This window comes from Pelmatolapia mariae, linkage group LG3_W (genome assembly GCF_036321145.2).
Source record: "Pelmatolapia mariae isolate MD_Pm_ZW linkage group LG3_W, Pm_UMD_F_2, whole genome shotgun sequence".
Classification (NCBI taxonomy): Eukaryota; Metazoa; Chordata; class Actinopteri; order Cichliformes; family Cichlidae; genus Pelmatolapia; species Pelmatolapia mariae.
Window position 1 is genome coordinate 8592632 of NC_086229.1, and position 60797 is coordinate 8653428.

General features: G+C 40.8%; 1 protein-coding gene across 1 annotated transcript; it reads left to right on the forward strand.

The window, feature by feature from the left end:
- The first annotated feature begins 22465 nt into the window (after positions 1–22465).
- LOC134620360 (protein NLRC3-like) lies at positions 22466–52065 on the forward strand. The gene is made up of 5 exons (XM_065470100.1): positions 22466–22502; positions 22627–24427; positions 38051–38224; positions 45802–45975; positions 51993–52065. The coding sequence occupies exons 1-5, from the start codon at positions 22466–22468 to the stop codon at positions 51997–51999; spliced, it is 2193 nt and encodes a 730-aa protein (XP_065326172.1). The 3' UTR covers positions 52000–52065.
- Positions 52066–60797: the final 8732 nt, after the last annotated feature.

A 60797-nucleotide genomic window follows, 5' to 3' on the forward strand; every position in this document is an offset into this window, starting at 1 on the left:
TTATCTCCACTTTCATGTCTGATCTTCTGCTGTATCGTCCAAAATAAACATCTGAATCATTTCCAACACTTCAGCAGATCTTTAGTTTGGGCAGCACAGTACAAAATAACACATATTGTACTATACTGCCCACTTCCTGATCTTATTGGATCTGTGTGTGAGGTTGGTGAAGGAAACACATGTTTACTGAGTGAATCGCTGCCATTAGGAACTAGTTTTTATATCACAGCCTACAAATCACACAGGACCATTTCTGCAAGTGAAAAGTCCTAATTGGAGGAAAATAATTGTGTAGTTTGTGTGACTGTTGTTTGTAAATGAAGAATTGTCCCAACTACATGTGCTGCTGACCTTTGACCTTTTCTTCAGGTGCACAGAGGAGTCTGTGGAAACATCCTGAGGCAGTGCTACAGATGTCTTCAAATAAAGTGGTGTATTATCCATGTTTTCTATGAATCACATCAATATCCTGATCTAACAAGCCCCCTTTTTGTGGATTTTAGAGCCTCTGACTTTTGCTGCGTCTGCGTCTCATTTCAAGCACAAGAGCCTATATTTCATGTGGACTCCAATCTGCCACCTGCCATCACGTTTTCAGGGTTCATTCAGTGTTGAAATGTAGGACAAACAGCAGCACATGTTCTCTAAATGTTTGCAGTCATTTTAAATGAAGCTGATACTACATGAGACATTTTGCACATTTATTGTCTTTGAACAGAGAATAATAAAGCCATCAAACATATACAGGCTGTGCAAATACAAACTTCTGTGGTGCATTTGATGACCTGCAGAGGAGAACAAGTTGGGCTTTTCAGCCCTAACACAACCTCTTTGTTCTCAATACTACAAAACCTTCAAAGGCTGATATGCAAGTTTGCATGAATCACCAACACAGTTGTGTTTGTTTCTAGTATAGTTATAAATAAGCTGATCAAATATCTGCTGACTGATTAGATCCAGTATCTATTACAGATGAACTGGATATCACAGCATGTTGTTAATCCGTCATATCAAACTAAACAGTGTTGCTGGTGTAAATATCCTCCAATAAAGTCAGATGAGGGCTGCTGTTGCCAGGTAACGATGATGTCACACTGGATCTTCTGATCTTTAGCATCGTAGCGCTCGGAGTCTGATGTTGGCTCATGTGTTGTCATACACCAACATGACGTTCTACTAGTCAAGGCCTCACCTTAACCCACTGATGCTGATCACACAGACCCACTAATAGAACTGTTTGATCAGGTTTATGTAGCGTCACCATTAATGTCACATTTAATCACATTTACATTACAAGCCCACTACAACCATTATCAACATTTTAAATTACATTATACATCTTCCCTAATTAAATCACCACTATTTTAACCTGATTCTTTTTTCCACCTTAACAGTTCATCCTCACATCAAACGAGATATTTACCCTCAAAAAATGTACCAACAAAAAAATGTACAAATAAAATATTTATTTTTCAACTTTTCCAAGTGAAATCAAACAAGTGTATTTAACAGTGAAACCAGAGTGGAAGCTGCTCATATAGAGTCCAACTCAGGCTAAAGTAAGCTGAGTAGAGCAGCATCATCAAAGTGTCGGCTCTCTGAACACAGTGCAAGATCGCCATCTGCAGGACAAAACTAGTTTTTCTCCTCGTCAACATCAAGATGACGTCATCGTACAGCAAAACATGCAGATCAGGTGACATGACTGTCTGAGAGGCGGAGTTAAACTCTGGCAGGTAAGCATGTGGAGGAGGAGCAACAACATCATTGCATTATACAGGGCGTTTATCAATATGTGTACTTGTGCGTACTTGCGTTCTCGTGTACTCGTGATACGTCATCAGTCGGAGACCAAGTACTGTTCCAATTCGAAGTACGCATCACGCCGAGAACGCGAAAAAGTCCCGGATGTGTTCTCGATCCGCCCATTTTATCAAGCATGCATCGGTGTAGACTTGGGACAGCTATATATCCCAGAATGCATTTCGTCCAAAACTCAACAGCGGACTCCCGGCACATCGCCCCCCCCCCCCCGCTCGCGGTCTTCTCACTACTCAGGTTAAAGAAACCCCAGCAGCTGTCTATAGTATTGAGTGTCCACTAGAATAGAAATAAAAGCGTTCTAACATCTCACCTGCTTGTTTTTATTAAGGTATGTACACGTATGTACATGTACACTATTTTTATTAATAGAGGTTTCACTACTGAGGTTAAAAATGATATATAAGTCACTTAGATCACTTCTAAATGTTAATGTTTGGTTTATTTCAGTGTTTTATTTGTTCCTGAGTAAACCGGTTTGGCTGTGATTAAAGTTAAGCTTCATAACATGTTACTCACAGTTACATTAAGAGGGGACGGCAGTAGAAACCCCGGACCTGTGACATCATCACGTACGCTGGTGTTCCGACTGTACAAATCACGAGTCCGTGCTCGCGTTCTTGAGAATTGAAAAACGGCCCACGAGTCCGTGCTCGCGTTCTCGCCGGGTACGTACTCCCGTGCGTTCTCGGCGAGTACGTACTCACCGAGAACGCGAGTACGTACTCGCCGAGAACGCGAGTACGTACTCGCGTACTTGGGCATTGATAAACGGCCACAGTTTCCTTTCTAACTGGATGCAGCTGTGAACAAGAACAGCTGTGGAACCAGAGTCCTGAGTGTCATCTATGGATGAATGCAGGTCAGTGTGTTGCTGGTGGAGGTGATGAGTCACAGTGTCCATCTGAAGTTGGAGTCACAGCTTTTCTTCAGCTGCTCACCGGACACCTCCTGACCTTATTTCCTCGACTCAGCTGCAAAGTGCTTACGGGGTCAGTTTCCTTTTCCTCATCATTATCTGCTGTCATTCAGACATAAGTTGAGCAATGGTTTAACCAATTTTCCATCGAAGGAATTAAACCGAACATAGGATGTAAGTTAAGGAAATATAAACTTTGACTATGGAGCACATCTCCTTCAGCGTTCACAATAATGGATTGCATTTCAAAGCCGCTGGGGCAGAGGGGGAAATGTCATTAACAATGACGAGTGATGAGCCAAAGAGGGGAGACACCCACTGTCTTTCAGGGTGAATTGTTCCCTGAACCTGAAAATCAAGCTCTAACTTCTGGCTGAGGACAAGGAATGTTGTTATTTAAGGAGGGAGATCAAATTTGGGAAAGAGAAAAACTGACTGTTTAAGTGGAACCTTGTGAGGGAGTCTGAAAAAACCACGAAAAGAAACATATACACAATCACACACACAAATAGAAAATGTGTTAACCTTAGAATACAAAAGAGCTCATGAAGATCAGATAGCAGGTTTAGCATAGGAGTCTGGTTATCATGTTGTCCAACTCGCTTAGTGTGTAGTAGTTTTCAGAAGAGAAAATTTAGAATTTAGTGATGATGGTGTGCAAGTTGTGTGGTGTTTAACGAGATTTTCTGTGTATTGAGCAGGTGAGGTGATGTTAGTTGACCTGAGAGTGTCAGGACCCTGAAGAACTTGTGGCAAAATGTTCTGTGTTTAAGATTGTTGAGGTTGTTGTTGTAGTGATGGGTTACTTCTATCGGTTAGATTTGTGTTGTTTTCTTATTTTAATAGAGGGAGTTTTATTGAACATGCACATGTCTAAGGGGGTCCATCATTTTTGTAACAGTGCACTTAGAAAAACCTGTCAGGTGATTTTGTTTTGTGTTTGGATGAGCCAATAATCAGCTCTCTTTTTTCTCATTTTTGTTCTAAGCAGGCCTGCAAAAGAATGAATAACAGCGCTGACAAAAGTCTCAGGACAACAAAGATAAGGTGACCTTTTCCAGATTACAATGGGCAGAGGAGAAGGCTAAGTCTCTGTCTAAAAGGATTGCCGCGAGCCAATCCAGTCCAAAAGCAGAAAGAACTATTTTCCTAAAAACAAAATAAAACAAATGAATGAGCTCATGTTGCTGAGAGTGAAGACTGATTATTTGCGAGGGAGTCTCCACTATCAGCAAGACCTGATGTTAATGCATGTGAGTGAATGTGTGTAAATGGATGGTGACTGGACGGACGAGGCAGACCATAGGTTGGACCGACTGGACACTGAGATAAAGACTGGACTAAGGTTAGACACATGACTGATAACTGTTCTGTTTTAAGTTTCCTTTTATAACACAAGTTGGATCATAAGTGGGAAAAAACTGAGTATGAAATGTGAAGTTCTGGTTAACACACAGGTTTTGTTTCTAGGAAGTTCCAAGGATGCAGGCTGTGGATGGAGCCAAGAGAAGATTTGACATAATGATTAATTTGATTTCATTCCTTAAACACAGGTTTGAAGGGCCGGAGCATGTATACCTAATATGATATGACTAACCTTTTTCTTTTAATCTCCTAAGCTCGAGTGAAGGATTTTGAGTTTGTAACACATGAGATGTGTCACAAAAGGGGGGAGTTATAGGATTTAAGGTTTAATTTGAAATGGGTTTTAGGATCGTTTTATGACGTTTGGGGTTTTTGATAATTTAGATATGGTAAAAATTGAGGCAGAAATTGTTATTTTCATGTTCTTTTTTATCTGTTTTTATGCTCAGATGGTGATGGTTTATATCTTACCCTGGGCGTGTTTAATAAAACTGAAAGTGTTGCTCACACACATGAAGGGCATGGAGATTAAGTAAAGTTAATATGAAGGACAGAGCCCAGAACATGATATGGTGAAACAACTTTGAATGATTAAAAGAACCTTAGATGAACACAGTAGATTATTGAGGTGTAGCAGAGAGAGGCTTTTTGTTTTCTATCCTTTACAGGAGAAGATTTCAGGACCACAGCAACCACAGGGGGGCGAGAATCCTGGAAGCCCCAGACCGAACGGAACCAACCAGAGAAAGGAGAAGAACAGAGCACAAATACACCTAGTTGTTTATATTATAAAGAAGATCAAAAGCTTGTTAGACACAGGTTATAATGGAAGCATAAAAGGGATGAGAGGAACTTTACATAACATAGAAATCCTGCAACAATTCGTAAATTGCCCAAACACAGTGTTCAGACCGGATATGCGCTACCCGTTAAAGGGGGCGAAGAAATCAGGCCTAAGTTTGAAAAATGAAATGGGTTAACTCGATAGAGGATGTTTCCAAAGGTTGAGAAAATAATGTAGGACCTTTTACCAGGGGAAAGCTAATTGTATCTTTTACACTTTACAGTGTGCACTGAGGGAAGTCAGGAATAGTTTAAATTAGGATTGAAAAAATTAAACTAGGTGAAAGGGGGTGTAGGAAGTAGATTTAGGGCAGCTCACAGCCTGGCGTAAACGCAAGGTGCCGTCACACGGCTTAAGTTATTTTTTTTATTTTTTTTTATGAAAAAATAATAAGGAAACATTGAAAACATACAACCCGTTGAGGAGACAGATAGGGTTGGGGAATTGAAAGGTTTTGTTTGTTTAGCATAATCTCTTTTGTTATCTTTTAGCTTTAACAGGGAACATGCCTCTCTGGAGCTTCTCTCCTGATGCTACCCCGACAAAGACCCTTATCCATAGAGACTATGTCAGCTCCCAAACAGACAGCAATAAACAACTTAAACATCAATAATAACAAAGCAAGAACAATACAGAATCCACATCTGAACCGAAGAATAAAACAGTGAAATGTGGATTAGTAAATATTAGGTCTCTCTCCTCAAAGCCTCTGTTAGCTCACGCCAACCGGTCGCAGCAGATGGCTGCCCCTACCTGAGCCTGGTTCTGCCGGAGGTTTCTTCCTGTTAAAAGGGAGTTTTTCCTTCCCACTGTTGCCAAAGTGCTTGCTCAATAGGGGGTCATATGATTGTTGGGTTTTTCTCTGTATGTATGAAGCGCCTGGAGGCAATTTTTGTTGTGATTTGGCGCTATATAAATAAAATTCAATTGGATTGTATTGAAGTAAACTTAAATGTGATAAATTAGGAATTAGTTCATTTCTCAAGGGAGAAATGAAAAAGGGGGACTGGTGTTGGGAATAAAAGAAATATTTTTAATGTGTATCTGCTCATTATCTTGTTTTATGTACTTTAAAAATGAAGGCTTGTAGAGCAAGGCCACCTTTGACTCACAAACAAGTGCTCAGCCAGACTGAAAAACAGGAAGTTTTAGTGCACAAGGCATATTAATAGATATAGACACAAAAAAGAGGAACTCCCCATATAAAACAATGTTCAAGCCTGTGTGACGTGTAAAGCACCGAAATAACACCATATAAGTCACAGCTGATGATTCTAATGTTAGAGAGCTCTTGCAACTGGCGTCTGAGCTGTGCAGAGGTCTCTCACCCCCGGAAGATGATTGAATAAAGAAAGACAGGTACTTATGTATGTCAGCATAAGGTTGAGTCCAACAGAAGCAAGGCACCCTACATGCATACAGCATGCAGCAGGGGTTGCCAAAATAATATAAAAAACAGCACATGTAGTGAGAGAACACTCACTAAAAGTTCTGACTACACATAGTGTGGTGGCATATGTGAACTCGCAGGCGTTCACTATGACATCATTAGCACAACAGAGACTGAGTAAAGTTTTAGATGCTCCAAATCTGACATTTACACATGAAGGAATCAATCAGGAGAACCTCATGATTGTACTAAGAAAGCAGAAGTTGAAGGGAAAGTCAGGGAAGATTTAAAAGCAGAACCTATCCCTGGAGCTGAGGATTGGTTCATAGATGGCTGCTGTCATCGTGATGAAGAAGGATCGAAAGCAGGCTATGCTATAGTCTGCAAACAAGGAACTGAATTTGAGCCCACGAGGAACTCCAGAAGTGGAAGGAGCCACGCTGGACGGGTCCTTACGAGGTCGTTGCCAGAACAACCACAGCAGTTCAACTAAAAGGGAAAGGCGATACCTGGTATCATTGGTCGCAGTGTGCGCCAGCACATGAGAGTTTAGTAGAGGAAAACTCCTCTACATCCAACACAGGTGGTAACGAGCAGAGGCAAAATAAATCCTCTCACCTGTGCAACGGGCCAACCAGTAGTCCACCTGGGAGGCCGAAGAAAGAAGAGGAGCAGCGCAGAAGGTCGCCACGCCAGCAGAAAGGAGCGGTGACAAGTTGAGGACTCCACAAAAGCAGGGGAGTTTCATTCCAGAATACAAAGTTTATATAACATGATGTAAACACACGAGTCAGAGACACGTAATGAGAAAACTGATTAGAATGTTCCTTACAACTACATGTTTATTGTATGCAATGATATTAATTATGGCTGGGTTGTTTATTGTCTATATTTTGCAGGGCACTCCGGACCACTTGTCTGAACACGGAGGCCAGTCCAGCCCAGCACTTCCTGAGACTGTACTTGCCAAAACGGGATCGGTAAAAAAGACAAAAGCGCGAGGTGTCAGGTAAAGGTGATGAGTGTCTCAGCATGAATAATGGCATAGAGTTGAATTATGGTAAAGGGTCTACCAGCTCATTCACATTTGATTTTTGTGACGTCATTAAGTGTACAGGAGCTAGTAGTAGCTGGAGAGCGTATGATGTATGGGTCTGCAATCACCCCATGATATGCTTAGGGTAAATTTAGTTGATGCAAAGTCTAAGCCGCTCGCAGAAAGCTTAATCACCATTCTGACTGATCAGATGGTAACTTCGGGAACAGTAGCTCAAAAGGAACAGGAACCAAAAGGGAGAGTACTTCTGACAACAGATTACTTTAGACTGAAGCCTAAGGATTTGATAAAGCGTGCCACGGGTTTCAAGGACAGTAACCTCTGGCTTGATTGGGTGGCTCAAAATGCTAGAGAACAACATTTATCTGACTGTGTTGCCTGTGCTTCAGCTAGGCAGGTAAAGGCTATTCCACAACACAACACACGTACCTTAGCCGCCAGAGGTAAGAGACATATTTTGACCAAAAGAGGGACCCAGGGTACACATGCATATGACCCTAGGTTAAACTCTCCGACCTGGATAGACTCTATTGGAGTGCCCAGGAGAGTTCCAGATGAGTACAAGCTGGTAAATCCGATAGTGGTAGGATTTGAAAGTATATTTCTTTGGGTAACACCTAATAAGAATGTTGATCGCATTAACTATGTTAATTGCAATCTGCTGAGGCTCTCTAACCTAACCAGGGATGCCATGATGGGGTTCGCAGAACAATTGGGTCTGAGTTGGATGATGGGAAATCGAATGGCCCTTAACATGAGAAGGGAGGCGTGTGCGCCATATTCGGAGACATGTGCTGCACTTTTATCCCTAATAATACTGCCCCAGATGGCTCAGTAACCCGAGCTCTGGAGGGCTTGAAAACTTTGTCTAAAACTATGCATGAACACTCAGGTATCGAAAATCTGCTGGAGTCCTGGATGACATCTGTGTTTGGACAATGGAAAGGTGTGGCTATGTCAGTGATGTTTTCTTTGACTGTACTTTTGGGAATACTGGTCATCGCTAGTTGTTGTATCATTCCTTGTGTCAGAGGATTGTTGGTAAAAGTAATGGCGAGGGTTCCTAACCCTGGCTGGGTTGAGGGCATCTACCAGATGAACTTAGAACCCATAGAGTGGGCCAGGGAGTGATACAACATGAAGTGTGGTGACATTCCTTGTTGGAATGTCAAAAGAGGGAATGTTGGGATTTAGAGATTCTTTTATTGTTATCATATAATCTGTCTTATGATAAATGCATTGATGACATGTTTTACAGTATTATTTTATCAGTAATATTGTTTACAGGGTTCATATTGCATTGAATATGTTTGTCATTACATTGACCTTTCTATTTACAGGTCTAGTTCATTTTATACACATTGCATATCTGTGCTTGTTTAGAGTTGATGTTCTATCCAAGAGGGTCTTAAGCTTCACTGGTGAGAGTAACCAGGTGATACATGTTGAGGGAAGATGAGAACATAGCAGGTTAATTGCATGCATGCTTACAATACACATAAATTTAGTAGCAGGCTTGAGCGAAGGCCCAAGTGTCTTCTGCTTCTTTTTGAGACCTGCGCCAATTCAGTCTACTTAGTGATTGAGGACGAGGGTCCATTATTAGCCCTTAGAGGCCCTGAAGCTTGAAGTTGTTACCTTAAAAGGAAGGTGTTATCAAAAAGAGAAGTTATATGTCTGTTTATAGTTATTAAGATGTACAAGATCTACCCTTGTCTGTAAACAATGACTGTACACAATATATTTTTGACTTGTATTGACGTGTATGTGGGGGTGTGATCCTCTATGCTATAAAACCAGAACCCAGTGTATTTTTGTCAGAGCAAAACAGGCCATATGCTGATGATTGTTCTCCGTTGTCAATAAACTGATGATCTCGCTTCAATTGTTTTACATCTTGTGCACCTGAGTACACTTCAATGAAACTCAAAACGTGGGACACACAATATGGAGATGATGACTTGGCATTTGTTAGGGATGAGTGTAAGTATAGAGAGGAGGAAATCCCATTCATGTACTCTGCAATGTGCATTCTGTCCTTGTAACGTGTTTACTTTTTTCAGATTAAATAGCTGAGAAAAAAACCCATCAAAGTTGAGGTAAGTATTCACCACTGTATCGTGTTTTTTTTATTAGGGTCAAATTTCTCTTTGGGTAAAACTTAAGCCAACATCCAAGTGTCAAAGGTCGGTTCTAAAAAAACAAGTCAGTCCCTGAAGCTTATTTGTGCCACAGATGCTAATTCAGTGACTGCGTGTAAGGAATGTTTTGGGACCTGTCTGGTCTTAAAAAACTAACTTTGTTGTTACGTTACAGCAATATTGAGGAAAGACTTAACGGCTGATCATGGAGCAGGATGAAGGTCAAAGGGAAACTCCCTGCCACGCTTCCGGTTATGCTTCCATCCGGCGTAGTCATCCAGCCGGTCCGTGCTATATCGCCCCTCCTGACCCGGAGTGGTATATCGTTTTGTAGAAAAGTTTGATCGATTCGCTCTCTCTCTCTCTCTCTCCCTCACTCTTACAAAAATAATAAATTCTCTGGAGTTTTTTTCTTATACGCTTATGGTACCCGACGGAGGAAGCATCCCGATCTCTTGGAGGTATTTGACCGGGATGAACCGACGGTCGTCTGATTCCTTCTTGATGTGCATAAAACAAGGCCGTTTTCTTCTAGGAATTCTGTCTATTTTCTGTTAATGAGAAAACCCGTTGTAAAAGGAGCTCAAAAAATGAAGAAAAACTCTTTACTTTCAGTCTGATAAGGAGTGGCTGCACAAAACCAAAATACCTCATTGGGGTGATTTAATAAAATTATTTGGGATAGAGATCTGAATATGTGCTTTTTTTTCTTTTTCCTTTTTTTCCTTTTTTTTTTTACTCGGGGTTATTTTTCACGTACAAGGAGTTGAGGCCTTTATGAAATTCTTTGCTTTCCCGGAGGCATTAAGAAATACTAATAACGATTAGAGGGGTTGTTGACTTCTCCTCGATGTGCTTAGTACAAGACAGTTTTCTTTTAGAGTTTCTGTCACAAAACCAAAATACCTCACGGGGTGTTTTAATTGTTTAAGTAAGAACGATTTCTGAATATGTGCGCGGTGCTCTTTTCACTTAGGGATATTATTGGTTTTAACACATGCAAGCAATGGTGTAGCTCGCCTCCAACCGGCACTATATATAAATGCAATCCGTTACTAGTCGGATAATCTTAGAGGTTTTTATTTTATTGCACCTGTAATGTAAGAAAGCAAAATAAAGCCACTATTGAAAAAAGAAATAGCTCTTTACTGAGAAAATGGTTATCAAGATAACATTGTCATAATATTTAAAACAGAATTCAAACTATGAGTTTGTCTGTGGAAACTGCCACGATCATTCTGTCTCTCTATACAGCATGCGCTCCGATCTCCGCCGACTCATCAGAAATCTGCTGCGTCACCCTCTCTTCCACGTCCAAGTACAGAGGAACGCAGGGCTGCAGAGTGAAAGGCTCCATCTTGTCTGCGCATAGAAAAGTGTGCGCCGGCCCCTCTGTTTTTATTCTCCTCCTCCTTTTTTCCCACCGGATGCAATTAGTCACACATATGGAATCGATTAAACACTTCTGGAGTACTTCCGGTAAGGTCAAAAGGTCAAGGCTGGGGCCATCAATCAAACTCGCATTCTTCAGTGACACCATATGCCATATGGTTATTTTTTTATTGTTTCACTGATGCTGATAATAATGAATGTGTCATATGTGACATATGGTGTGTGGGGGAGCATAGAGGGATGATGGGCACTAAATAACTTCCTGTTCCCTTAAATAATGCACAGATAGTGGCCACTGTGTCTGTACTGTCAGAGCTGATGTCAGAGTGTGTTCACCTGCACAGGTTTGTGTTTCTGGCACTGAAATCACAGTTAGATATCAGTTTGCTCCCACAGACTGTCTTTAACATGAGTGTAATCAGTGTAATCATGCAGACATACTGGATTCATCCACAGTTCAATAAAATCGCTGCATCTTTATAACTCATCCCGTGGACATTTACACATCACTACAGAAGTCCCTGTTTAAACTCGTCTGTTTGAAGCTTCAGACAATCATTGATCGCACTGATGGCTCTTTTCTGTCAGAGCTGGTCTATGATGTTGGAGATGATCTGGATATTTCTTAGACTGATGACTGTGCTGCAGCTGAAACACTTTGAAGTTCACTAAATATAGTTTCTGAGGAGTTTTTGAACACAGCTGCAGACAGTCTGCATGTGTTCTGACAGCATTTCCCACTGAAATATGCACAGACTTAAAAATGTGCTCATTAAATGCTGCTGTCAGTGCACAGCAGCTCACTCCGCACAAACATGTGAACAGCTGTGATAGAAATGTCTGATTATCTCGAGTCTGTTGAAAAGGTGGGAGGAGAAAACAGCTGAAGTATTAAAAACTGCTTCACTGTCTAAAAATATATGAACTGAACTGAATTTGATTCTTTTAAAATCCTCTAAATGTTTCTTTCAGCTCTAAAAACTGTATTGATACTACATTACAGTTACAGAGTATTACTTCAGTTATATTAGTACATACGTGTATTTAATTATGATGAACACATTAAACTCTGAGCTGGATTTAATTCATTTAAAGTTAATGTCAGCCTGTAGTTTTCTATGTGAGTCCATGTGAGGATTTTAAAAGGAGATTCTTTGATTTGAACCAAATTCATGTTGATTTTCAGACTGTAATAATTTTGTTGATAATTTACCTGATAAAAAGTGATTTTATTATTTTAATAACTGCTGAATCTGCTCAGAGAAAGAAATAAAAACTTGGTGAATTGATATCAAGTTACTGATGTTTCTGACAAAGTCACACAGTCAGAAACATCAGTGAGACCTTACATTCATTCAAAAACAAAGTGCTCTTATTGTGAAAATCTGCCTCCTTCCCCCTCCCACCTGTCCTTCAGGTGGAGCCCCGCCTCCTTCCAGGAAGCAGCTTACCTGTGTGTCCGTGTTTAGTGTCCAGGTGTGGAGTGGAGCTTGTTGTTGGTGTGAAGAAACTGTAAGTTTGCTTTGTTTCCTCCTTTAACAGTTTGTCTTTAGGAACTTTACTGTTTGTTCAGCTCATGTTTGAATTCTTCACACAACAAACTGTGTGTGTTTGTATTTCCGGTCTCTCCATTAAAGTCAGTGTGTAATGTTTTCCAACAAGGCCGAGTGTCTCCGCCATTTTCTGGCCTTGTGTGATCAGAGTCTGGGAATCAGACTAAACACACTGAATGGGGCCTGAGCTCCACCGGAGAGCCGCTGAGCTCCGGATGTTTTTATTTACACGGACAGCAGGAGACAGAGAGCGAACTTAGTATAGATGTGTGTTAGATACAGGTTCAACATGTCAGTCTTAAAAATACTGCATCACAAACTGTTGGCTCCTCTCCAACAGGAAGAAGTGTTACAAAACACACAAAACTGAAAGTCAACTTAGAACTACAGCTAGATCTGAAAAAAGTTAAAGTAGAAATAAAAACTGCACACACAAACTAAAACTAAATTATTGAGAATGATCAATGAAATGATTTTGGAAAACTGATTAACATTTTACAGGAAATGGTCTGTTAGTGTCGTTAGTTTGGCTAAAAAAAAAAAAAGTCACTGCTTTCAAAAAGTTCAGCTTTTATCATAAAATCTGCATTAATCCACGTCAGTCCAGCCTCTGACACACTAAATATATAATAAATAAAAAATCAAATATAAGCTGAAACAAGCAAACTCACCGTGGAAACTAACTGAAACTAAACAGAATTAAAAACACAAAGTGAAAAAGAAATACAAATAAAAGCTAATTAGAAATTACAAAACTACAACAACCTTGCTGTCTGTGGATATGTTTTGTGTGGAGGTTTCAGCCACCACAGATGTCTTCCTTCATTTGTCTGTCAGTTTTGTTTTTCTTTTTCTTTTTTTTCTGTTTTGTTTTTCACTTGTTGTCTCTTGCAAGACGTCTGTAAGATTGCTGGTCATTTCTGAGATGTAGCGATAATATCTTATTTAAGTATTAAAAAGTCAGTCAGTGAGATCATTTAAAGATAGTTACATATCTGCCACAGTGTTAAGATAAGTCCTCACCCTTGAGGCAGCAGGTGGAGGGACAGCAGAGGACTTTCTTTTTTTAAAGCAAATTTGATTCAGCAGGTCGGCCTCTGTTAAAAATATCACGAACTGTCCGCTCAGACTGTTCACACCTAAACAAAGATGGAGGATAAAACATGTTTTACATTTCTCAAACTGAACAAAAGTTACTGTATTAAATTTAAAACACTGTTAATAAATCGGAACATTTAAAGATGCTTCAGTCACGGTTTTTATATTAATAGTAAGTCAGATGTTGAGCTTTGATGTGAAAAAAGTTTTGCTTTTTTCCTGGTGAGGAAAAAAGTTTGAAAAAAATCAGTTTTAAGTTTTATATATACATATTTGATTTGTACGGTACTCGTATATTAATACTAAAGTAAACCTTTTGTCTTCTGTCTGTACAAAATACCAGATATTAAAGTGCAGATGTTACAGATGTTTATATCTATATTTTATTGTGAAACAGAACAAATGAACAGTTTAGCACAAACAAACGTTCACATGTAGATATTGTACTAAAGTGCAGTGAATATGAACTCAAACTTTGACTTTTAGAAGATTAAACTTTATAGTGACGTGTAGGAGACAACAGATGAACACTAACTTTGACATTTGAATACAAACGACTGATTCTGAGGATTTTTTTTCTAATATATTTGCTTGTTCTTCATAAACAGTAAAAAAATCAGATCAGTGGATCTATTTTACTGTTTTAATGGCAGCATAGACAGAAGTTTTATACCTCTGTGTTTATTTTTGAGGGGATCACTGTATATCAGTACTGTTATAGTTTAATATTATTTCTGTACAACTGCTTGAGCAAAAAAGCTTAAAGTTTGAAACCAGGACTTTAACTTTGATCAGAGTTTCCATAGTGAGTTAAAAATATTTGCACAGCAGCTCCGAGAACTTTTATCAACATTTCTTTGAATCCTCTAAATTTCATTCATGGGTGTTGGACTGTTCATAGGTCTCAATAAAGTTTGTTTCAAAAGAAAAAGACTGACACAGACACGTCATCCATTTGTGTTCATGTCATATGAAACTTAGAGTGGAAAATTCCTTCTTATGCTGCATTCAGGAGCACCAGTAAAACCTCGGTTCTCCAGAGATTAGAAACACTTTGGGTCACTTTGAATGGCGGCCATGAAAATGAGATTCTTGTATCAGAACCAAGAAATGTTGATTTTTCAGGGAACATTACTGATAATTAAGAATTTAGAGAAACACACAAACATATATTATTTTAATAACAGCTGAACTGCTCAGTGGAAAAACAGAAATGAGACGAGATTAAATCTGACACCACGAGGTTAAACAGTCAGAAACTCTTCTGAAAATCTGCCTCCTCCCCCCTCCCGCTTCCTTCCAGGACGGCTGTAAGTTGGCTTTGTTTCCTCCTATAACGGTTTGTCTTTGGGAACTTTAGGGACTCTTTTTTTCTCCTCATGAACATGATGTGAGACAGAGGACAGAGCTGCTTGTGTTCTGCTTTTTTGGGTTTCCCTCAATAAGCAGCTCCCTTTATGTTCTCAGTTCTTCTGTATCTAATGTCAGCATGTGAGTCATCTTCAAACACAAGCTGAACATGTTTTCATGGTAGCATCTGTAGGATTCATGGAAAAAGCACTGATTCAGGTCACTAACCAGGTTCAGGGAAATTGAGTATTTCCCAAACAGAGACATTCTGCTGGGATCTCTCTTGTAGACTCTGATATTTGTGTTCTTAAAATGTTTTGATGAAATGGGGAAAAAAATGTTTCCAATAACAAAAGAGAAAATCTGTTTGGTTCATTTTTCTTTCTTTCTTCCTTTCTTTCTTTCTTTATTTTATAGATATAGAGATATACCTCTAGATTAGATTTCTTTCTCTGAACCTCCACAGCTGCAGGTGGAGGAGATGGTGTCTCCGTCAGCAGATTCAGTGGAAAGGCCGGACTTAGAGGAGACTTCAAAAGGCTTCCAGACAGGATGAACTGGGCTAAATGAAAGAGAGGATAGAAAGGATTGTTTTGAACTTTAAATCATATAAAATCATTCCTGTAGTCCCAGAATAAAAACATTTTAAAATTTGAATGTCACAGCATATCTGAGTGAAGAATAAGTCAGCGTCTTTAGCATGTATAAAACAGCCTCAATTCACCAAAGACATCTTGTTTAACTATAGCTGAGAGCCAATAAGCAGATTTTTAGCACCCAGATCTAAAAATGTCTAAGAACAGTTGGTTCATAGACCCTTGGTCTGAGGAACAGAATATAACAGGGAGTCCAACACACTACTTAATCTAGTGAGTAACTAAGTAATGTACTGCATTACTTTTAAGAAAAGCAAGACGAAGAACCCGAACAGAGCAAATCAGCATGTGAACTTTACCCTGACTCAGTCTGAGCAGTCAGACACACACACACACACACACACACACACACACACACACACACAGTTAAATCCAATCTGAAGTGAGACTCAAAGTTCAATTTGTACGTAGACAGTAAAAAAACTGCATTTACAGTATTTCACAGAATTGAGTACTCCCCTCACATTTTTGTAAATATTTAATTCTATCTTTCCATGGGGATACACTGTGGAAATGACACTTTGATACAATGTAAAGTCAGTGTACAGCTTGTATAACAGTGTAAAATTGCTGTCACCTTAAAATATGCCAGCATAGAGCCATTAATGCCAAACTCGCAGGCAACAGAAGTGTGTACACCTCTAAGTGAAAATGTCCAAACTGTCAATATTTTGTGTGGCCACCATTATTTTCCAACACTGCCTTAACTCTGTTGGGCATGGAGTTCACTAGAGCTTCACAGGGTTCCACTGGAATCCTCTTCCACTCCTCCATGATAACATCTTGGAGCTGGTGGATGTTAGAGACTTGCACTCCTCCACCTTCCATTTGAGGATGCCCCACAGATGCTCAATAGGGTTTAGGTCATGCTTGGCCAATCAATTATATTTACAATCAGTTTATTTAGCATGGCACTGGTCTTTATGGATGTGTGTTTGGGCTGTTATCATGTTGGAAAACTGTCCTGTGGCCCAGTTTCCGAATGGAGGGGATCCTGCTCTGATTCAGTACGTCACAGTACATATTGCCATTCATGGTTACCTCAGTTAATTGTACCTCCTCAGTGCCAGCAGCACTCATGCAGCCCCAAACAATGACATCCCACCACTATGCTTGACTGTAGGCAAGAGACACCTGTCTTGGTACTCCTCACCCGGTTGCCGCTACACATCCCTGACACCATCTGAACCAAATAAGTTTATCTTGGTCTCATCAGACCAGGTAATTCATGTCCTCAGTCTGCTTGTCCTCAGCAAACTGTTTGTGGGCTTTCTTGTGCATTATCTTTAGAGGAGGCTTCCTTGTGGGACGACAGCCATGTGATGCAGTGTGTGGCATATGGTAACAAGTCCTTTTTAAAAGTCGTGTTTGATTTTATGCTTTTCTGTATAGTTCCTGGGATGTTTAGAACTCAAATTTCACTGCTGGAAAGAGTTTATTTTAATGCACATGCTGTTTTTTTGGCAAATTTGCATTATAACATTTATTGGGCAACCGTGGTTCAGGGGTTTGGGAAGCTCATCTGTAACCGGAAGATTGCCGGTTTGATCCCCAGCTCTCTCTGTCCTGGTCGTTGTGTCCTTGGGTAAGACACTTTACCCTACCTACCGCCTACTGGTGTTGGCCAGAGGGGCCGATGGCGCAATATGGCAGCCTCGCTTCTGTCAGTCTGCCCCAGTGCAGCTGTGGCTACAACTGTGGTTTGCCTGCTCCAGTGAGTGAATGAATAGTGGAATTGTAAAGTGCTTTAGGTGCCTAGAAAAGCACTATATAAATGCAATCCAATCCATTATTATTTACGTTTTTTTCTGCAGTATATAAAAATTGGTGTATTTCAAAAATAAAACTATGAAGACACTCAAAATAAATTTCCTATGCTGGGAAACTATTTTGTGCAACATTTTTGTGTTTACAGTTTAGAGGTATAACCCTCTTAAATGTCTCTAACTAGAAATGTATGTAAAAACAACAAAAACGTTTTTTTGGGTTTTTTTTTTTTTTTTTTGCAATTTATGTAATTACTATGCATTTAATGCATACATATTATTAAAATTTGGGCTATAAAGGTTGTATTGATGTATAGCAACTCGAAATGTTCCCAAAAATGGCTCTACAGCATGTAAAAATATAAAGATAAGCTTTGGCAGACTTGGTTCTATGGTAGGTCTTAAAGGGTTATACTGCTGTATGGCCTTGGCCACTGTGCTGCAGCTCCGTTTTAGGGTGTTGGCAATATTCTCATAGCCCAAGCCTATTCAAATGGCGGCCCGCGGGCCACATGCGGCCCAGAAGCAACCTGCGAGTGGCCCTGCCTGTGGTCCTGGCAGAAACACAGAGAAAACGCAAAAAATTAATTGATTAACTAATTTAAAAAAAATTAAAAATTCCTACAGCGTAGTGTAGACTGTGAATGCAACACTCCTAGTAGCCTAGCAATATTTAACCCACAATGCGCCGTGATGTAAACATATTAAACAATAATCGTAATATATGATGCGACAACAGCATGTCTTTCTCAGTCCAAACGCGTAAATTTGACAATGAAAACCGTCGGTTTAACCCTGCCTGGACTGACAAATACTTATTCATTTTACCGCCAAATGCCAAACCTATGTGTTTAATTTGCAGAGAGTGTGCTGTGGTACTTACGCAGGCACCACAATGACAAACACCAGACTTTCTACACAAACTTTCCAGAGCAATCTCAGGAGAGGGCTGCAAAAGCACAGTTTAATTGCGAGTTTAATAATCTTACAACCGGAGTTGTACTACCGTTGTGAGGGTCCTGTACAGCCCAAGAGAGCTGCAGCAGCTTCCCTTCGTGTTTGCTTCTTGGCGAAGAAGAAAAGGCCTTTCACACACTCTGAAACAGTGAAATACTGCATGCTGGCCGTGGTGGATGCGCTGATAAGTGACGAAAAAATTAAAGTAAGTGTGACATCTGCTATTTAAAAACGTGCCCCTGTCAGACAGTTCAAATATTCGTAGAGTTGAAGTTCTGGCGTCAGACGGGTTTGAAATGCTGTTAGATGACCTGAAGAACACTGATGTCTATAGCAGGAGATGGGTTCACAGCCAGAACTGATAATGCACAGTTGTGCATATATGTCCAATTTTTGGATGGGAAATTGCTCGCTTACTACCGTTAGAGGGACACACAGCTGGCGAAATAATGTTTGAGAAGATTTCAGCTCTTTTTAAGGGAAATGGTCTGGATATGAAGTCTGTATACTTGTGACGGATGGGGCTCCATCCATGGCAGGCAAAATCAGTGGTCAGCAAAATATTTATTTTAATTTGAAAGGGAATTATCAAAATGTTTTTTTAATTATTATTTCAAATATACAAAAAATAGTTTAGTTATAGCTCCCTTTTTTTAAATGGACCTTTTGGTGTGCATTTGTGAGAGGTCACCAGATTTACAGGGGAAAAGGAATAAAAAAATTACTTGTTTTTAAATACAGTTGTGTGAGTTTGAAATTGACCATGATCTGCTGCTTACTGGCTGCAAAAAAATGTCTGGCCCAGATAAATTCCTCGGGTTGAAATCTGGCTCAACTAACTTCTTAGTTGAATAGCCATGTCATAGCCTATAGGCCGTCTTTGTGAAGAGAAACAGGTCTCTGTTTCAGATCCTCAGAGAATTCTTTTCCATGATGTGCCATGTTAAACTTCCAGTGACCACTATGAGAGAGGGTGAGAGCAATAACACCAAAATCAACACACCTGTTTCTAGTGGTGCAACGGATCAAAAATCTCACGGTTCGGATCGGATCACGGTTTTAAAGTCACGGATCGGATCAATTTTCGGATCAGCAAAAATAGAAAAAAAAGACAAAAATTCTACTTGCCGTTTACTTATTTAAGTATTTTTTGTCTATTAAAAAAACATTCAACTGAAGACTCATTTCACACACTTATATAAAAACAAATTAAGGTGCATATGGACATTATGGACCATGCTGGGCAGCCTCTGCATCCTCTGCACACGGCCATAAACAACCAGAGGAGTCTGTTCAGTGACAGGTTGCTTCTCCCAAAGGCAAGGACCAGCAGACTTAAAAAGTCCCACAGGCCAACAAACTGTTTAACTCCTCGCTGGAGGGGAGAGGGAGGGGAAACGGGTACAGAGGAGGGGGGAACAAGTAGCTGTAGTGCCTTTTCACTGTGCAATAGTTTTTGTTAATATCCAACGGTGCAATAGACTCACAATACTTGAAGTGTGCCGTTCCCTTGAATTCTTATTCCTATTTATTCTATTTATCCCTTTTGTATTCTCTGTATTTATAAATGTGTATATTTGGTATATTTCTGCTCACATTCTGCAACTTCTGTCGGTGCTGTGCTACTGGAAACTGAATTTCCCGGAGGAACCCACCCGAGGGATAAATAAAGTTTCATCTAATCTAATGTAATCTATAGGGCAGTGCAGGGCTTTGTATCTACCACTCCGCTGTGATATAACGAGCGGTCACCGTCACGTGGCTTTCCGTTGCCCTGGAGCTCCACCCATTTGTAGTTAGAGCAACAGAAGATGCCTGGGACAGTTCAGCCATAACTTTATGCTTCTCCTGCTCATACATGCTTGGAACGATCTTGTCACACTGAAGTGGACGCGCAACGAGATATCATAGCGTGGCTCAAGCACGTTCATCACAGTTTAAACCCCTTGTTTTTCACAACAGACGACGGCCTCCCGTCTGCAGCTAAACACCCCATTAGCTTTAGTAAAAGCTTTAGCCCGGTCGGACTGGGCAGCAAAGGGCTGCTTAAATGCCGCAAACTCCTCTGCTCCGCTGCTTGGACCGCTAGCGCTGACCATAACTACCGCTTGACAGACTGACGACGCGCACCATACGCATACTTTTTTTTCTTTTTCGAATCTTCGGATCACGTGCGTACCGAACCATAGAGTGGGATCGGTTCGGATTTCGGATAAACCGTGATCCGTTGCACCCCTACCTGTTTCCCATTTGCCCCTGAGACCTTGTAATACTAACGAGTCACATGACCCTAGGGAGGGAAAATTGCTAATTGGGCACAATTTGGACATTTTCACTGAGGGGTGTACTCACTTTTATTGCCAACAGTTCAGATATTAATGGCTGTGTGTTGAGTTATTTAGAGGGGACATCAAATTTACACTGTTATACAAGCTGTACACTGACTCTACATTGTATTAAAGTGTCATATCCTCAATGTATCCCCATGGAAAGATAGGTAGAAAGGTAGAACTGAATTAAACATGCTGATTTATCTGTTTAAAAATCCTTCGTTACAAATACTGGATCTGCTTACATGACAGGTCAGAGGTCAGCAACTGTAACTCAGTGACTCCTGTTAATGTGACTCACTGAGTGTTTGTGGTTTACCTCTCAGACTGACTGAAGTCCACGAAAAGAAGATGATGATGGAGGAAGAGGAGGACAGAGCAGAGTCTGCAGGGTCCAGCTGTATGTGTGGGAGGAGTGACTGGTCCAAAGATCCAAATCCAGACTTCAGTGGTGAACCTGGAGCAACGAGGTCAGAGAGCTGTGATGACTCCTTTACATGTTTGTGTTTCCTGGATAAATCTGACCTGAAACATCCTCAGATTGTTACAAAGATTCATTAAAAAGAAAACAATGAAAGAGAAAAGATCCAAATGTTAGACTTGGTCATTTGCTGTTTGAGGACAGTGATGCTCATATCTGTGGGGAAAGTGTGACCTGAGTGGGTTCATGTTTGTCTTTAAAGAGCTGCTCTGATTCTCTTTGTGTCTGATCTGTGAAACAGTCTGAGAGGTCACACAGAGACCCAGCAGCTAAAGCCTGGATCATACTGGCTGCTGTTACTCCATCAGGACAACACTGAACCACAGTGGTGTGGATGTAGTGGATAAATCCCACCATACTGATGCTCAGAGTTAATCACAGGGAACAAAACCAGATGTGACCTTCAGATTGTGACCTTTGGAGTGGACGATGCAGATTTCAATAGAGAATAAATGTTGTTGTTTTTCAGCTGTGAAAAAAGAATCTAATTTTCTGAACTTAAGAATTTATGATGATGGAAAAAACATGGTGACTATAACACAACATTTCACTGTATTCATAGAATGAATGTAAAACTGTCAGACATTCATTAAATATGCAAAATGTCTACAGAAACATCAGAGGGTCAGATGTGAAGCACTCAGTGATTTTGATAAAATGACTCATCAGTTATTGATCTGTACTACACTGATCTACCACGTTAGTAAAGCTGGTGTTCTGGTGGAGGGAGACCTCGGATCATGTTCTGGTTTTGAAGCAGTGATCTGCTGATGGGTCAGTTTAATGAGCTTCTTCAAAATCATCCCTGACATCACCACTGAACAGACGTCCATGAAAACAGACTGAAAATTACTGATATGTTCACAATCTGAGAGTTTAAAACTTGACAAGCTTGATTCAGATGAAGTTTTTTCAGCAGAAACTCCTGGATCTTTATCCTGTGTTGATCTAATCCTTCATGGTTCCTCCACAGAGTGGACCAGCAGAGCTCAGAGGTTCCCAGTGGTCAGTCTGCCCAGCAGCATCAAACACAGCTGGACTCCATATTTATGGTCTGTACATGTACAACAACTACTGTTACATCTATTCTGTTCACAGTCATCTCCATGCTGCTCTTTGGAGACCAGTGTCAGTGTGTCCAACATGGATCTGATGTTTGATTCTGATTGGCTCATTCATAAATATTCTGTTCCAGCTGCTGGAGGACAACATCATCACTTTTGTGAAGAACGAGCTGAAGAAGATCCAGAAGGTTCTGAGCCCAGATTACCCAGAATGCTTTGAGAGTCAGAAGAGCAGCAGCAGAGAGGCATTTGTGAAAATCACAGTGGACTTCCTGAGGAGAATGAAGCAGGAGGAGCTGGCTGACCGTCTGCAGAGCAGTAAGAGGATTTATCTAAGGATTTAAAATTTTGGATAAATGAACATTTTCCAGAGATGGAAGATGGACATGTTTTAAAGATTAGTTCTTTTTGGAATTGAGTGTTTATTTTTCTTCTCATTCAGAACTTGAAGCTGCAGTTTGTCATCGTAACCTTAAGTCTGCTCTGAAGAAGAAGTTCCAGTGTGTGTTTGAGGGCATCGCTAAAGCAGGAAACCCAACCCTTCTGAATCAGATCTACACAGAGCTCTACATCACAGAGGGAGGGACTGCAGAGGTCAATGATGAACATGAGGTCAGACAGATTGAAACAGCATCCAGGAAACCAGACAGACCAGAAACAACAATCAGACAAGAAGACATCTTTAAAGCCTCACCTGGAAGAGATGAACCAATCAGAACAGTGCTGACAAAGGGAGTGGCTGGCATTGGGAAAACAGTCTTAACACAGAAATACACCCTGGACTGGGCTGAAGACAAAGCCAACCAGGACTTCCAGTTCATATTTCCATTCACTTTCAGAGAGCTGAATGTGCTGAAAGAGGAAAAGTTCAGCTTGGTGGAACTTGTTCATCACTTCTTTACTGAAACCAAAGAAGCAGGAATCTGCAGCTTTGAAGACTTCCAGGTTGTGTTCATCTTTGATGGTCTGGATGAGTGTCGACTTCCTCTGGACTTCCACAAAACTACAATCCTAACTGACCCTAGAAAGTCCACCTCAGTGGATGTGCTGCTGATAAACCTCATCAGGGGGAAACTGCTTCCCTCTGCTCGCCTCTGGATAACCACACGACCTGCAGCAGCCAATCAGATCCCTCCTTACTGTGTTGACATGGTGACAGAGGTCAGAGGGTTCACTGACCCACAGAAGGAGGAGTACTTCAGGAAGAGATTCAGAGATGCGGAGCAGGCCAGCAGGATCATCTCCCACATCAAGACATCACGAAGCCTCCACATCATGTGCCACATCCCAGTCTTCTGCTGGATCACTGCTACAGTTCTGGAGGATGTGCTGGAAACCAGAGAGGGAGGACAGCTGCCCAAGACCCTGACTGAGATGTACATCCACTTCCTGGTGGTTCAGGTCAAAGTGAAGAAGGTCAAGTATGATGGAGGAGCTGAGACAGATCCACACTGGAGTCCAGAGAGCAGGAAGATGATTGAGTCTCTGGGAAAACTGGCTTTTGATCAGCTGCAGAAAGGAAACCTGATCTTCTATGAATCAGACCTGACAGAGTGTGGCATCGATATCAGAGCAGCCTCAGTGTACTCAGGAGTGTTCACACAGATCTTTAAAGAGGAGAGAGGACTGTACCAGGACAAGGTGTTCTGCTTCATCCATCTGAGTGTTCAGGAGTTTCTGGCTGCTCTTTATGTCCATCTGACCTTCATCAACTCTGGACTCAATCTGCTGGAAGAGGAACAAACAACCTCGATGTTGCCTAAATTATTTAACAAACCAAAACTCCAATCTCTCCATCAGAGTGCTGTGAACAAGGCCTTACAGAGTCCAAATGGACACCTGGACTTGTTCCTCCGCTTCCTCCTGGGTCTTTCACTGCAGACCAATCAGACTCTCCTACGAGGTCTGCTGACGCAGACAGGAAGTAGCTCACAGACCAATCAGAAAACAGTCCAGTACATCAAGGAGAAGCTCAGTGAGAATCTGTCTGCAGAGAAAAGCATCAATCTGTTCCACTGCCTGAATGAACTGAATGATCGTTCTCTAGTGGAGGAGATCCAACAGTCCCTGAGATCAGGAAGTCTCTCCACAGATAAACTGTCTCCTGCTCAGTGGTCAGCTCTGGTCTTCATCTTACTGTCATCAGAAAAAGATCTGGATGTGTTTGACCTGAAGAAATACTCTGCTTCAGAGGAGGCTCTTCTGAGGCTGCTGCCAGTGGTCAAAGCCTCCAACAAAGCTCTGTGAGTACATTTGTACTCATGTCTTTACTTTAACATCCAACTGTGTCAGTAATTTATTTCACCAGACTTTCTGTCTTTGCATAAATTATTTCTCGTAAAGTTTTGGAACTGTAAGCTCCTTGATAACTCCAGAACTCAGTACACTCGAAATGCTGAATCCACCATAACTCTGATCATCACTGCTGCTGTTATGTTATCAGTCTTTGTTTAAAAACTTAGGCTGCATGTGCCTAATGTTGTGATACTTTATATTCACATGCATGCTCCTAGATACATTTCTACTGCAGGTCTATTTTTAGTCACAAATGTTGGTGAGACACTTGCTTTTACATGCATTAAAGAAAGCATTTGAATTACTCAGTGAATCATTGCAGCCATAGAAACATCTTTAGTTACACTTTAAACTAAACTATGCCTCGGTCTTCCACAGTGTGTTTTTGTTTCTTTGTTGTTGTTGGCCTGCTCTCTCCCATCACTCCAAACTGCTTGCAGCGGATGGTCATCTCTCCCTTTTCTTCCAGTTTTTCTTTCACACTGTTGTCAAAATGTTGGTGCAGCACCTCAGTTCATCTTCAGTCTGAAACCAGCTGTTTTAGCTATATCCCCTCAAGCACACCTTCCCTGGTCATCTCTGCTGTGGTTGCTATAAAATTTAACCTTGATTAAAAAAACACAAAAAAAAACTCAAGTCAGACTTGATGCCATTTATTGGCAGTATGGTGCCTGTTTGATGATAAACTGCACCACAGTCTAAAGCAAACCTTCTGACTTTATTGACTTTATGCATGTATATGTTCTTCCTGTTCACCTTGGACACACAACAGCTCTCTGTTTGTTGTGATTGGATCTCTACAATTCAGATGAGCCATCATATCCTAATCTAGATGATTTTTAAGGTGGTATCTGGGACGAAAAGTTAAAAATCAGCTTGAATGGCCTGTACTGTATGAAGGCCTTCGTTGCACCACATTGATAGCCATGCAGGGTGGCTCACTCCTTGGGCAAGAAGACCGAGGAGTGAGCCACCCTTGGTCAAAGCTTGGTCATTCAAGCTCACTGTTGTCCCCTTGTTGGTTGATGATAAGTATTTTTTTTTTACCTGACTTATAGTCATCATTGTCTTCAAATTAACTCACACACTGCTGACTGCTGTAGCTTACCTGGCTGAGCAGGTGACCCGTGTACTGAAAGTTAGAGTCGTGACTCCAGGGCCTGGTTTGAGTCTGCCCAAGACCATTTCCTGTGTGTTATTCTCCTCACTTCTCCCTCCCTTCCTGTCTTCTCTGCCCTATACAGTGAAGACAAAAGGCCTCAAGTTGTGAAAACTCTTCCCCTTCATCATCTTCCAAATCATCTCTCTCATCTAAAATCACCAGTATTCTCTGAGTAGAGAATCTTTTCACACTCTTGAATGATAAGGATCCAAGTGGGTAAAGTTATTTATTTGTTGTGTTCCTATTTGCAGCTGGGATAGATTGTGAAAAACTCTCGGCTGCCAAAATTCCATCCAGTTTAGAAGAAAAACATTGAATGAAGTGTTTGTTTCATCATCCTTCACAACTCATCAACCAGGTGTCACAAACTGCAGCAGAACAGTACAAAGCATGCCATACTGGATGGCTGCAACAACCAGAGTTTTACCTACCTTTGGTATTTCTTGACAGCATGAGCGTAATATTTACTGAACAGAGTCGTCTTCTGTAATCTTTTCAGATTCAGAACACTGCATTTATTTTCAAGAGACAATTAGGATACTGACCTTGCCAACCGTACATACAATACACAAACATCACATTGGGGGGACAGGTCAGGCTAGGTAGCTGGCCGGTCAGCCGCTAGAGCAGCGACCCAGAACCGAACAGCAGAAAATGCACAACATCAAGAAAGACAAAGAGAAAAAACAACTCCTCCCAGACTGAGCTCCAACAGGGAGATCAGTTTGAGAACAGAAAAAAATGACCTTAGCACAGAGCACATGAAAACTCTTAATATGCCATAGAAACACATGACAAGCAACAGGGATTGGTAAAAGGTGAGAGACAGCCGGTGTAGACATAGCATCCGGGTCTGCAGCATTTGCGCTGGTCCCCTCGACACACCGTCTGCACCGGGAGGGGATAAGCATGCTTAGGATGGGAAGGAACAGTCTAAACACCGTCTGGTATCAGGGTGAGATTTGTTATGTTCAGCTTCAGCCTTGAGACTACAGCTGGCGCTGGTATGTTAGCCGCATGAAATGATGGTGGTTTTCTTTGGTGCCAACAACTGCATGTCAATTTCACAGCTGATCTAACAGTCCATCACTCGTCTCTCAATCTCCCGTTGGAGAGCCACGAGCTTCTCCGAGAGGTTATCAGTTTTGCACTCAAAGAGCAAAGTCTGACATCTCACGACCGCCATGAGCTTCTTCAAGATCTTATCCGTGCTGCGTTCAATGAGCCCATTTTGAGAAGTCACGACCCGTCCCATTTTTTCAGTCACAGCGGGCAGCCTTGTGGGGTTTTGAACAGCTGATTCCGCTTTCTTTAATCTTCAATAAGCCAGGGCCAAGCCAGCTCAGATCAGCAAGAACCCTTTGCTGCTGTGAATGTCCGTGCTGCTATATTTCAGTATCAGGGTCTAAATGTACAAATGGATCTGAGAAGATTTCCAATCATGTTTCAACTAGATTTACGGTTTGTTTTCATGTCTTCTGACTCAGAAGGTGGAGCAGGTGGAGCTTACAAGGAGTAAGTGCTGATATAGAAGAAGAGTTGTGTTTTAATGAAGCTATTTAGTCAACCAATAATTGTATTGCATGCTGGCATTAAAAATGTTTCATTTGACTGATTTAACCCTCTACTTCATGAATTTTTAATTTTGGGGGAAAAAATATTTCTCCCTATTTTGGGGGAGCTTTAGGGTCACTAATAATATATCAATCATAAAATTTGACACCCTCCCCCCCCCCCCCCCCCCCCAAAAAAAAAAAAAAAAAAAAAAAAAAAAAAGATATTGGTTTGTTGCCTCAAGGCAACACTGTGCGACAAGGGTAGTAAACAAAGTATTCACTCACTGTCTCTTTACTGTTTCGCTAGCTTAGCTTAGCTCGTAGCCGACTCGTTAGCACCATGGCTACTTCACCTGTCCCTCCTGCACTTTCCTGCTCATTGTGTCAGATGTTTAGTTACTCCTCGGCCTCCTTTAGCAGTAATGATACCTGTAACAAATGTAGCATATTTTCCCAGCAGACCCCAAGCAGCTGGGGAACGAGGGCGGTTGGGTGACAGTGAGGAGGAAGCATCGTCCTAAACAGAAGCCCCAGGTACACCACCAACCTGTTCATGTGTCTAACCGTTTTTCCCCACTCGGCGACACACCCGCCGGGGGTCAAACTCTGGTAATTGGTGATTCTGTTCTCAGACATGTGAAGCTAGCGACACCGGCAACCATAGTCAATTGTCTTCCAGGGGCCAGAGCAGGCGACATTGAAGGAAATTTAAAACTGCTGGCTAAGGGTAAACGTAAATACAGTAAGATCATAATTCACGTCGGCAGTAATGACACCCGGTTACGCCAATCGGAGGTCACTAAAATCAATATTGAATCGGTGTGTAACTTTGCCAAAACAATGTCGGACTCTGTAGTTTTCTCTGGTCCCCTCCCCAATCAGACCAGGAGTGACATGTTTAGCCGCATGTTCTCCTTAAATTGCTGGCTGTCTGAGTGGTGTCCCAGAAATGATGTGGGCTTCATAGATAATTGGCAAACCTTCTGGAGGAAACCTGGTCTTGTTAGGAGAGACGGCATCCATCCCACTTTGGATGGAGCAGCTCTCATTTCTAGAAATATGGACCAATTTATTAAACCCCCCAAAATATGACTATCCAGAGTTGGGACCAGGAAGCAGAGTTGCAGTCTTACACGCCTCTCTGCAGCTTCTCTCCTCCTGCTACCCTCCCAAAAACCCATCTCCATTGAGACTGTGTCAGCTCCCAAACAGACAAAAAACAAACTAAAAACCAGCAATAAACAACTTAAACATAAAAAATCACAAAGAAACAACAATACAGTATCCACATCTGAACCAAAGAGTAAAACAGTGAAATGTGGATTATTAAATATTAGGTCTCTCTCCTCCAAGTCTCTGTTAGTACATGACTTAATAATTGCCCAACAAATCGATTTACTCTGCCTTACAGAAACCTGGTTGCAGCAGGATGATTATGTTAGTTTAAATGAATCAACACCCCCGAGTCATTCTAACTACCAGAAACCTCGAAGCACAGGCCGAGGGGGCGGTGTGGCAGCAATTTTTCACACCAGCCTATTAATTAATGAAAGACCAAGACAGACTTTTAATTCATTTGAAAGCCTGATGCTTAGCCTCGTCCACCCCAGCTGTAAAACTCAGAAACCAGTCTTACTTGTTATCATCTATCGTCCACCTGGGCCTTACACAGAGTTTCTCTCTGATCTCTCAGACTTTTTATCTGATTTAGTGCTCAGCTCAGATAAAATAATTATTGTGGGTGATTTTAACATCCATGTAGATGCTAAAAATGACAGCCTCAACATTGCATTTAATCTGTTATTAGACTCAATTGGCTTCTCTCAAAATGTAAAGGAACCCACCCACCACTTTAATCACACTCTAGATCTTGTTTTAACATATGACATAGAAACTGAACATTTAACAGTGTTTCCTGAAAACCCTCTGCTGTCTGATCATTTCCTGATAACATTTACATTTACAATGATTGATTACACAGCAATGGAGAGTAGACTTTATCAAAGTAGATGTCTTTCTGAAAGCGCTGTAACTAAGTTTAAGAATATAATCCACCCACTGTTATCATCTTCAATGCCCTGTACCAGCACAGAGCAGAGCAGCTATCTGAACGCTACTCCAACAGAGGTCGATTATCTTGTTAATAATTTTACCTCCTCACTACGTACGACTCGGGATACTGTAGCTCCTGTGAAAACTAAGGCCTCAAATCCGAAGTCCCTGACTCCGTGGTATAATTCTCAAACACGTAGCCTAAAGCAGATAACTCGTAAGCTGGAGAGGAAATGGCGTGTCACAAATCTAGAGGATCATCATTTAGCCTGGAGAAATAGTTTGTTGCTTTATAAGAAAGCCCTCCGCAAAGCCAGAACATCTTACTATTCGTCACTGATTGAAGAAAATAAGAACAACCCCAGGTTTCTCTTCAGCACTGTAGCCAGGCTGACAAAAAGTCAGAGCACTGTTGAGCCAACAATCCCTTTAACGTTAACCAGTAATGACTTCATGAACTTCTTCACAAATAAAATTTTTATCATTAGAGAAAAAATTACCAATAATCATCCCACAGATGTAATATCGTCTACAGCTACTCTTAGTACCATTGATGTTAAGTTAGACTCTTTTTCTCCAATTGATCTTTCTGAGTTAACTTCAATAATTACTTCCTCCAAACCATCAACGTGTCTTTTAGACCCCATTCCTACAAAACTGCTCAAAGAAGTCCTGCCATTAATTAATTCTTCAATCTTAAATATGATCAACCTATCTCTAATAATCAGCTATGTACCACAGGCCTTCAAGCTGGCTGTAGTTAAACCTTTACTTAAAAAGCCATCTCTTGACCCAGCTGTCTTAGCTAATTATAGGCCAATCTCCAACCTTCCTTTCATATCAAAAATCCTTGAAAGAGTAGTTGTCAAACAGCTAACAGATCATCTGCAGAGGAATGGCTTATTTGAAGAGTTTCAGTCAGGTTTCAGAGCTCATCACAGCACAGAAACAGCTTTAGTGAAGGTTACAAATGATCTTCTTATGGCCTCTGACAGTGGACTCATCTCTGTGCTTGTCCTGCTAGACCTCAGTGCAGCGTTCGATACTGTTGACCATAATATCCTATTAGAGCGATTGGAACATGCTGTAGGTATTACAGGTACTGCACTGCAGTGGTTTGTATCATATCTATCTAATAGACTCCAATTTGTACATGTAAATGGAGAGTCCTCTTCACCCACTACGGTCAATTATGGTGTTCCACAGGGTTCAGTGCTAGGACCAGTTCTGTTTACATTATACATGCTTCCCTTAGGCAGCATCATTAGAAGACACAGCATAAATTTTCACTGCTATGCAGATGACACGCAGCTCTATCTATCCATGAAGCCAGATAACACACACCAATTAGTTAAACTGCAGGAATGTCTTAAAGACATAAAGACCTGGATGGCTGCTAACTTTCTGCTTCTTAATTCAGATAAAACTGAGGTTATTGTACTCGGCCCTGAAAATCTTAGAAATATGGTATCTAACCAGATTCTTACTCTGGATGGCATTACCTTGGCCTCCAGTAATGCTGTGAGGAACCTTGGAGTCATTTTTGACCAGGACATGTCCTTCAAGGCACATATTAAACAAATATGTAAGACTGCTTTCTTCCATTTGTGCAACATCTCTAAAGTTAGAAATATCCTGTCTCAGAGTGACGCTGAAAAACTAGTTCATGCCTTCATTACTTCCAGGCTGGACTACTGTAATTCGTTATTATCAGGATGTCCTAAAAACTCCCTGAAAAGTCTTCAGTTAATCCAAAATGCTGCAGCAAGAGTCCTGACAGGGACTAGAAAGAGAGAGCATATTTCTCCTGTTTTGGCTTCCCTTCATTGGCTTCCTGTTAAATCCAGAATTGAATTCAAAATCCTGCTCCTCACATACAAGGTCTTAAATAATCAGGCCCCATCTTATCTTAATGACCTTGTAGTGCCATATCACCCTATTAGAGCACTTCGCTCTTGCACTGCAGGCCTACTTGTTGTTCCTAGAGTATTTAAAAGTATAATGGGAGGGAGAGCCTTCAGTTTTCAGGCCCCTCTTCTGTGGAACCAGCTTCCAGTTTGGATTCGGGAGACAGACACTATCTCTACTTTCAAGATTAGGCTTAAAACTTTCCTTTTTGCTAAAGCATATAGTTAGGGCTGGACCAGGTGACCCTGAATCCTCCCTTAGTTATGCTGCAATAGACGTAGGCTGCCGGGGGATTCCCATGATGCATTGAGTTTTTCCTTTCCAGTCACCTTTCTCACTCACTATGTGTTAATAGAAAATTGGTATGGCCCGGATCAGGCCCACACAATGTGCTGACACATGGCCCACATGCTGCAAAGAATGACAGCCCTTTAGTGGCCCAGACTTGGTTTGCCAGAGGTGGCCCACACATTGGCCAGCACAAGGCCAGTTTCAGACACACTGGTGGTCCTGTGCTGGCCCATGTGTGGATTACCTCTGGCAAACCTGATCTGGGCTACCAAAGGGCCGTCATTCATTGCGGTATGTGGGCCATCTGTAGGTGGTGTGCAGCCACGGGCCAGTTGTAGACACACTGCTGGCCCTGTGCTGGCCCAGTTTCAGCTCTGGTCCCAAATGTCAGCCAAATGTGTACCTTAATCAAGCAATGCAATAACAACATGTGCCAGGACATGCAAAACAGTGCAAAAGTAACATGCCGAAACTCTGTTCAAACAGTGAATGGACTGATAGCGCTTTTCTACTCTCCCAGATTACTCAAAGTGCTCTATACAACATGCCACATTCACCCACTTTTGCTTAACTGAGTGCTTCCTAACTACATTGATACACATTCACACTCTTGACATGCAGACTTGAGGAGCCAGGGATCGAATCACTAACCTTCCGATCAGTTTGTAACCTGCTCTACAACCTGAGATTTGGCATGCCATCGCCTAAACCAGGGGTGGGCAATCTCAGTCCACGAGGGCTGGTGTCCCTGCAGGTTTTAGATGTGTTCTCGAATCAACACAGCAGATTTAAATGGCTAAATTAGCTCCTCAACATGTCCTGAAGTTCTCCAGAGGCCTGGTAACGAACTAATCATATGATTCAGGTGTGTTGACCCAAGGTGTGATCTAAAACCTGCAGGGACACCGGCCCTTGTGGACTGAGATTGCCCACCCCTGGCCTAAACAGTGGCGTCATTGCCAGAGGTGGCACACATCCGGTTGACATACACTCTGCCAAAACACCAGTCAGTCAGAAGTGCCAGCTTGATGCCAGATCCGGGCCAGACCTGTTTCCTGTAGGCCTGGGCCACATAAACCAAGCCACAATCAAGCCAGATATGGCATGCTATAACATAGACAGCGCCATCTATGCCAGACCTGGCCCACATCTGGATGATATATGTCTTATCATGCCAGAAGTCAGCCAGCAGTGACGACTTGATACCAGATCCTGGCCAGACCTGCTTGCTATGTGGGCACTAACACACACACAGGCACAGTTACTTTACCAACTGACCCCTGACCCCTGAGCTCCTAAGTGTCCCTCAAACCTCATTTAGGGATCGACTCCTCTACTTCACTGTCACTCCCTGAAAGCTCACTGTCCTCACTTTCTGAGGACAGAAAGTTCAGTTCAGTTCAGTTCAGTTCATTTTTATTTCAAACATTTCAAACATGTGTCTTCACAATCATTATAAAATATCATTTCATTATTTGTTTGAAAAGGAGTAGGCAGAAGTATTTACTTATTTGTCCCTACCCCCTCAAGTTTTACCTCTCATTAATTTAATTTTCTTTTAGTCTTAAATTAAACAAACAACATATGAAACAAAAGTCAAAAAAAAAAAAAAAGCAAAACAAAATAAAACGTAAATAAATCAAAAACAAGAAATAAGCAAGCCCCCCCACAGTATAGTTTCTTTCATATGAAAAATACAGAATGAGTATATTTGCAGATACACAAGTTATGGAAAAACAAACAAACCAAAAAAACAAACCAAAAAACCCCCAAAAGAACCACAACACCATTACCAGCAACATTACCGTCCTGGGTTAACCCCGTTTTCTTCATTCTTATAGTTATTTAAAATTAGGTTTTTATATTTTATTTTAAACTGATTTATGTTTTTACTTTCTTTTATTTCTTCTGTTAGACTGTTCCATAATTTAACTCCTGCAATTGAGATAGACATAGTTCTTAAAGTTGTTCTAGCACTTTGTATTTTTAAATTCCATTTCCCTCTTAAGTTATACCCACCTTCTCTTTCTATGAACAATTTACAGATTTCTTTTGGAAGCAATTTATTTCTTACTTTATACATTATTTGCGCTGTTTTAAGCTTCACCAAGTCTTGGAATTTAATAGCTTTCATTTTGACAAAGAGTGCATTTGTATGGTCCCTGTACCCCACATTATTTATTAATCTAATGGCCCTTTTCTGTATTATAGTTATTGTTTGTGTGTTACTTTTGTATGTGTTTCCCCAGACCTCTACACAGTAGCTCATATATGGCAGTAGTAAAGCACAGTATAAAATGTGCAGTGCTTTCTGATCCAACATATGCTTTGCTTTCCCCAGGACGGCAATGCCCCGAGCCATTTTCCCCCGAACATAAGTAATGTGTGGCTTCCAACAGAGCTTGTGGTCAATGATCACACCAAGAAATTTTATTTCATTTACCCTTTCTAAATATACATTGTCAACACATATTTCAATTTTGATGTTTTTCTTTTGGTTTCCAAAAAACATAAATTTGGTTTTATCTAGATTCAATGATAATTTATTTATATCAAACCACTTCTTTAATATTGTTAATTCCTGTGTGATCATCTCCAAAACCTGTGGCAATTCCACACCTGAACACATTATATTTGTGTCATCTGCAAATATTACAAACTTTAAAATCTGCGATACTCTGCAGATATCATTTAAGTACATAATAAACATTTTAGGACCCAGTACTGAACCTTGGGGTACTCCACAAGCTATATCCATCATATTAGATTTATATTCATTTATTTGTACATATTGTTGCCTATTCCCTACATAGCTTTTTAACCATTCCAAAACCACTCCCCTAAACCCGTACCTTTCCAGTTTTTTTAATAGAATTTCATGATTACCAGTATCAAACGCCTTCTTTAGATCTAAGAAAACGCTAAGCGCAAACCTCTTATTATCCATACATTCCGTTATCTTTTCCATTAAATCTATCAATGCCAAAGCTGTTGATCTGTTGCTTCTGAACCCATACTGACTATCTGTCAGTAATTCATATTTTTCCACAAAACTGTCAAATCTTTTTATGAAAAGTTTTTCCAGTATCTTAGAGAACTGGGAGAGTATTGACACTGGTCTATAGTTTGTAAAATGATGCCTTTCACCGGTTTTGTAAATGGGAATAACTTTAGCAACTTTCATTTTTTGTGGAAAAACCCCTTTTTGAAATGACAAGTTAAATATATATTTTAATGGTTTTACAATACCATCAATAACTGTCTTTACTGTTACCATATCAATATCATTCCAATCTGTACTGGTTTTGTTCTTAAGTCCTCTAACTATGTCATAAATTTCTTTCTCTTCCACTGCTCTTAAAAACATTGAGCTTCTATTCCTTTCAATATTTTCACCAGTGTCCCTTTCTATTCCATCAACCTTTATTTCTTCTGCCAGTTTTGGCCCTATGTTTACAAAGAATTTATTAAAGCCATTTACTATCTCTTCCATGTTATTAATACTTCTTGTCCCTTCTATAAAGTACCCAGGGTAATCATTATTCCTTGATTCATTCTTGATTATACTGTTTAATACATTCCATATATCTCTTGTGTTATCTTTATTGTGTTCTAACCTTTTAATGTAATACTCTCTTTTACAGGATCTCATTATATTAGTTAATTTGTTTTTGTAAGTTTTATACTTCCTTTCAGTTTCTATTGTTCTCTTTTTTATGAATTCTCGATATAGGGTATTCTTTTTTTTGCTGGCATTTTGTAGTCCTTTAGTCATCCATGGTCTTTCTGCATAGTTGTGTTTCCTGTTGATTTCAATTACTGGGCAGTTTTTATCAAGTAATGTGTTAAATGTTCTTAAAAATCCTTCATAAGCTTTATTAACTTCTGTTTGTTCATATACACTATTCCAATCTTGCTTTAAAAGCTCATTTCTAAGACAGTTTAATGTCTTCTCTGTTCTTATTCTTTTGTAAATAATTTTATGTCCATCATTCACTTTATATTGGCAATTATAAGATGCAAAGACTGGTAAATGGTCACTTATATCATTGATTAACAGCCCACTTTTTATATTTCCTTCTATTATATTTGTAAATATATTATCTAATAGAGTTGCACAATGAGATGTTATTCTGGTCGGTCTTGTTATCAGTGGAAATAAACCCATGCTGTACATGGAATCAATAAATTCTTCTGTTCTCTTATTATGATTTGGATTCAATAAGTCAATATTAAAGTCCCCACAAATAAAAATTCTTTTCTGATTTATATTTGTATATAAGTCCTCCATATTATCCTTAAATATCTCAATCTTAGATCCTGGTGTTCTATATATACAACTGACAATTAGGTTTTTCCTTTTTTTTCATACTTATTTCCACTGTTAAACATTCCATCACTCCATCAATAACAGTCGTCATTCTTCCCATTCTTTCGTACTTTAGGTTTTTATCAATGTAAAGTGCAACCCCACCTCCTTTCTTGTTGATCCTGTCTACATGAAGGAATTCATATCCGTTTATTTTAAAGTCTTCTTCTTTCCCAGGAGTTATCCAGGTCTCCGATATGGCTATCACCTTGAATGGCTGTTCAAACTGTGTTATGTAGTCTTTGATGGATTGAAAGCTTGCATATAAGCTTCGACTATTAAAGTGAACCATTGTTATACCCTGTTCTACCTTGATTTCCTTTTTAAGTTGCTCATTTGTAAAATAATTGCATTCCTTTGTCTTATTATTAAAGAAATTACAATCAGGATCTATGTTGCTGTCATACACCAATGTCTTATTTTCAATATCTATATGAGTTGTTAGTTGAAAATTGTCAGACATCTGCGTTTGTTGTGCACTTGGACGGTCCCATTGTATTTAGCACTGCTTTGCATTCTGATTTATCAGTTATATTTTTCTAGTTCCATCATTTCTTTGATGACTAGAACCTTAGCCTGCTCTGGTGTTCCATTTAACTTAATGAATATTTTACAGTCTGACGTCCAAGTTGACTGTATTTTCTTCTGTTTTCTTAATATTCTTGCTTGTCTTGCAATGTCTGCATTTTTCTTGATTAGGTGTTCATTTAAATAAACATTTGTACCTTTTAGCTTTCTTCCTTGCTTGAGCAGTTCTTTTTTCTGTTTTCTATTAACAAAACGAATGATAATGGCAGGTATTTGATTTTTGTTTTTCCTCGGAAGAGGATGGCATCCCTCAATATTTTTACTGTCCATTTCGATACCTTTGCTTTTGAAGAAGGCCATTACCTGCTCTTCCAAAGAGCGTAGCTCTTGCTCAGGTGGCTCCCCTCTCTCTGATGCTGCTACCCGTGCATATGTCTGATGCTTGGTTTCCAGTCCTGTCACTATCACATCATTTACTCTTGAATATTGTTCCAGATCTGACACCCGTCCTTCCAGCATGGCAATCTTCTTGTCCTTTTCCTCGCTCTGCCTTCTTAGTTCTTTAATATCATCCATTAAATTAAGTATCAGTTTTTGTTGTTTTGAAATTGTTGTTATTTCTTCTGACATAAAGTTTAGGGATTTCTTTATGTCCTCCAGTTCCTCCTCATTAACGTTGCTCCTCTTAGGCGGCATCTTATCGGCGTTAAGGCCCGCTGGTTGCGAAGCACCCTTGGGGGTTGCCGAAGCCCGGCCTGTCCTGGCAATTAACCTCGCTGGCTGTTGGTGGAGCGAGGCTCGGCCTGCCAGCTAGCCTTGCTGGTTAGTGTTGGTAACCGGCGTGGCCTGGCAGCTAGCCTCGTTAGCTGTTGGTGGAGCCTGGCGTGGTCTGGCAGCTAGCCTCGTTAGCTGGTGGTGGAGCCTGGCGTGGCCTGGCAGCTAGCCTCGTTAGCTGGTGGTGGAGCCTGGCGTGTCCTGGCAGCTAGCCTCGTTAGCTGTTGGTGAAGCCTGGCGTGGTCTGGCAGCTAGCCTCGTTAGCTGGTGGTGGAGCCCTGTGTGGCCTGGCAGATAGCCTTGCTGGCTAGTGTTGGTACCCGGCTTGGCCTGGCGTGGTCTGGCAGCTAGCCTCGTTAGCTGGTCGTGGTGCCCGGCGTGGTCTGGCAGCTAGTCCCGTTAGCTGGCGATGGAGCCCAGCTTGAGCAAAACTTGATTCAGTGACTTGATTTAACAAAGATGACAAAGTGCACATTCCCTTGGTTTCCTTCCATAAAAGGTATTTACATCCATGTCCTGTAATTGTGAGTAGATTGTAAAGTAAAAAACATTGACTATGATCATATAAATGCACACAAACACATCTGTACACACATATGCAAATGCATTATATTGCCTGAAAAAATTGGGCTAACTGCGCAGTGTTGCCTTGAGGCAACGAATGAAAATTAACAGTTTTACTGTATAAATAAATTTTAAAAAGTAGAACAATCAAATATGCATTTTAACATATTCATGCACATACAACCACCTTCAACTCATCATTCCATTGGAAAGAGATGTGTCTGGTAGCATTATTTGAAAAAAAAAAGTGTTTTTTTGTTGTTTTTTTTTGAAGGGCCAGTGTAAGGCATGAAAATGTGGTTTGTTGCCTCAGGGCAACGCTATGCTGTACAGGGTTAATTAATTTGTTTGTTTGTTTTTCTTCCAGACTGAGTGGCTGTAACCTCTCAGAGAGAAGCTGTGATGCTCTGTCCTCAGTTCTCAACTCCCAGTCCTCTAGTCTGAAAGACCTGGACCTGAGTAACAATGACCTACGGGATTCAGGAGTGAAGCTTCTGTCTGCTGCACTGCAGAGTCCACATTGTACACTGGAAACTCTCAGGTCAGGATCCAAACATCCCCACTGCTGATCATTAAATGATATTATTGTACAAACAACCAAGCTTTATAGAATTGGCAGGTGAACTTTTCTTTATCTTTGATTGCTTAGGAGATTCTTAATTACTGTCTGAAGATTTTTTACAGTCACATATTTTGTTTTAATGGTAAAACAGAAGCATTGTTCAGTTCAATGAGCAGGTAGCTGTGAGATTCATAATAATGAGGTATATTTGTATTAAAGATGACTAAACTTGAACAGTAGCTGTGTGGGTTACTTTGTTTACTCATGTGTGCTGATGTTGTGAGTAATTTAAAGCTGAAGTAAACTTGTAATGAGTTTAATAGAGTTTCTGAAGTAAGTGTACTTGGAGATATTTATGTGTTTACTAAAGTCCAGGAGCAGGAGGCTGTGTGTAGCATAGAGGAACCCAGACCTCAGCTTTGTCTCCTGGTTTCTGTTGCTGCTGTTACAGTTTCCCCTCATCGTTCCCTTCAACAGTCTCCTCACTGTAACAAATCAAAGTGTTACTGTATAGATTCACGTCTGAATGTTGCCATGTGCTATTAAAACTAAAAGTGATGTTTCATACACCCACGTGGTTCAGTCACACAGTAACTGATGGTAAATAATGTTTGTGTTGTGCACATCGTACAGGTCAGCTGCTCCACACAGATCTCAGGTTTACATGTTACAGGTGTTACAGGAGTGATACATCTCCTGTTTATAGTTTAGAATGTTTATTTTATAAAATGGCCTTGGCTGCATTTTTAGGTACACAACTGCAACAAACTCTGTTGTTTGCAAAACTCAGTAACTTTTTTGAAGAAGTAACTATATAATTAATAGCCCAACATTGGTCTTTATATACTGTATTTGGCAGACAGAGAGTTACAGACTCTCTCCCAGACCACAGACTCATAATACAAGTCAGAGCTTTATTTAAAAAAAGAAAGAAAGAAAGTTGTGTTTTCAAAATTGGAGCAGTTATTTTTACTTCCAATAGTGTTAACATACTACACAGGTCATGAACAAGATTGTTTTCAATTTTCATTGTAAGTGGGCTAAATCAGTTAATTAAAAGTAGTCTAACATAAATGTAAATGCTGTAATTTGATTATTTTAATAAACCATGTAACTTGCATGGATTCGATGCTGGCGTGACCACAGTGCACACGTCTGCTGTTGCTCACAGTGGTGCAACGGACCGCTCAGGGAGTTTGTGTGTTCAGACACATGAAAAATTAGAGGGAACATTGGCGGTGACTGACAGAGAAAAGGGGACTGATAAGACTTACTGTAAATATAATTATGTATGTATTGAAAAAGGAACAACTAAGATGTTCCAGCTGAAAAAATGAAATCAGTTTCAGTTTTTTTCTCACCAACTTTAATGGAAGTGTGATATTTTCAGCTGGAGTGATGGTCAAGGTGGCCTCCCTCTCCTCTTCTTCTCCTCTTCCTCTTTCATTTGTAAAGTCACTTCTGCTGCTTTCATTCATGTGGAAGTCCTGTAGCTGAGTTTGGGAGAGACTAACAGCCTCGGCAGCAGAGGGGAGAAAGGCTGTAACACCACCACTTTACTCTGTTCTACCTGTCACATCATTTTATCAGAAAACATATGTATGCTCATGTTTTTAGTATGTTTGGCTTGAAAAGCTACAATATAAGAAGATCAAATTGTGGTCGTTATTATTGTGTTGGTTTTGTTGGACTTCAAATATGTCCATTTCTTTCACACTTCACCTTTAAAAGTGAAGCCATGTTGTTCTTTGAAGGAAAAACACGACTTTTTCATGTTTTTATGATAAATGTACGACTTTAATGGGAAATATTCAGAGTTTTTTCTCTTGTTTGTTTGAAGCTGCTTCCTGTTGGCTTCAGCTGTTTGGAGTTTCCATTTTCTAAACTTCTACATTCTGAACCTTCTTCAGCTCTGAACAGATTATGAGACACTGAATGATTTCAAGCTCACACTTTGTCTAATAAACTTACATCTTTTATTCTTTATACAGATTGGACCGCTGTTGTTTGTCAGAGATCAGCTGTGATTATCTGGCAGCAGCGCTGAAGTCCAACCCCTCGTATCCCAGAGTGCTGGACCTGAGTGTAGACTACAACAACCTGCAGGATTCAGGAGTGAAGCAGCTGTGTTTTCTTCTGGAGAATCCACGATGTCGATTTGAAACTCTGAGGTCAGTCACCATGTTTTAGTTGTGCTGAGATGAATATGATGTGAAAATTGGGCTGACACTGTGGATCAGTAAGCCCACAGACCTCTATACAGGAAGTCTTGTTCTACTCTTTGTAGAACTTCTGATCCCTGATCCTCTGAGTCTGACTCAGTAGATAATGCAGAGTTCTGAGCTGATATGGATGAGCGGACTCAGGCAGCCTGACAGAGTTGATGTCCATGTCTTCCCTGCTTGTCCTGATACAAATAAACCTGAGTATCCTTGCAGGTCAGATCTCATCAGTCACACCTGTTAGTGCAGCTCTCCTCTAGATTGTAGTGCTTGTTAAACTAGGATGATTTTAGAAGCCTGGAATGCAGATCCAAGGAAAGATATGACTTGGAAAGGCCAAAGCAACCTATTAGAAGTGTTTGCACTAACATAGAATAATACTCAGTTTCACACCTTTATTGTTTCACAAAGGTTTAAAGGTGAATGTGCACAGAGAGGTTGGTGGTGAGATGGGCACTTCCAGCACTGTAGATGTGTTCCAGCTCAGTGTTCATGGAAATAATCCGGAGAGCAGGATTCCTTGATGAATGTCACATCTTCTTAAAGTTATAATCCACAGGGAAAACAGTGAAACTGTCGATCTGATATCTAGTCAACCAATCAGGTGTTTGATCTCCAGCCCCACCTTATTATCAGTTTCTCTCTTTTACATCTGAATAATCTTTTTTTCACATTTCAGTCAGTTCAGATTTCATTAGCACGTTCACTTTAGCATAATCCATTTTAATCCAAACACCTTTCTCTTTAAACTCTGTTTGTCAGTCACAGTATATCCAGTACAATCCTCTTTTTCACTGAGTCGCACACATTCAGAGATCAAAGTGTCCTGTGTGCGCTCTGTCAGCTGGCCTGAGTTAGGCCTGTCTCTTAAATCATTATTTTATTACTTTTATTCATATTCATCAAAGCCAAACTCAAACATCCTTATATTTACTGATTATGTTCTCATCAATAATTAATAGTCAGTACATTCAGATATGAATCATAATTCAGTCTTTAACATATTATCTCCTTTATGAAGAAACTGTGAAAGTTTGTCCTACATTGGGAAACATTTCAGAGAACATCTAAGAGAATATCTGTGAAGCAGAAACTAAACATAACAATAGAAGAAAAGCCAAATAATGATCCAAATCCTGCTCTGAGACTATCAGACAGTAAAGGCTTCCAAAGACAGGATGTTTGAGGTCTGCAGAAACACAAAAACACAGCAGCTAAAAATAGTTGTTCAAAGAAAACGAGGTGGGAGCTGCTGATTCCTGAGCTTTGATACTGGATTAGCTTCAGTAGTTATTCCCATCACTGCTGTAGGAGCTGCATTTAGTCACAGCTGATTGTCTTCTTTGAACAATCACAATGAGACTGCCGTCTACATGTTATAGTGGTTTACAGTCACCAGGGGGCGCTGTCACAGCCATGCAGTCAGTGGGCTGCTCTGCTTATGCTGTTGTTGGTGAAGCTGAAGTGAAACCGAGCGTTAAAACAATGAAAAGTGTCCACTGCAGCCTCCATCTGAGCTTCTCATGTTCTTCTTCTTTGATCCTCCATGTTTGTGCTGAATGCTGCTGTCGCTCTCTTCCCTGTTCCCGCCCACTTTCTAACCAATCAGCATTGGGGCGTGCACAGCGTCGTCCACACTGAGCTTTGCTGTGAGCGCGTGGACTCGTCTGCAGAACATTTCCAGTACAATAACCAGCTGTGCATGCGCCCCAAGCAGCAGCTTCAAGCTCACCTCAAAGAAGTTTAACAGGAAGGACGACTCTTCCATCACACGTCCAGCTGTGACCATGTCCACAGTGTGTGAGTGAGTGTCACCGAGGCTTAATGCTAACACCCACACATGAAGCTAATACCACCACGAGCAGCTGCTCAGTGGATTTGGAGGAGAAATTTCTCCAGCTTCTCACAGGTAGTATGGAGAATGTGGATCTCCACAAAGACTGTGGAGAGCTCGTACCAGACTCTAAATCCACACTTGTCTGCACAAAACTTCTCACACTTTCCTGTCACAAGTGTCTTCTAAGTGAAGCTACCAGGTTCAGGTCCAGCTCTGTTTATCTGGGGCTGCAGTAGATGATCCATCCTCACAAAGCAACACAGACACCAGACATAAAAACACAGCATCACACAACACAACCAGGAGATCCAAAGAATTTTCTCTGCATTTCTGTGGCTGATGCTGCTGGAACGAAGCTGTTTGAAACCTTGTTGTTCTGCACTTTGGGACCTGAAGATGAAACTGAACCTCTGTGCAGAGGGTTCAACTCTGAGGATTCCTGTTCAGTTTTTTTTTTATTTAACACGGCAAAACTTGACAACTTTATGATAAATGTACAACTTCATTATGAAAAATTAATTTTTTTCTTTCGTTTGTTTGAAGCTGCTTCCTGTTGGCTTCAGCTGTTTGGAGTTTCCATTTTCTAAACTTCTACATTCTGAACCTTCTTCATCTCTGAACAGATGATGAAACACTGAATGATTTCAAGCTCACACTTTGTCTAATAAGCTTACATCTTTCATTTTTTATTCAGATTGAAGGTCTGTGATTTGTCAGAGATCAGCTGTGATTATCTGGCAGCAGCGCTGAAGTCCAACCCCTCGTATCCCAGAGTGCTGGACCTGAGTGTAGACTACAACAACCTGCAGGATTCAGGAGTGAAGCAGCTGTGTTTTCTTCTGGAGAATCCACGATGTCGATTTGAAACTCTGAGGTCAGTCACCATGTTTTAGTTGTGCTGAGATGAATATGATGTGAAAACTGGGCTGACACTGTGGATCAGTAAGCCCACAGACCTCTATACAGGAAGTCTGGTTCTAATCATTGTAGAACTTCTGATCCCTGATCCTCTGAGTCTGACTCAGTAGATAATGCAGAGTTCTGAGCTGATGTGGGTGAGCGGACTCAGACAGCCTGACAGAGTTGATGTCCATGTCTTCCCTGCTTGTCCTGATACAAATAAACCTGAGTATCCTTGCAGGTCAGATCTCATCAGTCACACCTGTTAGTGCAGCTCTCCTCTAGATTTTAGTGCTTGTTAAACTAGGATGATTTTTAAGCCTGGACCGCAGACTCCAAGGAAGTTATGACTTGGAAAGACTAAACCAACCTATTAGAGGTGTTTGAACTAACATAGAATAATACTCAGATTTAAATCTTTATTGTCTCACAAAGGGTTAAAAAGTGAATGTACACAGAGAGGTTGGTGGTGAGATGGGCACTTTCAGCACTGTAGATGTGTTCCAGATCAGTGTTCATGGAAATAATCCGGAGAGCAGGATTCCTTGATAAATGTCACATCTTCTTAAAGTTATAATCCACAGGGAAAACAGTGAAACTGTCGATCTGATATCTACTCAGCCAATCAGGTGTTTGCATGCCCTTCACTGATCTTCAGCCCCACCTTATTATCACCCCCTCTCTCTCTTTTACATCTGAATAATCTTCACTTCACATTTCAGTCAGTTCAGATTTCATTAGCACGTTCACTTTAGCATAATCCATTTTAATCCAAACACCTTTCTCTTTAAACTCTGTCAGTCACAGTATATTCAGTACAATCCTCTTTTTCACTAAGTCACACACATTCACAGATCAGAGAGTCCTCTGTGTGCTCTCATTCACTCACACTCACTCTCATATGGCTGAAGTCTGCTTGTACAGAGGCTAACCTCAAGAAATCACATGATAGGGTGGGGCTAGGTTTCACAATTGCTCTCTGCAACCTTGGCTGATTGTGACCTACACCCATTTTCACACCTTGGCTCGTGTGATTAGGTAGAGGATCAACAGGGGGGTTCATGACCCCCTTGGCGGACTCTCCCACAGGGCTTAAATCTGGGACTCTCTACCATTTGACCCTAGAAATAAAGAAGCTTCTTGGATGAGAGGTGAAACGTCTTCAAGAAACTTAAAGAAGTCCAGATGCCTTTTTTTCTAAGCTCATTAGATGACTGCGAACCTTCACAGACACCTCATCAGTGGGACTCTCAGAGCTACCAGCCCTTTCCTAAAATCACAAAGCTCTTCATTGAAATCAATGATATCAAAGTGTCTGTGAAGGTTCTCAGTCATCCAGGTCATCGTAGTCTGACTACAATGACCTGGATGACTGAGAACCTTCACAGAAATATTGGCGTACATTTTGGGAGGAACACCCTTCAACTGGTACGGGAGTATGAAAGGGAATCAAGGAAACTGGCGGATCATAGGAACCAACTTCGTTTCAACCTAAGATGCAGACAAAGCAGAGTTGTTCCTAAGAGCTTGCGCCTGGGATCCACTGTCAGGGGACACAGAGCAGACTTGATTCTACAGAGAGCACAAAAACACCTTTTAAGTGAAAGGATAAGATAGGTCCATTTCACTATAGATGCCCTCCAGATCAAGATCAGCCAGACTCTGCAGGAACTGGAAACCCTTCTAGACTACGATGACAATGATATCAAAGCTGATTCAGCATCACATTCATCTTTTGTCCTTGCTCTGCATTCCCACCATGGACTTCATTCCTTTCCAAGCCAGCCTCGAGTGTCCTTAATTCAACTTATGCTCTGCTTTACTTTTAGACCTGATTTTAGCTGCTTCATCTCTCTTTCAACAAGTTTCTGTGTCTCAATCTTTTTCTTCTCTCCCTCATAACAAGACAGTTTCTTCTGCCTGACAACATGTAGGAGTGATTTACTAATCCAGGGCTGATTTTTGGGGAAAATAGTTCCTGTTTTCAAACAAATCACCATTTTTCCCAGAAAGAAATGTAAGTAGAAATAAATGATCTAAGTGAGAACATGAGCCTTTAAAAAGGGTCTTCTGAGGCTGCTGCCAGTGGTCAAAGCCTCAAACAAAGCTCTGTAAGTAAATATGTGATCATAGCTTTAGATTTTGAATGTTTATTCTAGTTAACATAGATCAGGTGGGAAAACTCAAATAAAATATCAAAAATATTAAGTGGTCATCGGTACTCAGTTTGTTCAATACTGAATACATTGGAGCACAAATTGTCCACATTTCTGAAATATTTCTGGGTGTAACTGTTACCAATTTAGACCTGACCTGTGGTTGTTATCTAAGTGATAATCATCAATTCTACTAAAACAAATACAAAATAAAGAAACACATTTTGTTGATACCAAAAGCACTCTGAACAATTCAGTGTTGTTTTACTGCTGTTCTCTCTTCACTTCTTCTCCTCTGATTCTCTCCACATGTTGCATCAGTGCTCAGTTTCCTGACAACAACAAGATTAAATATTGCTAAATATAATAATATGTTCTTACACTTCAACATGACTGTGTGGGTTGTTTTATTTTTGTAATTGTTTATCTGTTGTTTTTCAGACTGAGTCGCTGTGACCTGTCAGAGAGAAGCTGTGAAGCTCTGTCCTCAGGTCTCAGCTCTCAGACCTCTAATCTGAGACAGCTGGACCTGAGTAACATTAACCTGAAGGATTCAGGCGTGAAGCTTCTGTCTGAAGGACTGAAGAGTCCACACTGTACACTGGAAACTCTCAGGTGAGATCAAGCATTTTTCTTTCATCAACTGACAGAATTAGCAGATTAATAATAAGGCAGTCCTCTAATAAGAGGAGAAGTGGAGGTGTTTTGAAGGGCAACATACTCTCATGTTAACAAGACAGGAAGTAGTTCCTGGGAACTGCTTCCTTTGTTATTGTCTAAGTAGAAACATGATGGTGAAAACAGTGATGAGTTTGCAGAGGTGAATCCACAGCACACAACACAACAATGCTGTTGCGTGCTGAAAGCAGACTTCTCACAGATTCTGAGACTGCAGGTTTCATCACTGTCCAACCAAAATTCACTGAACCAGCAGTAAATGAACGTCCAAAACTACGCTTCATGTTTAAAAAAACAGATGATCAGGGGGATTTGTGTTTACATCTTTGTTGTGTAATCTGTTCACCTGCTGTTTCAGCTGTTTGGTGGTTGTTGAGATGGTTTTGTGAACTTTTAGCTGAGATTCTGACATTTCTGTAGATACCACACAAGTCTAATTACTTTGTATAGCATGAATGGCCATAACAAGGTTTTTAACAGTAAGAAAAGTTGTAAAACGTAAGAAAATATAGTTAAAAGTCCAAAACCTTCTACATCTGGTCGCTTGTGGTAAGGAGCAGGTCAAACAAGTAAAGAATTATGTTATAATTATAAATGGCTTCAACAGCACATTCAGGTCTGTGAGACTCATTCAGACACTGAGCCGTGGCTCTGTGCTACATGCACATATTTCTGCATCTCTGCCATTCAGACACACTTTGTATATAGTTTATTTTATGTAGTATTCAATACTGAACTGTACATTTAGTCTTTTGAAAGGCAGCAATTTGTATTCAGTGTTTTCATAAAAGCCCTATTTTTATCCATTTACTGCTATTAGGAAGAACACGTGAGGTTTAAGACCTGGACGAGTTTGAAACCTTTTGTCCTCCACAATGAAAATGGGTGGAAATAAAAATGGGCATCACTTTAGCCAGCTCCTAGTTTTATCAGTTCTACTCTCAGCATCTCCTGTATATCTCCTATATAAATGTTGCACTCAGCTTTGTGGTCTCCAATATCACTGAAATGCAGCCAGATGCTGCTCATTTTGCCTTTTCACTGTTTCCTGACACGCTTGCATTTAAATACAGCTCCCTGTTTCTCTGTGTACCTGGTCTATACCACTACCCTTGCTGTCTATGGGACATTTCCGTCTTCTTTCACATAATGGTATGATCCCAGTCTGTCTCCTAAAGTGTTTGACCACATGGTTTGCTCATCAGAATAAAATCTCAGCCGTGCTCACATTGATTATCAGGAAGCCTGAAAATTCATCAATATTTGACATATGAAATTATTTCAAGGGCTGGATTTGGCCCACGGGCCATATGTTAAGACACTGCTCCTGGATTGTTATCTTCATCATCATCTCCATCAGCCCTCACAATACTCCACCTTCATCAGCTTCATGTTCAGGAGCCTGGATGGACAGTAATTCTTTCCATGGGTTATGGTGGGACATTGAGAGCTGAAGTCAAACAGCAGTGAGAAATGAAAGACTGATTCATTTCTATTTAGTCTTGTGATGTGCAGCTTTGTTCAGAGCATTAAGGCCCAGCAAAGATTACTGAGGTCACAGAGTGACTGATGAAACCTGTGTGCTTATAGAAACTGAAACCAGATGAACCAGAATAGAAAGACATTAAAATGAAGTGTCAGCTACACAAAGGCAAAGCTGTTCAGTTGTTGGTGTGAGTTATTTAAATGGAAGATGGAGTCAGACTTTAAGCTGCTGGACTCAGTCACTATATCCTGTTCTCCTCATAGAACCTGGATACACAGACTCACCTGTGACACAGTGACACACAGTGTGGGCTACACACACATTAGAAAGTGGATCAGTCACACTTGTACAATCATTTGTAGTGCTGGGCAACCATGAACACTTTGAATCACCATTAATGGCTTTGTTACAGCAACATTCAATCATGAGTTCAAAAGTAGTGTATTGTGTACTTATTTTAATAGTACTGCAGTATGAGAAGTGCAACACTCAGTGTGCAGAAACAAATCAGGTGCTTTCTAACAGCAGTATTCCCTTTAACACAGTAGCAGTTCAAATATTTCTGTCAGTCTGAGCTGAAACATAAATCTAATCAAATCAAATATCAAATCAAAGTTCTTTGCCTCTGCCAGGACGTCAACATTTGATCTAGTTTTTTACAAAGTTCCCCTCAGAGTCCAGAGCCACCATCATAACATTATAACAGGCACCTTTGATCAACAGCAAGTGAACATTTATAAATGTGTGTTTTCAGAACAGGAACCAGCAGAACTATTCTTCTGTTATCAGGCAGCAGCACAAACGCTCATCAGCTCATTTACTGTGCAGGACTTTGAGTGTGTGAAGTGTGTCTTTGTGCTGGACTTCCTTTGGAGAATCTCAGTCAGAAACAAGACAAAGAAAAACTCTTTCAATAATCCAGGTTGAGTTGACAACATGAACTGCATTTATCTTCCTCTGACTTGACATGTTCTTCCTCCTCTGCACCGAGCCAGCTGCTAAGACACACAAGCTCACTGACATTTTCTGATGATGAAGAAACTCTCTTCTTCTGTACAATATGAGCAGCAACAGAGAACAAGCTTTCACAGGTACAGATGTTGCAGCTGTGGCCAAGTACATGTGCTGCATGTTTGGAGCAGCACTCTAATGGACAGGCCTCTGTACTGATGGTGGGCTCTGCTCTGTATCCACCACACTGTTCTCAGCTGAGTCTTCCTCCTGTTCACACTCTGATGAAGCACCAATAGGGCCAACTTTTTCTCTGGTGGCTCGGATGTAGTGATGGGTAGATGAGGCCTCGTGAAGCGTTTCAGCACATTCCCCAAACTGTATCGGCACTGTGTCGACACAGTTTTGCTGTTTTGCTCCATACTGACACCTGCTGGACCTTAAATATCATTGCAGGCAACTTACTTGAGACTCGCAACATTTCACAACAATTCAATGACCTAGTCAGACTTATACACTGTACGGTATTGTACTTTCTATGGAATCATTTTATATCTTTTATATTGCAAGTATTGTAGACATCACCAGTGTGTGAATGGGTGGATGACTGGATGTGAAAAGCGCTTTGGGGTCCTTAGGGACTAGTAAAGTGCTATACAAATACAGACCATTTACATCTTTAAAATATAGTGTGAATGACATTAAGTGAAAATTAAAATGAAAGTATTGTGAATGTAATATTACCCATTCGACTCAGAGTTTATTATAAATTTCTATTCAGAAAAATAAGTTTATTCAATCTTTTTGCATTCAGTCTATTGCTTTTTGTTTGTTTGTTTTTTACACCTTTTCCCCAGCTTTGGAAAACTCACAGGCACAGATGAAGCTGGGGTACACAAAAGCTGTAAAGTCAGGTGGAAAAGGTTCAGATAAGATGTCTTCCTATTCCCCCAGTACGTTAAAGGATCCTCTGATCTTGGAATGTTTCTCTCTGACACTCTCCACAATACTAAGGGGTTGGCAGTCCTTTATAATAAAATTCAGGACTGCCTGGTCCAGAACAATCTTCCTAGATGCTTGATTTGAAAAATAAAACACATACTAATAAAAAAAATGATAAAGCTGTTCAGTGTCAGTATAGGCTGACCTGTGTTCATTCTCAGTGTGTTTGTCTCCTCATTTTCATGTTTGCCTCTGTAACACTGAGGAGGCGCTTTTGTTTGTAAGAAAGCTCCGCAGAACAGATGCAACATTTAACCTGCATAAAATGAAATAAATAATTTACACTTCAAGTGACATTGCTGTTTTTCCTATTCTGATAGATTACACTGAAACAAACAGTTACCTTATTTGCAGTTAAAAGATCAAAATGATCCCACACAGCAGAAACGTTTCTTTTACTTTTTGGCTCCATTTTGTTATGGAGAGATGTGTATTCTTTTTTTTCTTTGCCAGAGTAATTTTGTGGGGGGTTTTTTGGTGGCGACTCATTCCGCTGGCAGATACGGATGCGGTACCTTTTAAACACAGTTTGGCGCGTTGACAATGAGCGATACAGCAGCTGTATCGATCACGTGACTTTTTCTTAAAGTGACGCACGCACCGATACACGCATCGCTAGGTGAGCTTGATACATGCGTCGGTGCGTCAGTTTTGCAGGACCCATCACTACTCGGATGTTGTTGCTTCCACAGGTTTCCCTCCAACAACCCTCTGTTCCTTCAGTAAGTTCAGTAAGATCTGGGTAAACACCTGAGCTCCTTGAATCTGGCTCCAGTGCAGCAGCAGTTTTCACATATACAATGTTGGCATTTTGCTTACGTGTCTCCAGGTCTGTTCTGAATGTAGACTTGAATTTGACCACGTAGGCGGGGTCATCATCTGAGCTCTCCATCACCTGAGAGAGATGACAAAACACAGAATCACAGAGCATGAAAACCAACTTTTCTCCTCCCAGAAGTTCAGTCACAGACCTGCAACAGAAACAAGAATCAAAGATTCAAATGACGCAGAGCATTCATGTACTTATATACACAAACATGTCCTCTACATATTCATGCTGTATTTACACACATACAGAGGCTGTTTGTCTCTCACACACAGACAGGACACTGAGAAATACATCATGTTAAATATACCTGCAGGGTTCCAGCTGTGCACGTTGTCCCTGTTAGCTGTGATTGCCATGGCAACCTTGGTGTTGTGTGCGATGCAGGGACGCGTTCAAAGGCAGACGTCTGGCAGCAGCATCATATTTGATGCACTGTCTGTACTGAGTGTGCTGACTTTATTTCAAATGTCCCACTGCTGTGCAACATGAATCACGTTCTGCACGTTTCTGTAACTCCCAGGTAACCATGGTTACCCAGCTATGTCCAGTAGTCTCCAGAGGGACCAACAGCAGGTTCATGTTGTAACACCGTGGCTTTCGTGGTCTCTCCTTTTTCTACAGCTCATGTATTCTTCTTGTGATGGTGCGTCTTGAGGCTCATACATGCCGTCATTTGTTGATCCTAAGAACGTTCCTCAGACCGACTTCTTCAACAACACTAATCGGCCTGCAGTTTGTAGCTACTCACTTCACTGTGGCGTTTGTTAGCTTGTCTTTCTTTGGTTTATCTAGACTCCTCCCACAAGCTGAATCTACGTAGTCTGCCCAAGCCTCCCACCTCTGTTTGTTTGGGTGGTTTGTTTGCTGCCATCAACAGCGTGAAATTAATTTAAGTGATACTTCCGACTTGAAGTACTCCAATGATAAAAAACTCAACTTTGCTTCCAAATAACTTTAGTTGTATCAACACTGCCCTCTGGAACAGTTTAAAATGTCCGTGTCAAAGATCTGTACCTGTCTCCATGTTTCTGTCCCAGGTCATGTGAGCGCTGCAGTAGTATTAGGCCCACCCTCAATACTCTCATTGGCTGAGACGCATAATGAATGACGCGCATTTCAAGCCAGCAATGGTCAACATCCCTCCTGTGACCCATGGCTTTTATATTCAGAGCCAGTGAGCACTTTCACAATAATCATGATTTTAAAAACTATGATTAAAATTATTGCTGACATTAATCAATTAATGAGTTAACGAGATAATAACAGGTTAAGTTGCCCTAATAATTAGACTTTGATGACAAACTGATGTGATCTCCATGTTTCCTTTGTTGGACTGTGGGCGAGTGTCAGAACTGAATGTACTGAGTAACATGTAGAGTTTAAATATGTGTCAGTTCCAGTTTTAGAGCTCTAAAGTGCAGTTATCATGTTAGGAACATGTTAGGAATAGACAGAAACACTGAGGTCAAATCTTTATTTTACCACTCGCTGCATTCTTGATGTTCATGAATTCAGCAGGTTCATGATTGTCTGCAGCTTTAATCTCATATTTCCATCTAAAGTGTTGAATTTGACTGTTTGATGTTCTTTATGATCTCTAGCACCAGTTCATCTGTAGGCTGTGCTCAGTCCATCCATTTAGTGAAATGATGTTTAAAGGTCTCCTTGTTCTGTGAGCGTGCACAGATCCTGAAGCAGAAAGCCTGGGTTAACAGAGAAATGATCATCACTGTGATGATGCTCATCATCTCTGACTGGGATTTGAGGTTTTGTCAAAACAGCAAACACAAAGAAAGTCTGGCTATGTCTTTCAACAAGTTTCTGTGTCTCAATCTTTTTCTTCTCTCCCTCATAACAAAACAGTTTCTTCTGCCTGACAACATGTAGGAGTGATTTACTAATCCAGGGCTGATTTTTGGGGAAAATAGTTCCTGTTTTCAAACAAATCACCATTTTTCCCAGAAAGAAATGTAAGTAGAAATAAATGATCTAAGTGAGAACATGAGCCTTTAAAAAGGGTCTTCTGAGGCTGCTGCCAGTGGTCAAAGCCTCAAACAAAGCTCTGTAAGTAAATATGTGATCATAGCTTTAGATTTTGAATGTTTATTCTAGTTAACATAGATCAGGTGGGAAAACTCAAATAAAATATCAAAAATATTAAGTGGTCATCGGTACTCAGTTTGTTCAATACTGAATACATTGGAGCACAAATTGTCCACATTTCTGAAATATTTCTGGGTGTAACTGTTACCAATTTAGACCTGACCTGTGGTTGTTATCTAAGTGATAATCATCAATTCTACTAAAACAAATACAAAATAAAGAAACACATTTTGTTGATACCAAAAGCACTCTGAACAATTCAGTGTTGTTTTACTGCTGTTCTCTCTTCACTTCTTCTCCTCTGATTCTCTCCACATGTTGCATCAGTGCTCAGTTTCCTGACAACAACAAGATTAAATATTGCTAAATATAATAATATGTTCTTACACTTCAACATGACTGTGTGGGTTGTTTTATTTTTGTAATTGTTTATCTGTTGTTTTTCAGACTGAGTCGCTGTGACCTGTCAGAGAGAAGCTGTGAAGCTCTGTCCTCAGGTCTCAGCTCTCAGACCTCTAATCTGAGACAGCTGGACCTGAGTAACATTAACCTGAAGGATTCAGGCGTGAAGCTTCTGTCTGAAGGACTGAAGAGTCCACACTGTACACTGGAAACTCTCAGGTGAGATCAAGCATTTTTCTTTCATCAACTGACAGAATTAGCAGATTAATAATAAGGCAGTCCTCTAATAAGAGGAGAAGTGGAGGTGTTTTGAAGGGCAACATACTCTCATGTTAACAAGACAGGAAGTAGTTCCTGGGAACTGCTTCCTTTGTTATTGTCTAAGTAGAAACATGATGGTGAAAACAGTGATGAGTTTGCAGAGGTGAATCCACAGCACACAACACAACAATGCTGTTGCGTGCTGAAAGCAGACTTCTCACAGATTCTGAGACTGCAGGTTTCATCACTGTCCAACCAAAATTCACTGAACCAGCAGTAAATGAACGTCCAAAACTACGCTTCATGTTTAAAAAAACAGATGATCAGGGGGATTTGTGTTTACATCTTTGTTGTGTAATCTGTTCACCTGCTGTTTCAGCTGTTTGGTGGTTGTTGAGATGGTTTTGTGACCTTTCAGCTGAGATTCTGACATTTCTGTAGATACCACACAAGTCTAATTACTTTGTATAGCATGAATGGCCATAACAAGGTTTTTAACAGTAAGAAAAGTTGTAAAACGTAAGAAAATATAGTTAAAAGTCCAAAACCTTCTACATCTGGTCGCTTGTGGTAAGGAGCAGGTCAAACAAGTAAAGAATTATGTTATAATTATAAATGGCTTCAACAGCACATTCAGGTCTGTGAGACTCATTCAGACACTGAGCCGTGGCTCTGTGCTACATGCACATATTTCTGCATCTCTGCCATTCAGACACACTTTATATATAGTTTATTTTATGTAGTATTCAATACTGAACTGTACATTTAGTCTTTTGAAAGGCATCAATTTGTATTCAGTGTTTTCATAAAAGCCTTATTTTTATCCATTTACTGCTATTAGGAAGAACACGTGAGGTTTAAGACCTGGACGAGTTTGAAACCTTTTGTCCTCCACAATGAAAATGGGTGGAAATAAAAATGGGCATCACTTTAGCCAGCTCCTAGTTTTATCAGTTCTACTCTCAGCATCTCCTGTATATCTCCTATATAAATGTTGCACTCAGCTTTGTGGTCTCCAATATCACTGAAATGCAGCCAGATGCTGCTCATTTTGCCTTTTCACTGTTTCCTGACACGCTTGCATTTAAATACAGCTCCCTGTTTCTCTGTGTACCTGGTCTATACCACTACCCTTGCTGTCTATGGGACATTTCCGTCTTCTTTCACATAATTGTATGATCCCAGTCTGTCTCCTAAAGTGTTTGACCACATGGTTTGCTCATCAGAATAAAATCTCAGCCGTGCTCACATTGATTATCAGGAAGCCTGAAAATTCATCAATATTTGACATATGAAATTATTTCAAGGGCTGGATTTGGCCCACGGCCCATATGTTAAGACACTGCTCCTGGATTGTTATCTTCATCATCATCTCCATCAGCCCTCACAATACTCCACCTTCATCAGCTTCATGTTCAGGAGCCTGGATGGACAGTAATTCTTTCCATGGGTTATGGTGGGACATTGAGAGCTGAAGTCAAACAGCAGTGAGAAATGAAAGACTGATTCATTTCTATTTAGTCTTGTGATGTGCAGCTTTGTTCAGAGCATTAAGGCCCAGCAAAGATTACTGAGGTCACAGAGTCACTGATGAAACCTGTGTGCTTATAGAAACTGAAACCAGATGAACCAGAATAGAAGGACATTAAAATGAAGTGTCAGCTACACAAAGGCAAAGCTATTCAGTTGTTGGTGAGTTATTTAAATGGAAGATGGAGTCAGACTTTAAGCTGCTGGACTCAGTCACTATATCCTGTTCTCCTCATAGAACCTGGATACACAGACTCACCTGTGACACAGTGACACACAGTGTGGGCTACACACACATTAGAAAGTGGATCAGTCACACTTGTACAATCATTTGTAGTGCTGGGCAACCATGAACACTTTGAATCACCATTAATGGCTTTGTTACAGCAACATTCAATCATGAGTTCAAAAGTAGTGTATTGTGTACTTATTTTAATAGTACTGCAGTATGAGAAGTGCAACACTCAGTGTGCAGAAACAAATCAGGTGCTTTCTAACAGCAGTATTCCCTTTAACACAGTAGCAGTTCAAATATTTCTGTCAGTCTGAGCTGAAACATAAATCTAATCAAATCAAATATCAAATCAAAGTTCTTTGCCTCTGCCAGGACGTCAACATTTGATCTAGTTTTTTACAAAGTTCCCCTCAGAGTCCAGAGCCACCATCATAACATTATAACAGGCACCTTTGATCAACAGCAAGTGAACGTTTATAAATGTGTGTTTTCAGAACAGGAACCAGCAGAACTATTTTTCTGTTATCAGGCAGCAGCACAAACACTCATCAGCTCATTTACTGTGCAGGACTTTGAGTGTGTGAAGTGTGTGTTTGTGCTGGACTTCCTTTGGAGAATCTCAGTCAGAAACAAGACAAAGAAAAACTCTTTCAATAATCCAGGTTGAGTTGACAACATGAACTGCATTTATCTTCCTCTGACTTGACATGTTCTTCCTCCTCTGCACCGAGCCAGCTGCTAAGACACACAAGCTCACTGACATTTTCTGATGATAAAGAAACTCTCTTCTTCTGTACAATATGAGCAGCAACAGAGAACAAGCTCTCACAGGTACAGATGTTGCAGCTGTGGCCAAGTACATGTGCTGCATGTTTGGAGCAGCACTCTAATGGACAGGCCTCTGTACTGATGGTGGGCTCTGCTCTGTATCCACCACACTGTTCTCAGCTGAGTCTTCCTCCTGTTCACACTCTGATGAAGCACCAATAGGGCCAACTTTTTCTCTGGTGGCTCGGATGTAGTGATGGGTAGATGAGGCCTCATGAAGCGTTTCAGCACATTCCCCAAACTGTATCGGCACTGTGTCGACACAGTTTTGCTGTTTTGCTCCATACTGACACCTGCTGGACCTTAAATATCATTGCAGGCAACTTACTTGAGACTCGCAACATTTCACAACAATTCAATGACCTAGTCAGACTTATACACTGTACGGTATTGTACTTTCTATGGAATCATTTTATATCTTTTATATTGCAAGTATTGTAGACATCACCAGTGTGTGAATGGGTGGATGACTGGATGTGAAAAGCGCTTTGGGGTCCTTAGGGACTAGTAAAGTGCTATACAAATACAGACCATTTACATCTTTAAAATATAGTGTGAATGACATTAAGTGAAAATTAAAATGAAAGTATTGTGAATGTAATATTACCCATTCGACTCAGAGTTTATTATAAATTTCTATTCAGAAAAATAAGTTTATTCAATCTTTTTGCATTCAGTCTATTGCTTTTTGTTTGTTTGTTTTTTACACCTTTTCCCCAGCTTTGGAAAACTCACAGGCACAGATGAAGCTGGGGTACACAAAAGCTGTAAAGTCAGGTGGAAAAGGTTCTGATAAGATGTCTTCCTATTCCCCCAGTACGTTAAAGGATCCTCTGATCTTGGAATGTTTCTCTCTGACACTCTCCACAATACTAAGGGGTTGGCAGTCCTTTATAATAAAATTCAGGACTGCCTGGTCCAGAACAATCTTCCTAGATGCTTGATTTGAAAAATAAAACGCATACTAATAAAAAAAATGATAAAGCTGTTCAGTGTCAGTATAGGCTGACCTGTGTTCATTCTCAGTGTGTTTGTCTCCTCATTTTCATGTTTGCCTCTGTAACACTGAGGAGGCGCTTTTGTTTGTAAGAAAGCTCCGCAGAACAGATGCAACATTTAACCTGCATAAAATGAAATAAATAATTTACACTTCAAGTGACATTGCTGTTTTTCCTATTCTGATAGATTACACTGAAACAAACAGTTACCTTATTTGCAGTTAAAAGATCAAAATGATCCCACACAGCAGAAACGTTTCTTTTACTTTTTGGCTCCATTTTGTTATGGAGAGATGTGTATTCTTTTTTTTCTTTGCCAGAGTAATTTTGTGGGGGTTTTTTTGGTGGCGACTCATTCCGCTGGCAGATACGGATGCGGTACCTTTTAAACACAGTTTGGCGCGTTGACAATGAGCGATACAGCAGCTGTATCGATCACGTGACTTTTTCTTAAAGTGACGCACGCACCGATACACGCATCGCTAGGTGAGCTTGATACATGCGTCGGTGCGTCAGTTTTGCAGGACCCATCACTACTCGGATGTTGTTGCTTCCACAGGTTTCCCTCCAACAACCCTCTGTTCCTTCAGTAAGTTCAGTAAGATCTGGGTAAACACCTGAGCTCCTTGAATCTGGCTCCAGTGCAGCAGCAGTTTTCACATATACAATGTTGGCATTTTGCTTGCGTGTCTCCAGGTCTGTTCTGAATGTAGACTTGAATTTGACCACGTAGGCGGGGTCATCATCTGAGCTCTCCATCACCTGAGAGAGATGACAAAACACAGAATCACAGAGCATGAAAACCAACTTTTCTCCTCCCAGAAGTTCAGTCACAGACCTGCAACAGAAACAAGAATCAAAGATTCAAATGACGCAGAGCATTCATGTACTTATATACACAAACATGTCCTCTACATATTCATGCTGTATTTACACACACATACAGAGGCTGTTTGTCTCTCACACACAGACAGGACACTGAGAAATACATCATGTTAAATATACCTGCAGGGTTCCAGCTGTGCACGTTGTCCCTGTTAGCTGTGATTGCCATGGCAACCTTGGTGTTGTGTGCGATGCAGGGACGCGTTCAAAGGCAGACGTCTGGCAGCAGCATCATATTTGATGCACTGTCTGTACTGAGTGTGCTGACTTTATTTCAAATGTCCCACTGCTGTGCAACATGAATCACGTTCTGCACGTTTCTGTAACTCCCAGGTAACCATGGTTACCCAGCTATGTCCAGTAGTCTCCAGAGGGACTGTTACGTCCCTCTGCATCCCCTAATCTCCTCAATGTTTTCAGCTGGTGCTAATTGGCCACACCTAGTCAGGTGTGGATAAAAAGCATACCTGAGGCAAGCTCCCAGGGAGCTCACTTGTCTTTGCCTGGGTGGTACCAGCCATTTCAGCCAACCTCCTATCCATTATAAGATAAAACCTCTTCCTACCTACACTCTGCTATTCGTCTCCTTTTTTTATGTTGCGGCCTCGAGCCGGGTCGTAACATAAGTGGGGGCTCGTCCGGGATTGTTTGGACATTTTAGTGGAGACTGAATATCAGTTTTTTGTATTGCTTTTAAGTGGGTGAGTGATGGTGTTCACTGTAATTGGGCAGACTCCCTTTAGTAAGTGTGTTTCAGCTGGGTGGCTGTGCTGCCCTTCCATCGAAGCACTTGTTTGTTTTGCTTTGTTGTTTTAGTTTTTTGTGTTTGGTGGTTATCCTGGGTGGGGGTACGCTTCAGGGTTTGGTGGGAGACTGTACCCCTGGTCTGCTGCCTACCCTTGAGTTTGCGTTTAAAGGTGCCTCGAGCCCGGTACACCACTGAAGACTAGACAGGTAAAGTTTTATTGGTTTTTTTTAGCGTTTTAGGCTGGGAGTTGCTCAAAGTGAATTAGTGGCACCAAACTTGGCAGGAGGTTAAGACATGGTCTTGTAGCTGAGGCGGGTAGGTTGTTTTTAAGTTGGCATAATGTGTACTGTGTGTGCATCTAATATGTCAGTGTTGATGGATGCTGAAGAGATCCTTGTGAGGTGAGTGTTTTATGTTGTGACCTTTAGTGTTGTGGGGAATATGGCTATTTTGTTGGATCACTTGTGAGTGTTGTTGGCCAAGTGATGGCAATAACACTGAGGGGTGCTGAGCCGCCCTTGACGTGATCATTGTGTGGCCATAGCTCTCCATTTGTGGTTGGTTACTAGTGTGCTTGCTTTACTGAACTTTTTGGAATAAAGTAACTTGTTGTGGTATAGGGCCACTTGTATGTGACTGTTTGTGTGGTGGAGACAACAGATCACTTAGTTGGGATTATTTGCTGCTACTTTTGGTTTTGTGTTGTAGCAGGTCAGGTAATCATTTTGGGTTTGTGACTGTTGTACTCCTTTGTGTTGGTCACATGTTACTTTGTGTGTGTGTTCAGTGTGGCAACTTCAGATCCTCATGACGGGGCATCCATGCTTAAAGATGCTAACTAATGAAATGTCAGTATTTAGTTGTGTTAGGAGACCTGGTATTAAAGTACTCAAGTGTATGCTTTTTGAGGGCTTATTTTTGAGGGATCAAGGCTTCAGAGGGGCTTTTAATTTGTTTAGGGGTCCTAGAGGAACCCTTTTGAGGGAGGAGGTGTTACGTCCCTCTGCATCCCCTAATCTCCTCAATGTTTTCAGCTGGTGCTAATTGGCCACACCTAGTCAGGTGTGGATAAAAAGCATACCTGAGGCAAGCTCCCAGGGAGCTCACTTGTCTTTGCCTGGGTGGTACCAGCCATTTCAGCCAACCTCCTATCCATTATAAGATAAAACCTCTTCCTACCTACACTCTGCTATTCGTCTCCTTTTTTTATGTTGCGGCCTCGAGCCGGGTCGTAACAGGGACCAACAGCAGGTTCATGTTGTAACACCGTGGCTTTCGTGGTCTCTCCTTTTTCTACAGCTCATGTATTCTTCTTGTGATGGTGCGTCTTGAGGCTCATACATGCCGTCATTTGTTGATCCTAAGAACGTTCCTCAGACCGACTTCTTCAACAACACTAATCGGCCTGCAGTTTGTAGCTACTCACTTCACTGTGGCGTTTGTTAGCTTGTCTTTCTTTGGTTTATCTAGACTCCTCCCACAAGCTGAATCTACGTAGTCTGCCCAAGCCTCCCACCTCTGTTTGTTTGGGTGGTTTGTTTGCTGCCATCAACAGCGTGAAATTAATTTAAGTGATACTTCCGACTTGAAGTACTCCAATGATAAAAAACTCAACTTTGCTTCCAAATAACTTTAGTTGTATCAACACTGCCCTCTGGAACAGTTTAAAATGTCCGTGTCAAAGATCTGTACCTGTCTCCATGTTTCTGTCCCAGGTCATGTGAGCGCTGCAGTAGTATTAGGCCCACCCTCAATACTCTCATTGGCTGAGACGCATAATGACGCGCATTTCAAGCCAGCAATGGTCAACATCCCTCCTGTGACCCATGGCTTTTATATTCAGAGCCAGTGAGCACTTTCACAATAATCATGATTTTAAAAACTATGATTAAAATTATTGCTGACATTAATCAATTAATGAGTTAACGAGATAATAACAGGTTAAGTTGCCCTAATAATTAGACTTTGATGACAAACTGATGTGATCTCCATGTTTCCTTTGTTGGACTGTGGGCGAGTGTCAGAACTGAATGTACTGAGTAACATGTAGAGTTTAAATATGTGTCAGTTCCAGTTTTAGAGCTCTAAAGTGCAGTTATCATGTTAGGAACATGTTAGGAATAGACAGAAACACTGAGGTCAAATCTTTATTTTACCACTCGCTGCATTCTTGATGTTCATGAATTCAGCAGGTTCATGATTGTCTGCAGCTTTAATCTCATATTTCCATCTAAAGTGTTGTATTTGACTGTTTGATGTTCTTTATGATCTCTAGCACCAGTTCATCTGTAGGCTGTGCTCAGTCCATCCATTTAGTGAAATGATGTTTAAAGGTCTCCTTGTTCTGTGAGCGTGCACAGATCCTGAAGCAGAAAGCCTGGGTTAACAGAGAAATGATCATCACTGTGATGATGCTCATCATCTCTGACTGGGATTTGAGGTTTTGTCAAAACAGCAAACACAAAGAAAGTCTGGCTATGTTGGACTTGGTGTGGAAGCAG

What these genes read in the sequence shown, in the direction of transcription:
- LOC134620360 (XM_065470100.1), top strand. Translation starts at nt 22,466, where the DNA reads ATGAAGCAGGAGGAGCTGGCTGACCGTCTGCAGAGCA. An exon ending in GGCTGACCGTCTGCAGAGCA is followed by an intron (nt 22,503 to 22,626) that starts GTAAGAGGATTT and finishes CTTCTCATTCAG; the next exon opens with AACTTGAAGCTGCAGTTTGT. An exon ending in AAAGCCTCCAACAAAGCTCT is followed by an intron (nt 24,428 to 38,050) that starts GTGAGTACATTT and finishes TTTTTCTTCCAG; the next exon opens with ACTGAGTGGCTGTAACCTCT.